The sequence below is a fragment of the Pholcus phalangioides genome, unplaced genomic scaffold (assembly GCF_987345545.1).
Source record: "Pholcus phalangioides strain wild (caught in Gottingen) unplaced genomic scaffold, Ppha-v1.0 ptg000011l_1, whole genome shotgun sequence".
Taxonomy (NCBI): Eukaryota; Metazoa; Arthropoda; class Arachnida; order Araneae; family Pholcidae; genus Pholcus; species Pholcus phalangioides.
Genome location: NW_028301604.1, coordinates 1,561,189 through 1,633,277, shown reverse-complemented (window position 1 = coordinate 1,633,277; position 72,089 = coordinate 1,561,189). Strand labels below are relative to the sequence as shown.

Here is a 72,089-nt window from a genome sequence, read left to right as displayed (position 1 = left end):
ACACCAGCAGAATTATTGTTGGGAGAGAATCTCAGAACAAAGCTAGATCTCCTCAAACCTACAACTCCTGAGTCATACAAGAACAATGCAACACAGCCAGTCTTTGACAAATTTTTCAAGGAAGGAGATAGAGTACAGTCAAGAAATTACACTCATTCAAGCCTATGGAAGTATGGAACTGTTGTTCAACAATTGGGTCGTGTTCATTACCTAGTTGAACTAGATGATGGATACATTATCAAGAGACATTTTGAACAGCATCGACGGTGTGAAGTCAATCGACAGTCTTCTCCAACTCCTATTCGACTATCTGTTCCTATGAGGCACTTCCCTCAAAAGAAATCTGCCACTTTTAGTGATCATGTTAGTCAACGAGAGATTCCTGCAATTTGCCAACACAAGACTTCATCTATGGTAGATGCTTCTACTGAAACAGAGCAAACTTCAAATGCAACTCCTCGATCAACAAGAAATATTTTTCCTCCAGCTCAGACTACTCAACTGAGATGCTCAACTCGCTCCAGAAAACCAGTTCAAAGATTGAACTTGTGACTGTTCAAATGTTGATTCTTGTGTATAATTTTTGATTGTATCATTAATCATCTCTTAATTTAGTGTGGGAGAATTGTTATGTATCTGGCAACACTAGAAAATAAGCAGTATTATGTTGTACGAAGGTGGCAACACTTCAAGGGAATGACAACATGCCGGGAATCAGTTGTAAATATTGTTCCGTAATAAATTAGTTAATAATTATCGTTCAGCTCATGATTCACTACCGAAACGGCTCATAAAGTACAATAAAAAATTCCAAAGTGAAGCTAATTCAAAAACACTGAAATTTCTGTTTTGATGTTTATGGGTCATTGATGAAACTTACAGGTGTTGGAATATTTTATAACTCATTTTCATCAAAATAGCCTAGAATTTATCTGTGAGCATCATTTATTATTCCATTGTGTGTGTCAAAATCACTGTTTCTAATTAGGAAAAAGTTCAACATACAAATGAATTGACATTTTAGTAAGTAGTTTTCATCTAAAATTGATGGAGGGAGTACAAAACCATGGGCATATGCTAGTCGAAGTGAATTATAAGTTATTACTTTCAGCAAGATTAGGATGTACAATAGATCACATTTTAAAGCGTAGATTTACATCAAGGCAATGCTATAACCTCTTCACCCCTGAACCAAAACTGGCTATTAAAAAACTTCTTTTTGATTGATTTGTGTTTATTGTACGTAAAAGAAATTGCCCCTTAAAAATAAAATTTCTTTTTTTAATTTAATTTTAAAAAATTGCGTCAATATATCTATACTAGGACCATTGGAGTCAGGTAACTCAGGTCTTGAAAAAAAACATTCAAAACTGTTGAACCTGAGGATCCACAAATGTGGACCTCTGGAATGAAGAGGACATGCACAATGTAATATAATGAAAGAAAATTGATAGAACAGATTATATATAATGATACAGAAAGAAACTGTACTGCATCAATTTCTGAAATGTAATTCGAAAACACCATCCCCAGATACATAGTGCATTAACCGTTTAAAGGCCGAACTATGAACAAAGTCACTTATTGTTTTGAAATTAGGAATTTGAGGTCCTTTTGCATGCCTATACATAGATCAACTTTGAAATTTGAAGAAAAAAAATTTTTTTTTTTTTCCCCCCATGTTCCATAAATGGAACATTGGCACTTGAGGAGATGTGAAAGCGGAAACTGGTATCGCCTATATTCTAACGATTATTTACTTCTGGAGTATAGTTATCACACGAAATTTTCTACTACAAATTCAAATTCGCAACACATACTGGTTGTTTTAACATAAAAATGAGTGCTGAAAATTCAAATTTTTTTTCTAATGTCTGTGATAAAAGCAGGAAACATATATTTGATGGACCCGTTTGTCATATTGGTAGCATTTATACATAGTGTTTTTTTTTTTTTGGCAAACCGCACACCGTCCTTTCGTCGCAGACAATATGATGGCCATCAGATGACCTGACATCTTTTTTTCAGTTGACAATGTGAACCTGGATAAATAATTAACCCCTCCTTCGTTCGTAGAAGGTTCAATTGTCACTTCTCTTCGGAATTCCAAATGAGAAATAAGATCTGCTTCTCGCAACTCTGAATGAATTATCCAACGTGCTATAATTGTCATATGGCAAATATTTTTCAATGGAATCCAGAGCCGAGGTTTCGATCGGATTCTATATATAAAAAGAACTTTTCATCCCATGCAATCATTTTTTTTTTCGGAATGCCCAAAACTGTTTTGCCTTTTCTTGAAACTTGAGTGTTGCGCTTGCGTTCTGCCCTACATCTTTTGAAGAACACATTTCAGGAATTTTCTAACACTTCATCCTCGTTGTTGCAAAATTACCTAGCATTTCACATGCATCAGTTTGAACCATTGATACTACTGTAGATCATTTTCAACAATATCATCTTCATCCATGATGCTCTCATATTCATTAGCACATAATTGGCATATATCTGAATCCTGTAATTCGGACTCTGAAAGAGTTTCTAAATATCTTACAACTTCTTCTAATGTCAGATATCTTTTTGTTATGGTTACACTCAGCTGAACACAACAAGACTATCTAAGATTGTCGAACTCGGTTTGATTAGTCTGAAGTTCGTAAATACATTTCTAAGAATGCAAGAATAAAAAAGTACTCACCCAATATCAACAATCAACCCCAGAAAGCACATTCCTCTGTGTCATATTACCCAGAATTAGCCCCTATACACATGTCGAACGATGACAACCACCCTGGGGTTAGAACGGGGAAACCGAAGCACTGCACTGCACATTAGATATCCCTAGAATCCCGCTCTCTTGAAAGGCCAATGTTCCATAAATGGAACATGCATTTTTTAACGCGCGTAGCTCTTTAACGTTTAACAGTACAAAGAAACTAATTGATTTACTTTCATTTATATATTAAGTGGTAGATACACACAGAATAATTTTCAATTTACTTCAAAATTGAAATTTTGGCAAATGTTTATCGATATGGGGAAAAAATGCCCAAAAAATGTCAAATTTCAAAATTCTGTCAAAAATGTTTATATTAACCTGAAGTTTCCGAATTTACTTCAAAAAATACTTTGAACTCTCGTCTATATATGATAAAAAACCTGAAATGTTTGAATCAATTTATATCTGATATTTTTGTAAATAAAAACTATGTTCCATTTATGGAACATTGGCCTTTAAACGGTTAAAATCGGATAGGCCATAACATGTGGATTAAGCCTGCAATTTGGCTACTACACAATACTTGGGCAGAAATAAACATGCACTAAAATTAAATTTTCATCATATATGTGTTCATTTTTGATAAGTTTATGGTGTCTACATATGGCTGTTATGTATAAATTTTAGGCAATCATTCAAGCACATGATTGCATACAGGATATTAAATGAATTTAAAAAGCTGAAAACAGCAAATTTACTCTCAATTCAACACTTCTTTTTTCACTCAATACTTCAATTTGATAAGTATGTAAAATATTTAAAAAAAAAAAGACATAATTATAATTCACCCTGTTGGTCTCATGCTCAAAACAGGGAAACCAATATGTCAGCATCTTGAGTGTCAAAGGGTTGAAAACAATATTTAACACTGAATGCTTCTGGGTTCTCCTTAAAATCACAATTATAAAATTAGACATTATGCTATTGGAGTAACTCATGGTCATTAAGTAGCCAAATTAGTAAAAAAAAATGAAGCAATCAAGCTGTAAGGTTTTCCCCCATTGGGAAGGAACATGATGGGAGTAGAAAGCGTGGGTGGGGGGAGAAAGGCCCTCGACAAAGAGAAAAGAAGCTTGGTGTGTTTTCAAGTAGTTAGAGAGTGGCTCCTGTGGACTCAGGAGGTAATTTCAAAGGCTCGCTGTAAGCGAGGAGGACGTGTTAATAGTATAATGTTTATTGTGAAAAAGTATGATTAAACCAAATATTATATATAAAAGTGGCAGAGAGTGCTTATGATTGTGGCAATTATTCATTGAAAACTAACCCTACACAAGCATATATATATATAAGGTTCTGAATTTAAATTCACTTCAATGCCACAAAAATAAAAATATCACTGAGTTCCTAAGATAATATGTTACCCAAATATTCCACTTGAGTGCATATAAAATTATTCAATCATTTAATGGAAATTAAAAATATTGTGTCAGAAAAATTTTTATAATACAGAAACACTTCATTTTTACTTGCTTTTCAATTTATTTCAATCAAAAACTCTGAGAATTGGCACATTATTAGTGAAAGTTGGTTGAGAAGAGATAAGTTGCTAGTACAGCTAAATTACCTGAGTGGCGAAGTGGTAAGATGCTTGTCTTCCACTATGAAGGTTACTGTCAAGGTCCACGGGTAATCCAGGCATAGAACATTAGAAGCAAGTTCTTTACCTACCGAGTCTGGGGTGACCACCAATAGATGGCACCTTCATTTCCCACCCAACTCCCACTGGTTGGAAATTTCCATATGGTGATATATCACCAGAGTTGGTGCGCGGTACATTGGCACAGCTAAATACCAGAGTCCCAAACTTTTGCTCAAACATTGGGCAGAGGTCAGACTGGTACTTCGGGTTGCTCTAAATAGAAAAGGTTTGATTTTCGAATGTTTTCTATCTAGACGTTCTATCTGCGAAACGTTTGATTCCCAAAAGAATCAAATGTGTGATTTGTTGCAATCTAGACAATTGATAATTTACACTAAAATAGTTTTTTTTAACTACAGCACATAAGTATCATGAAACATTGTAGTTAAATGGGCTATATTTATTTCACCTTAAACCCATTCAGTGGTATTCCTGGAAATCTGGTGCTTTCATGTAGAGTTAAACGAAACCCACCACCGAAGGGGATTCAGAGCATATTTTGGTGTACAAGTTCTCGTTAGGCAAGTAACAAGTGTTTCTACTACTATCATTCAGGGAATTTTGAATTTACATATAGCACTGAATCACAGCTCACAGGAATTGCTCACATTTGTTTTGTGAAACAAGTGATTCAGTCATTAATATTTCAAGGATTATGAGTTTCCAATTAGCATGAAATTACTTATTAATTTTCTCATTTTGTCACTGATACAATATGTAACAGTTAACACACTCAGTGGCCAAAAAATTACAAACACACATTATTCAAAATTTAACTCATCTGTGCAGCAGGTTCACTGACATAGTAAACTGGATTTGCTGATAAAAAGCTTTCTCTTAGTCAGAAGCACCGGTTAATGATGAAATTTGCCTGTTCATGCAGAAACCAAGAGATTTGAGTGACTTCGAAAATGGCATGATTGTGGGTGCCAGAAGGGGCAGTTCCAGCATCTCTGAAGCCGCTAACCTTCTTGGCTTTTCTCATGCAACATTATCTCCAGTCTTCAAAGAATGGCAGCTAAGCTAAAACACTTGAAGCAGAAAGCGGAATAGTGGGCAGAATTTGCTTAAGAATGAAAGAGGTGCTTGGCAACTGACACACATTGTGTATAGCAACAGAAGAGCTATAACGGAACAAATTGCAGCGCAATACAACTCAGGATCATTGCAAAGCATATCAGTACTGTAACATATCGCTCTTATGGGCTCATATGTTACATTTTGCACCAATGTCATGTCACTACTAAACCCCTAGCAACTAATACTAATTGTTCCCGAGGGAGGAAACCCGATCGAGTCAGGGGATTTATGAGTATGTAGTTCTTATTTATGTATAATATTATGTTATTTCATTGTGTTGAAATATATATATGTGTGGTAAATGAATTACTGTTATTAAATACCTTGTTTCACAGGCAGAGGTACCAACAGGCTTCCATTCCATAATTATAGTTCCATGATCTCAAACTGACATAGCCATCGTGGAGAAGCCTGATCAACTTCCTCCATCTTGTTGAGACTGTTGCCACTGAAAATGTAATAGTGTCCGTACGTAAATCAAATGAATGACGTGATCAATTTCTTCATGTGCCGAAAGCCAGCAGTACTCCGATCGGTTCAAAGACAAACTCGTTTTCCTCTGCTATAAATAGTCCGGGCAAACACAACATTGTCGTTCATTCATCATCCAGCGTTTATAAGCAGCTTCGGGTGTAGAGCAGTAAAGTATAACGTACTAACATAGTGTGATGTGTTGCAAACTACTAACAACGTTTGATTAATATTTTCAAGTAAAGTGCATCATACTACTCTGGCTTTCTTTCATTCAAGCCTAGCACAACTCAGGTCTATCACCAGGTTCTATGGGTGATTTACTACCTAGTGAGTTGTGCTGGAATTGTAACTGTGTGTGTATCTAACAGTCTGAGTGCACATGTAGTGTTATGTTTGATTTTTCATTGCTGCCATCTATACTTCAGAAGTGAAGTGAGTGATGTGTTATGATTGAATTACATTTGTACTGTTTGTAGGTATGTTGCGAGACTTTTTAAAGGGGAGATCGGCTCACACTTGCGCCTTGAAGCTGGGAACCACAGACAACCAACTTCAGCCGACCACCAATGTGGTGACGGTGGAGTTCGAACCCGGTACCTCGCAATGAGAGTCCATCACTAAGACCACTCGACCATGACAGCGGTTGGCCAAGTACTACGCTGGTTGGTCCGGGAAGTCAGTCTATAGCAATCATGATTTCTCATTAATTCATCAATGTTTTTGTAAAGTTCTATTTGTGATAAAGTGCTTCGACTAGAATAATGTACATCTTCCTCTAATTAGAGATACGCTCACTTGGAACTCGTTAGGAATAGTGATGGCAGTCACCATTTAGTGAGATCATTGGGATGATCTGCTGTGTTTTTGTCTACTAATTTCCCGATGTTATTGTGTGCTACATCCTCTATGTGCTGATCTTTCAACTGCAGTCGTTAACTCTTGCCAATCGATGTGGATTGCTCTCCCAATCATGATCTGACCCCGAAGAGAAATTTGGGTGATTTCTCCGGTTAAGAGGAATGTAATTGATGTAAACTGGCAGGATTATTCCTTACTAAATGTTGAGATAATGGCTAAAATGATTTAATAATAATGCAGAATTAATAAGAAACTAGTGTAATCTATTAGTATGAACTATGTGTAAATAAATGACTTAATCTGAAATTTGCAATGCTTTTCTTGAATTTTTGTGCGCCTGAAGACTTATTTAATGGATGTATGAATCTCAGGAAGTAGCTGGTGAATATGCAAGAGTACACTCTAAAAGACGGAGCTTAAAATTAATTGGTTTTAATAGCTGGCAACCAACAAGAGTTCTTTTGATTTCGCTTTAAAACCGAAGAACACAGCTTCTGGGGGCTATAGAACACTGAAATCGGACACTTGATGGATGAAAGAAGGTTGTCTGATCTGACGAGTCAAGATTTCTTCTTTGTGGCATTGATGGCAGGATCCGTGTGTGGAACAAACAGCATGAAGCTATGTATTCGGCATGCCACATGACAATTGTTCAAGTGGGTGATGGTGGAATCACAGTCTTGGGAGCACTTTCCTGGTATACTCTTGGTCCCTTATTTCTGTTGGAAACATCCGTCAATGCCAGCGCCTACCTCCACATCATTGCTGACCATGTGCACCTGTTTATGGTCATAATATTTCCTGATGATGATGATGGCTATTTCCACAGAACAATGCACCCTCCCATGAGGCTAGAATTATCTCAGATTGGTTTGAGGAACATGATTCAAAGTTTCAACTGCTTCAATGGACCCCCTCAGTCAAGCTCCTCTTCTAATCTGAAGGAATTAAGAGCTGCCATTTTGTTAGCATAAGCTAATATTCCTCCTCAACAGTTTCAGGAACTTGTAGAGTCCATGCCTAGAAAAATATCTGTTGTCATCAAAGCCAGAGGAGGTCCCACATGATATTAGTGGTGAGTAGCAGGGAGTTCCTAATTTTTTGGCCATGGCCCCCCATAGCCCGGAGCAGAGTCCCTAAACTGGGATCTTTTGCTGGTCTCCAGACACTCTCGTGGACCCCTTTATTATGAATTTATAACGTGAAAAAACAAAAAATTATGATAATCATTCGAGGCTCCAGGGCTGGGGGAGCCATGTTTTTCGCCACTGGGTGTATGAGCAGCTGCTAAATTTTCCACTGCTCATATTAAGCGAGAGAGTTTGACTATATATATCTTATACATATTTGAGAATTCCAGTGATATTTTCATCATTCGATTTTGATCTGCAAAAGAAAACTAATTACAGTATAATATGTGTCTTTTCCTCTCAAAAATCCTAGATAAAAAATATTTTAAATAAGAATTAAACAACTACTAAAAATTCAAAACATGAAGAATGACAAGTCAAATTTAAAATATGTTACCCACATTTATTTCACAGAACAAGGTATGACAGTGATTATAAAATTAAGTATACATATAAACATGTAAGGAAATATAAGGCACAATTTCTTTACAGAAACAGACATTAGAAACATCTATTAAATGGAAATTTTGCAAACTAAACAGAAAAGCACTATGTTTAATAGGTAAAAAAAATTCTTTATACATTAATCAATCTTTTTAAATTTTTGGTGAAATTCTGTCTCCTCAACCCATTTGCATCTGGAAGTGGAATCCACTTTATACAGTAAAAACATGTTTTCATATTGATGTGTGGTGATACAGAACCAATAGCAAACTAAGAAGTAGGAAAAATAGGTTGAATCAACAATATTTTGATAATGTACACATGGTTTTTGCTTCTTAATTGGAAAAAGAAATATGGATATTTTTTGATAATGCCACTTTAATAGACAGATTTTTCTACTATATATGCTACAGGGTAACCCTACCACTTAACTGTACATGCACCTCATACGCATTCGTCTATGGAATCTCTATGAATTGGTACATTGGAATGTACGTGTGTACAAGGCCGTAGCGAGGGGGGGAGGAGGACTTGGGAGGGCTGGTCCCCCCCAAAATGTGATCACAATAGTCTTAACAAATTCAAAGGCCTGACCACCAAACATTCTTGGGGGACTGCTTTTATAATTTTAATGAAAGACCAATTAATATACAGGGTTATTCAAAATGATGTACAGTATTTTAAAATACTGATTTTTAGAGAGTTACATACCAGAACAGGTTTAAAAGGAAGGATGACTCAAATATTTTTTTCCCGCAGCCTGTATTGAGTACAGAATGTGTGGTAGCGCTGTGATTGCTAGAATGAAAAATGGCATCTCAGGAAGAGAATGCATTTTGCATCTTGCAGTATGCAAAATCAGAATCTGTAATTTTGGTCCAACGTGCATTTTGTAGATGATTTGGAAAAGATAGTCCAACTGACAAAAGCATTCGAAAGTGGTATCACCAATTTGAAGAAACAGGGTGTCTTTGTAAAGGCAAAACTACAGGGAGGCCAAGTGTTAGTAGAGAGAATGTGGAAAAAATAAGAGCAATGTACGCAGCCCAAAGAAATCAACTAACAAAGCAAGTTATGAACTTGGACTTCCGCAAACAACAGTGTGGCGTGCTTTGAGAAAACGATTTCAAATTAAACCTTACAGATTGCAAATGACTCAAGCTTTATTTCCTCGAGACAAGGACCAATGAATGTAGTTTTGCCTGAACATGCAGGGCAAATGTGAAGATGAAAATTGTTTCCCCCCCCTCATATTCAGTGATGAGGCAACGTCCCATATTAGCGGGAAAGTTAACCGCCACAATATCCGAATCTGGGGGACAGAAAACCCTCGCTGTATCATGGAGCATGCACGAGATTCAGCTAAAATGAATGTGTTTTATGCAATTTCTGGGAACAAATTGTATGGGCCGTTCTTTTTAGTGGAAAAGACAGTGAATGGCAACACATATCTTGATATGTTACAGATCCGGCTTTTCCTGAAATTGCAGGAAGACTCGAAAAGTTTCATCTTTCAGCAGGATGGTGCACCTCCACACTGGAAGCTGGAAGTGTGTGAATACCTCATCGATGTGATTCCTAATCGTTGGATTGGCCACACTGGTAAGAACAACAAAGTGATGTTTCCTTGGCCTCTAGTTCACCAGACATTACCCCATGTGATTTTTCTTTGTGGGGCTTTGTGAAAGACAACGTGTACATGTCACCACTGCCACGTAACTTGGAGGACCTACAAACACCCATATGTAATGCTCTGAACTTAGTACCACCAGATATGCTGAAACAAGTGTGGAAAGAAATGAATTATCGTCTGGACGTTGTCCGCGTGTGACTTGAGGAAGTCATATCACTTATAATATCATAAAATAAAAATATGTTGTCCTTCCTTTTAAACCCGTTCCGCTACGTATTTGTTTCAAAATGAATTTATTAGTCTTTTAAAATACCATACATCATTTTGAATAACCCTGTATATCTATATTGTATTCATACATGTATTCATGAAACCCTTCAATAGTTTAGGGCCCTTGTTTGACTTGTTGGGCCCTTTCCTGGGCTTATTTATTAGGACCTTACTGACTACAAGAGTAGCATTCTTAACATAAGCCCATAAAAGATTTTCACCCTTTTATTGTGCATTATTGCATGTCAGGATTTCAAAGTGAAGCCCCAGCATGCTTGTATCATTTTGAAAATATTTGAGCCTTGCTTACGAAATAAAAAATAAAATAATATGAAGTAAACTAACCTGCACCTTGTTTTTGAATAGAATCATGGTTGGTTTATCATTTTGTCGCACCTCAGTCATTTTCTGCATACAAGGGCTAATTTGACTGGGACCTACAATTTATTGCTGAATCTGAACGGCAGCCTTTTTTTTATACTCATCAAGAGATTGGTACGCTAACTCCTCGATGTGGGACTCCTAGCGGTAGCAATTTTTTTCTGTGGTCATATTGCCATTTGTGTTGTACCCCTGTGTCAGGAAAGTTTCTGACAAGGATGAACCGGGTATCGAACTCGCGACACCTCTAAACTCTCCTTTGGTACTTTAGGCGAGTATCTTATCGACCTGGGCTACCGCACCCTGAAATATGATTGGTATGGAGGAGATTCTCATAGGAAAAATTTGAGTTTCTATTATTCCTGGAAAAGTCTTTATATATTTTGGAAAAGTCTGATTTGGATTACTAGCACGTTTATGGAATGATGGTATTTTGCTCATAAACAGAAGTTCCACTGTAGTCTAAATTGATCCTATACATATTTCAAACATAACTGCCGAACCTTGTTATATAAAATATATAAAAGCTATAAATCACACACCTATTATGAACATTTACATCTCATGGATGCAAAATGCTGACACACAGACTTTTTCCATTGCCAGACATGTAAAAAAGGTGTATATCAGTAATCAACTATTTCCAAAGGAAAGCACAGAAGAAAACCTCTTTATAAGAAAGTAATATGAGTTAAAGGTTGTCCGTTTTAATGAAAGCCTTTTTTATAACAAATAATTCTTATGTAGGAGCGTAATTCAACTAAGTGTACACTAATGAAAGTACAGTAGTTGGCTAGGAAGTGCTGTGAGTCATGCAGCACATCCATGTTTATGTAAAACAGAGTGAGACATTTCCATATGAGCAAGAAAAAAAAATTGCCACTTTTTTCCTACATCACAAATCATTCGTAAGTAATTTAGCAGCCTAAGTTTATTATCTATTTGCAATAGAAGCAGTTTAAGAGTTGAATTCTATAGCAATGTATATTAATAATTGAAAAACTCCAATATCTTATTTTTTTCTTTTGGAATAAAAGTGTTTCACTTTCATTTTGCTCAGTTTCTAGAATTATACATATTGAGTAAACTTTTATTTTTTTTTCTTGCTTTACAAATTATTTTCCCCCCAGAAATAAATGCAGCACAACCAAAGTTTGCAAACTGCAAAGAGATGGAAAAGAGATACAGATTGGTAAAAACTGGAATGTGAAATATATTATAATATCACAGATACAAGCTATTACAAAAACTTGATACAGGAAAACATTTCTTGGTCATAACAAACATCATGGGACAAAGAAAATTTCTTCTACTTATAAAAGCATATATAAGTGCTTGTTTCTTTTTTTCATATATTTAATTTACAAGAAATAATAATTTCCTTTGAAGAAAAAAGACATTTTACAAAAATCTAAATACCAGCAAAAGGGGAGTAGGGACATGAGAAGTAGAAATATATATATTTCTACTTCTCATGGAGGAGGAAACTTCTCCCCATTATAGGATGGGGTAAATTGCACCGACCAATTAGAATAATAAACCCTGAAAGAGAACAGATGTACACATGCACGTTATACTTGCATCTTCTCAAAATTGAACAATCAGTCTACAATGAACTGTTGCTGACGAAGATGCAGATGTTGTGAAAATCCTCACCTTTTACCATGGTAAACCTCAGGCAAGGCAAAAGGTTGTGGTATGATGTACAATTCACATGTGTTGGATTTTAATATTGTCCCTGCTTATTTCTTAAGAATGATATTGGATGTGTAATAACTGCAGATCTATGGTTAGAATTAAGCTAGCCCAATTTGCATGCCTGGCTCATGAAAATTGCAAAATATTCTACAATTGCATTACAAGTCAAAGATTTCAATAACATTTTTATCTGCCACAGATAAATGTACATAGTATAATAATATATATATATATATATATATATATACACACACATTCAATTAAAATTTTTAAGGTTTAATTAAAGGTTTCAATTAAAACTGATAGATACAATCCATGCTTACCTATATACATAATAAATGTAATTCTGCACTAATTATACAAAAATTATGAGTATGAGGCATTTCAGGAGAGGGAAAATACCTACAATAAACAATGAAACATTTACACTTGAGCATAATTCCAGAAGCCATTTTCTTAAACCTGTAATCATATTGTTATTCATTTAATCATCCAACATTTGCAAGATGTATTTGTTTCTTTTTTTGAAAGGCTAGCATTTACGTGCTAGAAAGTGTTTGAAAGAAGTTTTTTTTGAAGAAGAAGAAGAAACACCTTATAAGAAGTTTTTGTAAAAATTAATCACATTACAAAAATCAAAATTGACTTATTTTCAAAAAAATTCTGTCACAAAGTTTATGCAGGCATTTTTTTTTACAAAGTTTATGCATAGGTAACAAAACGTATGGCATTTTATTGAACTGTTGATCTTAGAGGTATACTTCCAATTAGAAAAAGTATCCAAATAACGTGTAGTACTCAGATATGTCGTTCATGCTCTAAGGAGTTGTATACTTATCAAAATGAAAAAAAAAACAACAAACATTCTATACAGTATTTTATTATATATTTTATATAGAACTTTTTATATATTTTATTACATATTTTATATAGAACTTTTTATATATTTTATTATATATTTTATATAGAACTTTTTATATATTTTATTATATATTTTATATAGAACTTTTTATATATTTTATTATATATTTTATATAGAACTTTTTATATATTTTATTATATATTTTATATAGAACTTTTTATATATTTTATATAGAACTTTTTATTTTAATAACTATGCAACCCCTTGAAACATGAGTGACACATCTGAGTACTACACATTATTTGGATACTTTTTTTAATTGGAAGTATGTCTCTATGATGGTTTGCCAGTAAAATGCCATATGCTCTGTTACCTATGCACCCTGTATAATATACGGTATTTCACAAAGAGTTAGATCAAGATAACAATTTTAATAATCATAGTACAACTTTTGGTACAACAGCAATGAGATGGGGGAAGCATAACACACACTGACAATCAAAGTACAATATACATGAGATATTTAGAATAGAATTCCTTATAGCACAGTTAGTTATTTCGAGAATTTACAGTGATGTACTTCTGCATGAAAAACATTTTGTATTTGTGTTAGACAGCATTTACTATGCTCAAGTTTAATCCATCTTTCAATACCTGAATGAATGACCAAGAAATGAAACAAGTAATCTAAATAATAAAACTAATTTAAATAATCTCTAATTCTTTGGGGACAAAAAAAATATTTGACATTCAGTTTTTGATAATGGTTCAAGAAGCACAGAATATCACAGGATAATTTGGCACAATAGAGCTTAGAACATTTGGCAGAGGATTCAGACATATCTATTATTGCAAGAGCACATACCTGCAACCTCATAATACGTTTAATTCCATGTATACTTTATCAACAATGTATATGTTAACAAAATAAAATATATAAGCACCAAATATAGATTTCAGTAGCAATAGCTGTGGTTTTTCATTTATTGCCCCTTTATAAATCATAACAGTATAAATATATAAAATATACATAAACTTAGAAAAATGAGGTTTTGAAAGAACACTGGTGATCAAAATACATAAATTATGCTTCAAGCATGGCGAGTATTTGGTACACACAAGGCTCATCAAAAGACATAAATAGCCAATATTAATCATAGAAATCGTATTCAAATATTGAAATGCAACAAGCTTATGGAAAATTTTTTATGCAGAACGAAAACTATAAAAAATATAATGGTAATATAACAGAAGAGTATGATATGTGAATGTGAATGAATATGAATGTTGGCAAAAGTTTGCACCAGGATTACTGTCAGTAGGTCAATAAATGTTAGACAGTGTTTGAATCTCTGAAACTGGAGATGACTTAATTTTATTAATGAAACTGTTTTTTTGAAATACAACTTGTGATTCATTTCAAACTAGACACAAATTCTTGCAATAATCTAATATTTTTTGAGGTTGCTAACTGAAAATGATTAGAAGTTGACATAAAAAACATGTTTTGGCTAGAATTGCATAAAAGAAAACCAGAAAAAATGCTGGTAAAATAATACCAAAATATTCATCAATTTCAAAAACAGTAAATTCCAAATTAACAAAATTGAATGATAGAAACTAAAAAAAAAACATGTTTAAAGATGAACATAAATGTTCAAACACTTTCTCTTTTAAAAAATAAATAAAATATTTGGCAACAAACTTTCACAGGATGCACTAACATGACATTTTCATCCCATTATGACTCTCGAAATCATAAACAATAAATCTTATGAAAAACAAAACATAAAAAAAACTTAAATCACAGTCCTCAAATTATAAAAGAAAATAAATAAAATCTCAGTATCACTAAGAGCATATTCTCAAACACACACAAAAAAAAAATCACAATCATGAAATAAGTTCTACTAAAAAATATGAAAATCTCAAGCATTTGGCACACTTTTTTCAACTGCTGTCAAAAAAATACATACATAAATATATAAATATATATATATTATCACATCGACTGCCCTTTTTCAAAGCTGCCCACGAAATTTACGACGACTAAAAGTTGAAATATATTTCAAAACCTTGTGTAATTTAAACACAGCTTCCATTCTTCCTCCAGGTTTTGTTTCCAACACACACTCTCGAAGAATATTTTCTACATACATTTTCTGTGATGGAGGGATTGAATGGAGCAAACCTGAAAAGTTTATTTTATATGAACAAGATGTACACATACCAAGTCCATAAATCAAAATGAGACAAAGTTTATGGAAGCACATGCTTGAAAAAAAGAGCAATTCAATGAAACATGCAACATAATATGTGCTTAACTTTAATATGGAAGCCTAATGCTGTTTTATTTCTAATCTACGAACACTTATCATTTTATTGCCTCTAGGTGTTCTTTTTAATTGCTTTATCACAAATAAAAACTACCCTCAAACACTACACTTGAGAGTTGCAAACATGCATAAAAATAAAATGAAAATTTTAGTTTTATTATTTTTGCCACATTAATTTTTATTGAAAGAAAGAAAGAACAAGTGGTATGTTTGTAATCCCTCTGTGACAGATCTGACCTGTATGTAGAGTGAACAAGTTCCTCACAGCCAAAACATTTCATTAGGAAAACAGTATCACATTGTTGTGAAGCAACAGAACTCTGGCAGACATTACGCCATGGAAGAAAAAAAGCCTAAAAAATTTAAAAATTCTGTTCTGGACCACATTTGAACCACACAAACACCTAAGATTAAATGCAATATACCAAACCAACTACTTTTGAGCTTTATCTTATGACTGTGGGGATGAAGCAGTGAAACAAATAACAACTGAATAAAGATCTACACATTGACATCAACAGAGAGCAATAGTAATGTAATATTCTTGATTTTATTTGGTAAAGATGATAATAAAAATTAACTCTTTCATAAAAAAATTAGCGTGCTATGAAAAACTCACAAGCATGATTAAAAATATTTGATGGGTCATTAAATGAAAATAAGAGAATTTAAGCCTCCAGATGTTTTACTACATCATGGTTTTTAAATTTTGAAGAAACAGAGAAATTAAAAAGTTAAAAAATAGCAAGAAATAAGAAAAAATTGTCTCCATTTGTGCATATATTGTGTCATGTCGAAATTCTTAACTTTTTTTATGCTACTAAAAGCTTCTCCACATGTGTTTTCATGTTCTGTAAAAATCACACGTTTCTGACAAATAGAAAGACCAATAGACAGCAGTAAATATGTATTATTACATTGCTACAGAACACGGAAACACATGTGAAGAAGCTTTTAGTGACATAAAAAAGTAATTGAAAATTGTTGACATGTGACACTATGACAAAAAACACACTCACCAATTTTTGATTTTTGGTGGACCTTGTAACCATCAAAATTGAAAAAGCCTGTTTCCTTATGCTCTTCTAAATCAGAAAGAACTTGCTTGCACACAATTGCATACATCAATTGCGTATATTCATAATGCTTTCTACAGCTATATTCACTTGAGCTATGAAGCAATTCTTGGGTGATGTTTTGAAAGGATATTATATTGCATAATCCTTTGCCTGCCATTTGGCCTGAAACTTAATTTCATAAAAAAAAATAAGAATAATGAAATCTATAATTAGAACTAGTGTGACACTAAGCTGGAAAACAAATTGTGCAGACATGTTTAGAAATGGATAATGCAATTCTGAATGTATATAAAATTAATTAAAAATATATTTTTACGATACATCAAGATGGTTCTCTGAAGTTCATTTTTAATACATATGATGAGTCACAAAATTTGTGATTCAGTTGAATCCAGATGTTCAATGAAACAGACCAAACAAATCTTTTCCATTCATTGAATCCATGTATGACTGATTGTGAATATAAACATGCGCATGTCAATAAATTTTGAAATAGAAAATATCAAGATAAAAAAATAAACATTTCTGAGAGCAAAATGTTCAGATGTTGGTTCTGGGTGACCCGAAATAATAAAAAATAAATTATGGAAGGAGTGAGATTGTTTTCCTCAGCCCAATACAAGCCCAGGTTTGATTCCCGGCGGAGACCAATAGACTTTTCTTTTTAAGGTCACTTTGGCACACTGGCCAGAAAAAAGGTTTCTTTCCTTAGTGTTAAAAAATTGTTTAATACATCAGAAATATATTATTTGCTTGAAAGGGATTTAAATCTTCATTTTATATATTTTCATTTTTAGACCCTCAAAAAACCAATAAAACCGCATTTGTTATATTTATTTGACAAATCTGTTTTGATGCATCAAATCAAGTCTTTATTCTGAGGAAGGGAATTAGCATCTGTTGAGAGCTTTGTGTTTAGCAGCCTTGAGCAGAATGTGCCAACTTTTGGTATCCTGAAATCCAGAAATTTTCCCGGGGGGAATCCCTTACACTCCTCAGAACCAAACAAAAAACTTGAAAAATATTTGGAGTCTCCCACCTAAATCCGGAAAGTTGGCAGGTCTGTACTTATATCAGAATTTTTTTTTTTAATTTTGTGATGATTGAAACAGATAAAACTTACTTACAAATGTTTTGTGTCAGCTTTAAAAAAAGAAAAAATAATAACTATGTACACAATTTTTTTATCACCAAATAATCACTGCTATTAAACTAATTAATGACTGCCAGTTGGCAAAGGGGTGTAGGGCACGGTAGCCCAAGTCAATAAGATACTCGCCTGAAGTACCAAAGGATGTTTAGAGGTATTGAGAGTTTGATACCCGGTTCGTCCTTGTCAGAAACTTTCTTGACACAGGGGTGCGACAAAAACCGCAATATGAGCACAGAAAAAGATTGCTACCACAGGGAGTCTCCCATCAAGGGGTTAGCGCACCAACCTCTCAATGAGTATAAAAAAGGGCTGCTGTTCGGATTCGACAATAAATTGTAGGTCCCAGTCTAATTAGCCCTTGTGTGCAGAAAATGGCAGCGGTGCAAAGCAGTTAAAAAAAATGATCAAATAAAAAAGCAAAGGTATGGCATTTTTTTAAATAAATTTATCAGGTAAGATAAAAATTTATAAAAAGGAATCAAAACTAATAAAGGGAAATAATGGTTCTGTTGTGTAAAAATATGGATCACATGATTGCTCAAGTTTTCTGCTGAATTCCCCTCCTCTGGTACATGGCCTTTGGTCCATTCCTAGGACAATTCTGTTTTGCCTTTCTTAATATTATCAGTAAATTCACTGATACATAATTTTGTTTTCTGTCTTTATGAAATAAAACCCCTAAAGTAGAATGTTTTGCAATGCACTGCAATGAGCCTTCGGCTTACTGAAAATGTTCTACAGTAAAAATTACCATAATAGTATTTTCTACACAGAAAAGTTCTTCCCAATATTGGTAATTTTTGGTATTTGTATTTTTTGGTTTTGGTATTTTTGCTTTGTGGACTAAAACTAGTCTTGATGTTTATCATAAATTAATGACATACTAACTACTATAATTTATAATTTTGTACATTTTTATTACAAGGAGTTTAAATAAAAAATGAAACACACACATTGCAGTAAAAATGACCCTCTGATCAACACAAGATGGGTCAGGGTCCCCAACCCGGGACCCAATTTGCAGATTTTTAGTGGAGGCCCCAGACTGGATTTATCTCTGGCTTCCACTGTTGCAAATTTTACAATGTTAAACAACAAAAAACAATTGAGATTCAACCAGGGCCCCGAAATGAAACCTGTCAACTTCCCCAAACTGGAGCCATATCTACTCCCCCTGCCCCCTGTGAGGGTCACGAAAATTTTTCACTTGTATTAATTTCACAACAAATAAATTCCAGAGCCACCTGACTGGATGTTACAATGTTATATAACAAAAAAAAAGAAAAAAAAAAGACAGATTCATCCAGATCCCCCGGAAATGATTGGACTGTTAACGACCCTCCCACACACACAACCAGACCTGCTAAACTCTGAAGGGGAAAAATCCTACTGTATTCATAAAAAGCTTAACACAGCACGTTTTCAAATTCACGGAAAAAAGAGGTGAGTTGGGACCCCATACTAAAAATTGATTAGGAAGTTATATAATTACAATTAGAAAAAGTAATTGCTGCATGAGAAAAGAAGGTATGGTTCAATTTTAAAAAATAAAACGAAAAAATCACTTGCTTGTGTCTATCTGTTGTTCTACCGTAATGTTTTATCTAAAATGAAATATGATTTTGCTCACTGGGACACAGTCCCTCGATCACGTGAAAACAAAAAAATTCCAAAATTAGATGGATGCTAAAGGGTTGAAAATCAACTGATATTCATAACTCAAAATTAGACATTCTAGTCACCTGAATGATCAATATTAATAGAACTATATCAAGAGCAATATTATTTTTTGTCAAAAACTTCCAAAAATCCAAAGCAATCCAAAAAGTAATTTTATAAATTTCAGACATGAAAAAATTGACGATACTCAAATATTGAAAAATAAAAAATTGTCTATTATTGCAAATCTATCAAAAATGTGTGAACTATGAACTCAATTTTTTGGTGCAAGTTCATTTAGAAAATCCAGCCTGGATTAAAAAAAAATTAAATGCTGTATAATTCATGAAAACATAAAGGGTTAGGATGGCATGCAAATTTCTGAAAAATATTGATCTATCAAACGTATGCTAAAGGATTAAGGCGCCACTCAGTATACTGCGTAATATAGGCGACTGATTCTGTGGAGTGATGTCATTCAACGGACCATCGATTTTTAACGCTGACCAGTTTGCGACATAGGCAGGAAAACGTCAATATTAGCGATTCTGTAAAAATCATATTTTTTACCAAAAATAGATTTAATTTAAAGATTTAATTTGCTAAAATCATACTAAATACAAAAAAATTGTAACGGTTGGCAGGTATGCACAACAATTCGATGTTTCAATCCCATCCCTTGCTTTCAAGTTTCCTATTACAAAAAGGAGGGTTTGCTCTTTTCTCCCTCTTTATATTTGGGGAAGCTTCCTTTTATTTTTCTAGGCAATGCTATTCATTACCATCGGGAATACCTATTCTAAGAAAGATCATCCCTTCAGAAAAAAAGAGAGGCTTTTTCAGGAGTGGCTGCAAAAAGTAAGGAGTTATAAGGGCCTTTCTAGAGAGAAATTAAAAGTTAGGACTTTTTTAAAGAGTTTGTAAGGATGTACAAATCCTGTGTAAGGATTTATTATGGATTTGAAATCCCCACACATAGATGAATTTGTTTGTTTTTCTTTTTTACATAAACTACAGAAGAAGTCCATTCAACAATTTGATTATTTAGATCCACTTGTGTTCTAGTGTTCCGTTTTGTACTAGTCTGTCAATTTCTTTGTCTGCAGCATCACGCAAGGCATAAAGAACTGGTCGTACTTTCACAATTTTAGGCACCACATTCTCACTAAGCTTTATGTTGACTTTAAAGCTATTGATTGTTCCCATGTGTGACTGATCAAAAATGTCAGGATATTCCTTGAGGATTTGTGACAGCTTCTGTCGAATCTGAAACTAGTATTTACAGAATGTTGATTTAGTGTTGAACACTTTCATAAGATCTTTTCCCCATTTTAGGAACACTCTCGTTCCAGGTACCACCGTGATGTAACATGTTTTGGTTGTTGTATCGATTGTAATGTTCACTTTTGCATCACAAAGTGTAGCAATAGGTTGGTAAGCCAACAGTTGTTTTGATTTAGACAATCTTGGTTTCCAGATTTTGTTATAAAAAACATCCAGGATGAGTGATTTATTTGGCCCAGTGTCATACTGAAATTTGACATGGTATTTGCTCATCAAAGCATCAATTTCATACTTTTTATCATCTTGGCTGATACGAAAAATGACCTCTGCATTTCCAAATTTCAACACCTTTTATAACAGCCTTTTCTAGAACATGTTTTCGTTTGCCGATATGAAACTTCTTTCTCTCATGATCAGGCATCATCGTAATCTCCTTCGGCTTGTTTACCTTTTGATTTTACAAATGGCTGTGTAGTAGCAAGCACATGTTCAGGCTTAATATCGGATTCTACAGCTTCTCTGTTCCATAGAGTGGATTTGTATTTGGCAGCTGATTTCTCAACTTTGTTCAGTGTTGCAGCTTCATCGGCATGTTCACGAGACAACAATTCTTGGATTCCCGAATCGTTGATTCTCAGAATGAGTTGATCCTGTAAATGCTCATACAGATTAGTTTTGAACTTGCAATTCACCGTTAATGTTCGCAGAACCAATACATACTCCTTGATTGTTTCTACACTGTAGTGATATTGTTGCGTAAACTTCATTCTCTCTGCATGTATGTTCATAATCTCAGACGTGCCAACTTTTGGAATCCAGGAATCCGGAGATTCTCCCGAACGGAGGTACCCCCAAGCAGAATATAATTCCATGTCAGTCTTTCCATGCGGAATAGAGAAATCACATCTACATATACTGTTCATAAAACATAAGTTTCCTTTCGTGGATGCAATCATTGATCGATAATTTTGGGTATATGAACTCTTAAAAGCTTGATATTTAGCTTTATATAGCTTAAAGTTTTATATTTTCTTTCTGAAGACATATTAATCGGAGGAAGCAATTAAAAACTTCAAAATACAAAGCTGCTGATGAAAAAACTTGTGTTTACTGCACAGCTGTTAATGGAATACAATAACAATTATACAGGAATTTCGGTAACCAAGGTCATGCCCCGTATAAATGATTGCCGGTAAACGCTATGTAAACAAAGTCACATCTTTGCCAGTTGCTTAAATGTGGTCATCAAGACTTTTTTTACGGCTGCTTGATGGGAATGACCACGGCTGTCCTCCATGCTTTCCCTAACGATGACGGCAGTCACTGACGTCACGACTACTTGAAAGCTCGCATAAAATCTAATTTTCTGCGAAAATTTGGAGAAATTTTAGAAGTAAATAGAGCAGAAATTCCTTGATCTCAGCATACGTTTTTTCATCTGGCAAGACAGGATCGAAATTGTTGTTCACCAGTTTGAAAAGATCGTGCATATTGACATCGTCCGTGATTTGGAAAATGTGTATTTCCAATTCTAAACAGCGAATATAATAGCATATGTCATCTTTTCCAAAAATAAACTCACCGAGGTGAAACTTGGTCAGATTGCGTAGAGCTGCTGTTTCGTTCTGGTCCGCTCACGGCAGTTCATGTTGTTCGGTTACCATCTTGTTCGTTCTTCACCTCGTTGCCAGAAATGTAGGATATTTGTTTTATTAAACTAAGTTACATAATTAATTCATTCTTGCATTAATGCTAAAATGCAAAATAGAAATTTTCTTGTACATGGAGACCACATGGCCATTATCGTTGGTGACGATCTATGTTCTACCTGGGTGTTGCCATCGTCTGCCCAGTAATACTGTTCTTTTCCAGTGTTGCAAGATACCCTATATATATATACACACACATTCTATTCACTTTTTTGACCACTGATGAACAATGTTCAGAAAACCTAAGCCGCTTGTCAATGAAAATTCCCAGATCAGCAACCCTAGTTGCATCCAGGATAGTGACACCATTCAACTCATAAGAGGAATGTGGGCTTTTAGAACCGAAATGAGCGACCATGTACTGTCTCTTAACCAATCTTGAACACAGTAAAAATAACATTTTAAATGAAAAAAAGCGTTTGTGCTGCTCATGTGCTCATTAAAAAAATAAACAGGCAGTAGTGCCATTGACGCGCTATAGCGTGCTAAATACCTGGAATTTCGGAAAAGGATGTGTAAAACTTTGATTCACGTGTCCTGCTGGACGCATTCTTTCCTAGTTCCAAGAAAAAGTAAGGAAAACTCCCCAACTTTTTTTCAAAGCAAAATGTGTGCTTGCCGCATTTGAGAAAGTATCTAGTTGCAGCCCTAGATAGATGGCACCACCTACTGAACATAAAACACGCTGAATGCTGGGCACAAACACACTTGAGTTTCACCAACACAAATCTGACATAGTTCCCATATTCAGGTGTGAAAATATGTGGCAGTTAAATAGTGACAGATCAGAGTGGTGGTTCATCAGGGAGGGAAAATAAAGCCATTCTACCAGGAAATCACTTTGCAAGTATTTATATGAATAGGGAATCGGAAGATAAGTGTCTGAGAGCGAGAATCTCATTTGCTTTAAATTTAATCAAAAGATATTATTGAAAGAGCTAAGATTTTTTTTAAAGAAATGGAAAATCAATCAGAAGGGAATTGATAAATTAATCTATTAGTAAATATATAAATGTGTGCCTCTAACTTTTAATTACAGTGGATCCTGCTTATAGCATTTTTCAAAAAAAAAAAACTCAGAAATATTTAGAGTTGGGACGATGAAAATAACTCATAATAAGTGGAAAATCATTCTAAATGGGAACATTATAAGAGGGATCGACTGTATATTTGTTTTAGATTTATTACATGTGCTAAATTCAAAATGTTCAATTCTCAGAGGCTCTTTCTACTAGTAGACAATGAAAGTAAATGAACCTTTGGATAGAACATGATTTTAGAAATGAATTATTTATTTTATTCACAGAGATAACTCCTTATACTCAGAACATGGCTCGCCGCACTGTCTCAACGAAGAGATATAAGCAGGTGATCAAAAACCTGGGGCATGCTGGAAAAAATTCATAGAGATACCAGTCAATTACGGGGGAAGGTGGGGGGGGGCATACTTTTTTTTAAGATAATTTTTTTTGAGAGGGTCCCACTTTCACTCACAAGGGGAAGCAGGTTTTTTGAATACCCTTGATCCCAGGACAATTAAGAGTACAGCAGCATCTCTGTATAGGCCTACACAGTGATATGTTTAGAAAGAGAATTTTTTTCAAAGAAAAGAAACACAAAAAATTGTATGAAAATGTAGGCAATATGACATTAGTCAAACCAGACCCTGAGTGATTCATAATTTCATATTTCCTCATTCATTTCCCATTAGTCATGTTTATCCCTGGGCCTTCCACTAAAAAACGGAATCCTACCAGGCCACGGGCTTCCAAAAGTTGAGAACCACGGCTCTACATGGTTTGAAAAAACAGGTGTTTCTGATGGGTGGATAGGCATAATTGCACTAAAATGCCAACCCATGTTCCCTGATGCCTGCCTTCTCAAAAACATATTGGATAAAAATGGAAAATACATTTTAAAAATATCAAAATTTTGAATATATACAGAGCTTCAGGGTTAAAGTTGAAATTCAAAATGAAACAAGGGACAATATATTAAAATTTGTGGATAACAAAAAAACCAATGAAGCATTATAGGAATATATTCATGTTATATATAAAAATTACAGAAAAATACAAAAGATCAAAATTGAAAATTCTCTTGCTAATCTTACCAATATATGTGCATTGCATATATTGGGGAAAAAATATCCATAAAAATATGGATATCATAGCCTAAATCAAGGGTGGCCAACCCATGACATGTCATGGTATCAGGAGTGGCAGGTGAATGATTTCTTAAAATTTAAGAAATTGTACTTAATTTTTCAATCAAAGAAATTCTCTCCAATTTTTGAATGGTCTTTTCTCATCAATAATAGTCTTGCAGGCTACCATGTTCCTTCCTTCCTTCCATGTGACAGCACTAATGTTTTCTGCAGACTATAACGTATAGTTTTCCAAGAAAGTTGTATTATGCTTGATATTCTTTAATTCAAATGCCATACCTTCCACAGTTTCCAAGTGATAAATGGATTCTGATTCATGCTCATCTTTTTTTTTTTAATTCACACCATAGAAAATTTATGATCAAAAATATCTGAAGCATGCTTTTCGTGTGATAGATTTTTGCTTTTATTTCTTTTATAAAGCTTCAAGTATGATTTTCTCTTCTTTTTTCAGGAATGAAGTTGATGGAAGATTTTGCAAGCTTTTGTTTATTTCAGAAACACTGCCCTGGAAGCCATACTGGGGCTGGATTCTCTCCTTGTCCTTAGCGAGGGTTTTCTCCTTAAGCCCGCTGTTTGTCCTTAATAAAAGAAAGGAGAAAAATTCTGTATTCTCCGCTCGCTTTTCCTTAAATAAGGAAAACTTTACTTCCTTACTCAAGGACAAAGATGGCGCTAGTGAAGGAGTGAGGAGACGCTCTCCTTAAGCTTGAGGACAACTACATTTCCTGTAATGGCGGCGGTGATGCGTGCTCTAATGGAAGATACATTCACATTCAAACAATTGTTTTCGTGTTTTCGATGCTATTAATGCTTGACATATACATTTAAGATGATGCAAGGAATTTAGGTTAACGAAAAATACAGTAAGGCAGCTATGTGAGGAGTTCCAGCTGAGATGACAAGGCATGCTGTTGAGCGGAAGGTAAGTTAACGTGATGAAACCAAATATTTTTTATTTTTCGCAATATTTTTTGTCATGACCTATCACTAACTTTACATGTTAATATACACTCATTGCCATAAAAATTTGCGCACCCAGAAGAAGTCGTCAAAATGAAACGAAATTTTACACATGTAAGTACTATGTTGATATAAGTAAGTGATTCGAAAATCCAAGAAAAAGGATCATTTATTGCAGAAAAAAGTACAGATGAACAGAAGTTTTAGTACTCTGTTGGACCCCCTCTAGCGCGAATGCACGATGCGATACGAGCGGGCATTGAGGCATACAAGTTCCGTATGATGTCCTGAGACATCTCGCTCCACAGTTGCTGTAAATGCGCCTCTAGTTCGACCAACCTCGTAGGGTGTCTAACTTGCCGTCCCAAATGATCCCAGATATGCTCGATTGGTGACAAATCTGGGGATAGAGCAGGCCAGGGAAGGGTGGTAATGTGGCGGAGGCAGTCTTGTGACATCCTTGCTGTGTGTGGCCTAGCATTGTCTTGTTGAAAATTGGCTCCTGGGAGCCCTGCCATGAGTGGCAACACATGTGGCTGAAGGATGTTATGGACGTACCGCTGGGCTGTCATTGTGCCATGGATCAATATTAGGGGTGACCGTGTATCGTAAGCAACGGCACCCCATACCATGCCACCAGCTGTGGGAGCGGTGTGTCGCTGTAAAGCGAAGGCAGGATTGAAGCATTCACCACGGGGCCTCCACACACGAACACGATTGTCATCACTGCTCAAGTTGAATCTCGATTCGTCGCTGAAGACGACCTGGTTCCATTCCGTTGCAGTCCAATCCCGTCGTGCTCGACACCATTCCAAACGGAGGTGTTGGTGGGTGGGTGTCATTGGCAGCACACGTAATGGGCGCCGCGATACCAGATGTCCTTCAGCCAGGCGCCTTGCGATGGTTCGGGAAGACACAGGGGCCTGTAGTGAAGCTGCTGCCTGTGTCTGGATACCAGCCAATGAGGCAGTTGGCTCTACGCGTGCGTTTCGGATGATGTGACGGTCTTCTCGACGACTGGTCTGTCGAGGGCGTCCTGAACCTGGTCACCGTGTAAATGACATCTCTTCTGTCCACTGGTCCCAACACCTCCTCACAGTAAAATCAGAACGGCCTAGTTGACGAGCTACTCGCCGAGCTGACCAACCAGCTTCCATCATCCCAATGATTCTTCCCCTATCGAACTCTGACAACTGCTCATATGGTCTTCGACGGCGGCGTAACGGCATGTCTACCTCAGCATTTCCTTTGCAAACGATTAAATACACTCCAGCAAGCTCTGCTTACCTGTTTTATACTCCAAGGAGAACGAAGTTCAATGCCCTCTAGTGGCATTACGCAATCACGCTGCATTTCTAATCATTTGCATATCTTCTCGACATGTATCTTCAGGCCAACTTTCGTTTTGATCCCACAATTATTTCTTGATGCGCAAAGTTTTATGGCAATGAGTGTACATTAAATTAGTCGAAATTTTTGGGAGAAAAAATCCTACTGACCTCGTCATAAAATATGTGCTGATCGCAAGATGATCTATGTGTGTGTAAGATATATTCGTAAATAATAAATTCCCTTCATAAATAGGAATAGTATGTATTATAGTAATATATTATGTTTGGCCTACCGGTAATGCTGCATCTTATGCTTGTCTTATTAATGCTCATTTTCGGGCCATCTTAATGACGTGAAACAGTTCAAGGCTCTCTAAACCCTATTATGAAAATGCCAATCGTATATTTTGGGGGAAAAGTTGACATGCACACAAACGTGATACATACACCCGCTATGTGCAAAAGCACTTAAAAATACCTGCATAAAAATATAATGCATCCTAAAAAACTACATGCCACCCAGTCAGACCCCACTGTATATTTTGTTAAAAATTTATTTTTTAATTCAATGCAAAATGAGTGCCAAATTCTATATTTAATTCGCATACTTTCCTTAATTGCTGCAGGTTCTATATGTATCATGATTTTGAATTATTTTAATGGTTGCATGTATTACATAGCTTATTAAGCACTTTATTAATGTATTGCATGAGTAATTAATTTTTATGAGTGAAACTTCAGTTTGAGTGGTATTAATGTTAATATTTTGTACTACAGAGCATGGAGAGTCTGGTGTATTTTAAAGGAAATGACAGGCAGATCTTGTATGATTTTTGCAAATTTCTTTAAGGTAAGTCTAATTTTTCTATATTTTTTTTTAAATTTTTCTGTATCTGACCATTTATAATTTTGTAACATTGAACTCACATAGGAAATAGCATTATAAAGTTAAGTGTAATTTAGTTCTTGAAATAATGTGTATTTTATTTGAGAAGCATGCATTAAGGCGACTGACTACATGTGAGGTACTTTTTCAAAAACATCATTTTGGATGAAATGCTTGCGTTTTTAATTTGAATGTGGAATAAAACTAAGGCATATGCTTTTTAACATATGTAAACATAAGAAAATGTTTTTTCATTAATATTTTGAAAAAAAAAATTTATATTGCCTAGAGTAATTATACGTCTAAAATTAGCATAATTTCAGTACGTATGCAAAACAATGTTTCTGAAATACTACTACTTATATCAACTTGTTCTTCACACAGTATGTTGCTATAATATTGTTCTGTTCAATGAACTAAAAGTTTTGAAATACAAAAAAATGAAAAAATTTTGAGATATGGTTGTTTACGTGAAAAAAACTATTTAAAAAAACTCAATATTTTAAATTCAAAATCATGTAAATCAAAAAGTTTCAAAGATATTGCTTAGATCCTAGTTCATTGCATACTCATAGCTGTACAGAACCCCCGGAAAAAATTTATATCTTGTAAAGTTTTGTAGGCATCAGGTTTGCAGCAAACAAGAATGATGTAAATCAGTTTCTCAGAAAATGCATTAAAAAAAGTTTCACATACACTCCTAACATTCAGAATTCTCCACATTTGTATGACAGAACTTCCTTTGCTTCAAATATCTCTAATTTTGACTTTCTTACTCTTTTTTTTCTTCTGGTCATTTCTGTCAGTGGTGCATGATATCTCGAACATGTCACACGCGCATCACTCAACCCAGAGTAAATAGACGCTAGTTCATCAACTGGGATTCCTAGGTTTCAAGTGCAGACAATATGCCTACATAGCCAGAATTAAAATGCAGAACTGCAATAGTCCCCAAAAGCATTGTTTGCAGTTCGATAAAAGTGCCCTTAGAGCCAAAACTGTCGAAATCACACTTTTGTTCTGCAGCGTACCATGCAAGCACTTTGAAACAGGGATTGTGCACAAGGACTCATGTATGTTGGCTTTATTACATTTATGCTGTCATTAGAGGCCAGCAGAAGATTTATCAGTAATTTTATGTCATTCACATGCAGCTTTCTGATGCTTACACCAACTGTCAGGTCCTCTTGGACATTGTCCACACATACTCTTTATCACTGGAGCAACAATGAAAAAATACAGCTGTAACTGTAGACTACTAATAAACCACACATGTACCTCGTCCATATTCCTTTGCGGATATTATAAAGAACTGATACATGTTGGAATGTACGTGTAATGAACCTGATGTGGAGTTTGTTTCGGTGTTTATGCTTAGTGCTGCTATCTGCCCCTAGTTTTTCTAACTATGACTGAAGTGTAATGATTAAGTAATTGTATCTTTGTAGGTCTGTTGCTCTCTGTGGCAAGACTTTTTTAATGGGGAGATTGGCTCACATTTATACCTCAAAGTTAGGAGCCACAAGAAACCAACTTCAGCCGACCACCACTGTGGCAATGGTGGGGTTCGAACCCGGGTGCTCATGATACGAGTTCGTCACTATGACCACTCGACCACCACAGACACTGTAACTGCATATTTTTTAAATTTCCCACATTGCTACGAATAGCAATACCATAGTAATTTTGTAGTTTATCAATAAGTTCACGTTTACCACTCAGTCCTTTCATGATTTTCTTCAGTTAACTCAAACGTGCACCAACCATCTTCTGAACAATGCATTCCAATTTAGGAATGTTAGTTTTGTGTTGTTAAGGAAGGAAACTATTCATCCACTTTTCAACACATGCCAATCATGTTAAATTCCTTAGAGAAATGTATATGTGGTTCAGTAGTATCAGTAATGTAAGTGAAACCTTGATAACTCAACACTCTTATAGGATCGAGAAAATTGCCCACTTAAGCAGGTGTCAAGTTAGCAGGTTTCCATTTTATCTCACCTTCAATGATTTTTAAAAACTGTTTATGTATGTACCTGTTTATAATTATTGTGAATAGGCATCTTTAATTAGGCAGAGAAATCATATTTTGATTGTCTGAAGATCTTTTATCTCTGAATGAGCAGTAAAATTGTTCAGAATAAGCAAAAACTTGCTCTTTCTCATTTAAAGTGAGTTTGGTCTAGCTTTCCCAAACATCTCCTGCTCAAAAAGTTTCAGAAATCATTCACCCTACCCAAAGATGCGAGAGAATCTTTGACACATAATCAATTGTTGAATGAACATTGAAAAAAAAAGTTATTGAAACACACAAGTGAGCAATTTTGTAAAATTTTTGTGAACTAATCAACAAATGAACAATTTCTAGAAACTACGCAGAAGGAAAATATGAGAGGAATGTGTGTGAAGTGCATGTATGGTTGTTAGTAGTGTTCCATCACTATGGATACATAGAAATATTATTTGCAACTATTTAAAATGTTTTCAGGTTTTTGACTTTGCTGAAGTGAGGGAGTTGTAAAAAGGAAGAAATTACATTTCTGTTGACAACATAGAACTCAGTGCTCATGAAGTGTGCAGATGGATTTAATCCATGAATTTCTCAAGTAAGTTGAACCTTCATTTTTAATTCTGTGATTTTTATGACACACACAAAGCTTACAATATTCATTAATTTATCGATTTACCCACTTCCTCCATTTCAGGTTAAAATGCTGAATGAAATGACCTTTCAGTGCTGACTTGGAAGTTTATCATCATGTATATTCATAAGTAGCACGATCATACATGTGCACACGAAATGCTTTTGATGATACTGTATACAAGTGTATCTAATAAATTTATTCATGAGTAGTAAATAGGTGTTTCCTGTTTGTGATTGCAATTTTTAATTCGAAAAAATCTATGGATGTTACATTATTGCAGTGAATTTGACGCAAGAATCAGTTGCATAGAAAATTCAAGTGTATTTTTAACAACTGGATGGAATAGAATATCAAGTTAATCTATGCAAATTAGAGTCACAATTTATTTTTTGATTAGATGCAGCTGAAAAAACAAAATGAACAGTTCTAAATAACCTTATTCTAATAACTTTTGTGTAAATACATTATAACAGATGTAATTACATAGTTGATAACTTGCTTGTTATGTTACAGTACAGTGGGGATCCTACCTAAGAAATCTCTGGTGAATACATTTCCCTGAATGAGAGATCACACTTATCTCAAGATAAGAGTTTTTCCAACTGGCCCGCTGATATTGCAAGGGCTCTAATTGTATGTAGCATTTGTTTAGGAATATGGGACGTAAATCCAAATGGCTTTAACATTGACTGAACAAAATGTTCCACATCCTACCCTGATGATTGAACATAACTGCTGTGTCAACCTCTAAGTGGTTATGCTGTGCAGCATGCGTTACATTTTTTTTATGAATATAATTTAGGTGTCGTTGATTCCCTTGGGTTTTTACCCAAGAGGATATATACCTCTGTTATATATACCCTTATTAATTTCCTAATACATACCTCTAAGGTTTTTATATCATAAATGAAACTCCACATTCTGAGTTTTAAAAAAACCCAAGTAAAACTAACAATCTCTATAGTAAAAAAATTTCTATACAAAAAAATTGAATCTAAAAATTTAGTCACTTTCGTGGATATTTAATTTTTTTGTTATGTAATCATTCAAGACCGGGAAATTTTTGAAAACTAATGTTTGCCAAGTATCTCACCCGCAAGGGTTAAAGGGATAAGCTGGTTAAAATTTAATGGAAATGAAAAAATATATATAATTTTCAGGAAAATAACTAATATAAGATATCTAATGAAAAACTCTGAAAGAAACTACTTATTCAAATGAAACCTAAAAATTAACACGTATAAAAGTAAGAGCAAATGTGCATGCCAATGTAAAAAAAAATGAAAATGAGGGAGGGGCAAAATATGTGCGAAATTAATGTAAATTAAGCAATTGTTACCACTAATGTGGAAGAAACATTGATTTTCGATACGTATAGTAGTAGTTGTAAAATGTTTCCTTTACGTTGATAGGTCAAATGATGAGCTGAGCCGAAGAACCGAACTGAATGAACTGAAAGACCTGCTTTTCTCCGCAACCAGTCACGTGATCCTAAGGATAATAGTTAAGGAGAAGGGGAGAATGCGTCTTGGGGAATTCTCCTTGAAGCTCTCTGTTGAGTAGCTCCTTAAGTTAAGGACAAGCGCTGAGTGAGTGTTTTCTAAGGACAAGGGGAGAATTCAGCCCCTGATTGCCAGCAGGGTATGCCAATATCAACTGATTTAAAAAAAAATCATCTATTTAAATCACAAAATTTTAATTTCATTTTTCCCTCATATAGCTTCAATGATATTGAGGTAAAAGTAACCCAAGTATGCATGTTATTGAAAAGGGGTAAAGTTTTTGATTGAAAGAAATACAGAATATCTGGTAAATATACATTTGAACCTTAATTGCTAGAAACAGTGCAGATAGCTGTTCTATTTCTAGATTCTATACATGAAAAAAATTGTAGAAAAATATAAGGAGCTAAACTCAGATATAACTGCACTAAGTATTCTTATTGCATTATAATGGGACACTAGGGCTCCCTTTATAGAAAACAGAAAAATTAGTCTTTGCATAAAACCTTGAATTCTATGCCCTAATTGTTGGTTTAAAACAATAACCTTTTCACACTTAAGCAAAACTAACAATTAGAAAAAAAATTAATTTATTTGGGTCTATCTTTACTAGGACCATTAGAGTTAGATGGACAGGTCTATATGTGGTACCTCAGATCTTAACTTGGAAAAAAACAACCATTTAAAACTGTTAAAAATGTGTACCTCTGGAGTGAAGAGGTTACTATTTGTTGTAATAGCATAAATAATGTTAGACTTGAAATTTTAATATGAAAAGTGAAAAAGTCTAGAGTTTGCTCATTTTTCACCAAAACTCATTAAATCTGTGTAAGAATGAAAATTGTAAATTATTAAGCAACATTATGCAAGTTGGAAACAGATCATAATAAATGCATTTATGAATTGCATGAGAAACAATCTTGTCAATAGAATATGTTTTTCATTTAGTTGATGCTGAAAGAATCTTTGGTTGTATGGTTGTACATTGAGTAAATTGAGAAACTGTACTATATGTGATGCTGAGTTGCCACCAGGCATTTACTTTAAGGACAGGAAACAATTGTGAATAAACGCACTCAAGAAAAATGTTAATTCATGAAGTTAATTTGAACTCAACAATTTTCCATGTTACATAAACACAGATTTATTATGTGCACATTTCTTGGTTGTACTTTGTTTATTATTTGTTTCATATTGTTTGTTTAGTTTATTCATTAACGCTGAATTAAATTTGAGAATTTGGGTAAAAAAATATGCATTCTTAATGATTAACAAGGTTTGTTTAATTAACAAGCAGTCAGTTAATTAAATCAAAAAAATCCGATATTTGAATAAAAAAAATCTAATTTATATATTTAAAAAATCTAATTTATATATTTAAAAAGTCTAATTTATATATTTAAAAAATCTAATTTATATATTTAAAAAATCTAATTTATATATTTAAAAAATATAATTTTATTTATTTTTCTTAAAAATCATGATTTTTCCATACCCTGATTGCCAGATTCTAATACATTTAACAAGACTCAGCAAATCACGAATTTTTCAGACATGCGGCAAAAATATATTTTAAACTAGAATGCAAGAATTAATTACTATTGTGAATAATTAGAATCAGAGTGCCTATATTGAGAACAGCTCTGTGTACTGAGAATAGTGATGCTATACTTAAATGTTTTGTACAGTAAGAGAGAGTTTTTGCTTGCAGTAAAAAAATCAAACAAAATATAGTTTTTTTACTAAATTGTAGTTTTTTAAGATTATTTCTAAACATGTAGCATTTCATAAACAATTTTTAGACATTTGTTCATAAGTAAAATCTTTAAGTGAAGTTATTTATCATTTTAGCCCTTCCAGAAAATATTCTCCTTCATGAGAATATTCTCCAAAAGATTATTCAGAGAAATTTACCTCTCTAACTGCATGAATTATAAAAAAATATTCACACAATTACTTGGAAATAATGTAGTTCTGTCTAAAATTATTAACTCCGACACATCAATCAATATCACCCTGCCAATTTTCGTCAGCGCCAAGTTGCCAATCGTAAAACCTGTGAAAAAATAATACCATTGTGGATCTGCTACCTGTAATGAGGACAAAGAAAAAAAAAACCACAATAGCATCAATAAAAATAAATTCATTCTCCATATTTTAAGGAGATTAATTTTCTCTCACAATTTCCATAACGTTTAGTAAAACTTTTCTGCATAAATACACACAACTTGAAATCTATGGTACAACTTATAAAACTACTTCACCAAACACCAACTCTGGCCATATCGCTATAGTGCAATTTACTGCCATTAGTGAGATGGGTTGGAAGCGAAGGCGCTGTCTATCGGTGGTCGCCTCGAGTTCGTTAGGGAAAATATCTTATCAATATCCTCCCTTGGGTTCGAACCCAGGACCCTGACAACAACCTTCATGATGGTGGACGAGCATCTTACCACCATGCCACTCGGGCACAACTTATAAAACTGTCTTGATTGTAATTAGCATGATCAAATGGTTAAAAAATCTGAATTTATGAAAATAACAAGTTTCTTTGATAGTGAGATGAATTCATCAGAGCATGACATTATGAAAAAATATTCAAAAATTAAATAAATCACACATTATTTAATCCTAGGGATCGGATTTTCATGACCTTCAGATGAAATATCGTTGCTGATCAGGTTTTTTTAACTTATCAGCAATGATATTTCATCATTAGGCCATAAAAATCTGAGCTCTACTTATGACATATATATGAAACTCAAATTTTTTGGTAAATGCAGAGCATTTGACACTTAAACCATTAGATCTTGAGCAAAATAAGTATTTGTAATACTGCAAATTCTTTCTCATGAAGAGCTGAGCGAAGATACATATAATAGCATGTCCTTTCACCTTGATGAGGACTACAATATAGCTTTCTCATGGATTCTACGTGGCATTGGGGGTGGTGGGAAGCTATACTGATCCATAACTGGGGTGGCAAAGCCTTCCACATTAGAGACTACAGAGCAAGACACATATGACAACACACATCTTTCTCTCTCTTTACATTCATCCCAGATATATTTAATAAGATTAAGGTTAGGGGACCTCTGGGAACATCTATGCATCCTTGTGTCTGCGTGTGAAGTGTTCAATCATCTTACTTGGTCAAAATTCAGGAGCAGTGGGTTGTTGCACTGTCTTGTGACTCTGCAGGGTTCTAGACACATAAATAGATACACATGATCTGCCAGAAAATTCCTGTACAATTTGCTAGTTAGCTATGCACATGACAGCAAATATATATCATAAGACTAATTTCATCTCATGTATAAATAGTTTATTGGAGGATACCAATCCTCCAATCTAACTGTAATTTCGGAATTTCAATCGAACGGAATCTAAACTGTAGCAGCTATCATGCTGACGCACGAGAGCTGAGTGGCTTGGTGTACTTGATGGCTCACTCTTACCCTATGCGTATCTAAAATCACCTATAATAAACTTTTCTATGTGTTGAGGGTCTGATAATTGTGTTCCTACAAACACCCTTATCAGTGTGCTTTGTGACATATGGCAAGAACAAGTACCCATGACTGGTTATGTGGCTGCTCACGTGTTATTTTTGCCCAATTTGGAAATTTGTGAGGGATCTAATGCACTATGACCCCATTGGTACCACAAGAGCTGGCCATCAGCATCCCCTTTCATCGACACATTGTATACCAAGGGTGCTCAGCATTTTCAAGAATGCAGGCCACTGAAGTGATTTAATAACCTGTCATGAGCCACAATGAATAAAATAACTCAAAATCTTGAATTTTGAATATAGCATAATGAAGATTTTGAACAGCAATCAGGATCACTATTTTCCATCGGACCAAACTTCATAGAATTTTGATGCATCTTTCACCAGTTGATGTGATTGATTATCATACAATGTAGGTGTGGGTTCTCATATAGCTGAGCAAGATCTTTTAGGCCAAGACTTTCAGTGGGTTCTTTATATTGATTTTCTTGTCCATCCACTGTTATGGTGTAAAAAATTTTAAATAAATGAAGTCGATCCCCTGGTGTCTCGTCTAGAGCCTGTCATCCTCCCTATTATGAAAAGACTTAGGAATGGAGGCCACAGACCACATCAAACTTCTCAGAGGGCCACATCTGAATCACAAGAAATGGCTTGAGAATTTATGTTATATAGAATAGAATAGTTTATTAAGAAAGAAGGGGAAAAAACACAATATATATAAATATATAAATACAATATTCTACTCAAGGGCTCACTATACCATGATAGTTTTAACTGTGGGTTTTTACCGGATTTTACATATTTGCAGCCCATGTAAACTTGACTGTGGTACAGCAGAGACAAAGCCAGGAACATCAAAAAAGCATTTGAAAATAAAACAGCAAATGAACAAACCATTAAGTGGAAGTTCTAAAAATTCTGAACAGGTATGATTACAACTCTTGAAAATCAATTAAGATCACTCAGCATTAGCCATCAACAATACAGACTAGACTGAAAACAATAGAGAAGTCTGATTCTCCCCAAACTTAGTTTAGAATTGGAAGTTTGCTGTGTTTTATTCACTCAGAACAGAACCTCCTCCATCATTTTTTATCATAATTACACATGACAAAATACGAATTTCAAAAAATAATTGTCACCAATCTCTGTGTGATAACTATATGCACACACGGTTTCAAAATATAAGCCAAAAGGGCATCCACAGAAGGTAATGTTGCAGTTATCATTCACTATCTGTTTTTGAAATGCAGAAAAACGATTGATGAGAATTACTGTACACAGATACAATGCATTGAAAATTGTGTTAATGAAGTTGCCTAGATTGTTCAACAGAGTTGAAATTTCACTAGCTGATGACAACTGGGCGAGGTGACAAGAACAACAATGCAAAAATCACACAGCTTGTACTCTGAGACTCTCTTTCTCACTTACCATACTTTTCAGACCTTGCTTTGCTGTTGTCATAAGTAAAAAAAACTGAATCAAGGACATGCTTATGTCCTCTAAATGAATTCAGAGATGCCACTGTACTTTAATTTACCTGGATCCCGGGACCCAGGTTATTCAAAAAATCTGGGTCCTTTTTGAGTGAAAGTGGGTCCCTCTCAAAAAAAAATGTATCTTGAAAAAAATTATGCCCCCATTATTCACTGGTATCTCTATGAATTTTCTTCCAGCATGCCCCAGGTCTTTGATCATGTGCTTATATTTCTTCATTGAGACTGAGCGGAGGGTCATGTTCTGGGTAGGAGAAGGGTATCTGTGAATCAAGTATAATTCATTTCTAAAAACATGTCTATCCAAAGATTCATTTACTTTTATTGTGTACAAGTAGGAAAAGTTTGCAAAGAAGCTCATTAGCACTGAGAATTTAATGTATGCAATTCCCCCACATGTAATAAACCTAAAATAAATATACAGTTATACAAATACAAGGCCACAACAGGCAAAATGCCCAACAAGGTGGCTGAGAAAAAGATGCCAATAACAAGTATGGATGTCATATATTACTAAAATACAGCAACCCAATTAAAAATGAAATCAAAAAATTATAAACAATATATATACATGACAAAATATTATACAATGCCCATAATGTATTTATGGTTGTCTTATTCTAAGTATGGATGATTCCGCTTATAACGTTTCTCCCATTTAGAACATTTTTCCACCTAGTACAACTTATTTTCATGGTCCTAACAATGAGTAACGCTCATTAAGAGATCCCATTTAAAGTGTTTTCCTATTTACAATGTTTTTATGACGGTTTTTTGAAAAACATTATAAGCAGGATCCATTCTAATTAACAGTTAGGCACACATTTATATATTTACTAATAAATCAATCTAAATTCCCTTCTGATTGATTTTACATTTCATTAAAAAAATCTTAGCACTTTCAATATATGCTGATAAAATTTAAAGCAAATTTGATTCTCTTTCTCTCTCAGACACTTATCTTCTAATTCCCTATTCATACTGTGGTTTTCATGGTAAAACGATTTTATTTTCCCTCCCTGATGATCCACCACTCTGATGTCGCCATTTAACTGCCACATATCTCACACCTGAATATGGGAGCTATGTCAGGTTTGTGTTGGAGAAACTTAACAGTGTGCTTATGTGTGTTTGTCCAGCATTTGGCATGTTTTGTGTTCAGTATAGGTGGTGCCATCTATCTAGCATCGCAACTAGATACTTTTTCAAACAGAGCAAGCACACATTTTGGCACACCCATGTAATGCAGAAAAAGCAGTTACAAAGGGCGAATTTTGTGCCCCCCACCTCTAGCTCAGATCCCAGGACACTAGACCCGCCTGTCCCTCCACCATCCCAGTTGCAGCCCTGCATCTATCCTCCAAACTGGTAATACATGCATTTGAAGTTTAATGTGTACATATTTATGTTGTAGGGCTGTGTGATCGCTATGGCAACTTGAAAAACTTGCCAACTCAAAATTTGAAAATCTAATAGAAAATTATATTTTTAGCTGATTACCATTGCACAATCACAGGTTTCAAACTCAGATTTTCACCAAAAGCAAAATTTGGGGGTGGGTTATAAGGGGCCTCTTCCCCCCCCCCCCCCCCAGATCAGAAATTAAAAATATTGGAATAAAATAATTTCTTTTATAATATCTGTTAATTTTAAATTGTTTTCGAGTGTTAGTGACTCAAACTTTCTGTGAAGAATTAGATCCTTCTGCCCCCTCCAAAAGCCGATTCAGCATACACACACATTTTCACGATGTGGAACGGTAACTACCACATAGCAGCTAGATGACAAAACTGTGGATATTCCAGGTCGAGTTTTTACAGATTTGGTTTTTTTCCCCATGATCTCAGGAAAGTTTTACAATTTGAATGGGAGTTCCAATCCTTTACGATTTAAAAAAAAATGCACATTCACAATATTGTAGAAACAAGGTGAATTTACGGCGTAAAGATGCTATCTATGAATGCCGGCAGATAGCAGCGGAAGTACCATAATTTTCAGTATGTAACCGGAAGGGAGAAAATCCGCAGGGGAATAAAAACTCCAAAATTTGACAATTACACAGCCCCTCATTTAGGGCAGATGAGATATCCCTCATCTTATTCTTCAACAACACGCGTGTATATCAATACAGTACAGTACAAAGTAGTAAAACCATTTTTTCAAGGTCATGCGATCATGATACATGGTAAAAAGAAGAAAAAAAAGTTGGAGAGGTTATTCTCTCTACTTTTTTCTTCTTAGAACTAGGAAAGAATGCATCCCAGAGGACGCATGAACAAAATTTTTATGTGTCCTTTTCCGAAATTCCGTGTATTTGACGTGTTATAGTGCATCAAAAGTTATGCGTCTAGAGAGGTCAAATTAGTGATAGTAAAGGTCATAGAGTGACCATGCATCCCATATATTTTATGAGATCACCATCCGAGAGAAGAACCCTCACATACTCACCCCGGGGTAATGTAGGGTCATGTTACCATGATTACCACAAGGAGGTAGAGTGCCGGATTTGCCCATCGGTGGTGTACACCCTCCCTGCCATTCTCCCAGTATAGTTGTTAAATTAAACTCTCGTTCAGAATAGATTTGATATTTAACAATATAATAGTGAATAATAACAACTCAACACCACTAATTGCATTGCTGTGGCTTATTTCCATTTCAAACAGTTTAAAGAAAATTCAAGGATCAAGCACATAACTCTATTTCGAATATAACCAATCAGAACATTTCTTCAGACTTACAAGAAAGCACTTGACTTCATTCTGGCCACACAGTGTCTGATATATATATGGAAATAATTTTTTTTTTCTGCTGACCTAGGAAACCAACCCAAGTAGAAATCCTAGCAACATAATAGTGGTCATATATATAATTTTTATGATGAAAGCTACATACATAGTGTGTTTGAAACACATCAGGATTTTGTGCTTCCTGGTCATTTGCCTTTTGGCAGTTTTACACTTTATTGTTTAATCTGATACACTTGAAATATTTTTTACTTATTGATTTCTGATAAAACTAGAAAATAAGTATAAAAAATTATAAGACTACCTCAAACAATCGTACTATTTGCAGAATTTGTAATGCATATCCTGCTCGAACAGTAAAGAGTTCATCAAGACTTGTAGCAAGAGGAATATAACCTCCCTGAGATATTACGGTCCTACCACATCCACCATAGACTTTAGGTATTGGCATATTAATGCCTGACCTAATCTGAAACTAAATGAACAAATGAATATCAGAAATGTTGACTTATAAAAGATGAAAAAATATCAAGCTTTCACAAACAAAAAATATGAGATAATATGATAATTCCAGTAAAATTAGAGTAGAACTTCATTTGAAGATTTTGTAATGTTTGACTGTCATTTAATAAGTAAATCATCTCAAAATTTTGCACATGCTAGTGGTAGACATTTTTAGAAGTGGATTATCAAGTGATACCAGGGCTTGATAAATTGAAAAAAATAAGGATCCAGCTAAATTTTCTGGAACCAAATATTTTTCCCCCAAAAAAGAATGACCAAAATAGTTTTTTAGGCTTTAGTCATTACACTGAGAAAATTTCAAGCACAAATGCAGAATTTTTAGTCATCATGGCGATCTGAGATTTGCAAAGCCCTGAGTGTTGCAACGTCCAGACCAAAGCTGCATTAAGAGTAAGTGTAAACAGTCCTATGTGGATAAACTGGAACACAAAACGGCATCAGCACCCTCTCTGTTAAGGTATGAGTCTGCTGGCCTGTGATTGGCTGCTAGCTTTGGGTGGGAAGCCGTCTTTTTCCCCACCCGGTGCCTTAGGTAGGTTGCTTGAGGTTTTTTAGGCTAGTTCTTTACCTCTAAAATTATGAAAAAGGTCCTTTTTAGGATCAACTAAAATTCTCTGCCTAGCTGATGTTATTATCTATTAGATTTGCCTAGGTATCTCAAATTTTATTGCAGTTGCATGATGTTTGCAAAATGAACATAAAAACGGGAATCTATATGTAGTTTTCCAAAAGACAACAGACAAGTTTAAAAATTTCCCTTTTCCTATTTTATATTATTTTCAAGAAAATGTAGATAAAATATACTATTTTAGAATTATATGAGTCTATCGACAGAAGATAAAGTAAAAATAATATATTTGCCGCTCATAGCTAATGAATGTTAACACAATTGAATAATCGACGTTTCGATATACCCAAAATTCCAAAACGAACACGGCTATACACGTTTCGGAACTATATGAAGTTCCTTCATCAGTAGCAGAAACAAAGAAGAAAGAAAAATATTGAAAAACTCCTTATAGCGGGAGTTACTCGCTGTTGTAGACAAGAGTCAAATTCAAAATTTTGAATTTGTATATAGAAACATTGATTATTCAATTGTATTATCAAACCCACAAGGTAATTCATTTCTAATGAATGTTAGTTTTTTGATTTTTTTTTATGGTGATTTCATCATTTTTAATCCATGACAGTGGTCATGAAATGCTATTAGTACTCAACTGGAATTGGAATACTGCTTAGTTCACTTGTTTACATTTCAAATGTGATGTATAGAATAATTAATAATTTTTAATCATGATGCTTGAATAATTAATTTTCCTTTGTATTTTGACATAAACTCTGCTTGAAAAGCTTTCTTTGGTGATGAGTAGTTAGTTCTCACATCACTGACGGCTAATTTAGCAGCGCCAATGATGACTCGAGTGTGGGTCATGACATTCATTCATTCAAACCAAGCACAACTCCGGTCTACAGCCATAGACAATTTACTACAGATTGAGTTGTGCCATGTGGGTCATGACAGGACCACCAAACATGACATTTTCAGAAATGCAGAAATTTCGCTGCCTTTCTTCAACACTGAGTGGATACGCTTAACTTTAAAGTGGTTTTGGTCCAGACCGGACCAGAATTAAACATTTATGTTATTTACTGGCCTATTAGGACTATCTTATGACTTAGAACCTACCCAAAAATGGTTTATGATAAAGGAAAGACAAGTCTGAGCATGCAAACCTAATAGTGTGAGCATAATCAAGAAATTATTACTCCGATCAAAACACTGCAGTTTTGATCAGCTGTTTAGTTATTGATAATTTCTTATTTTTTTCATAGTGGATTCCAAACACTGTTAACTTACAAATGTAAGTTTTCACACAGGTGTTTTTTTTCCATTAAAACAACTTTATGTTTGGAATTTTGATTCTTTACGAAAATCTGAGGGGGGGGGGAAATCCAGGTATTTTCAGGTACATTATGAGCATCAATGAATAAACTTTTATTAACCCTCTGGCTGCTCATCCCGCGATTTCCACGGGCAACTCAAATGTAGCAAAATCTGCTCATCCCGCGATTTCCGCGGGCATGTGTTTTTCTTCCTTTATTGAGAAGCGCATCCCGTTTTTTCCCCGTTTAACCACTGAAAAAAATTATATACAGTATTAGACGTTTCATTTACGTTTTGGCCAACAGATGTCATTAGTTGTCCACTAAATTGCGGCATTTGAAGGCACGTGGTATTACCACTCAAACTTCACTTTTTGAGTGAAAAAAATTACACAATTTTTGAAGCAATTTTGGTCCACAAATTGAGCAGTCAGAGGGTTAATAGGTCTTTTCAACATGTACTCATCTAACGAATTGGTACATGTTGGAATGTGTGCGCGTGTAGTGAACCTTCCGTGAAGTTTCACTTTAGTGAAAAAGTCAAACTTCACGGTCAACAAATATATTGTTTGTTTCTGTGTAATGTTTGTTATGAGTAGTGCTGCCATCTGCCATCAACTTTTCTAACTATGTATAAAGTGTAATAACTGAACATACCATTGTAGGCCTGTTGCTCTCTGCAGCAAGACTTTTTAACAGGAAGATCGGCTCACATTTGTGCCTCAAAGTTGGAGAACCACAGAAAACCAACTTCAGCTGACATATAGATTGACTGTTCATCTTTTCCATCTACGCTTTATTTTATGATCACAAATTCTAGCCAACACATATTTTTTGATGCCCCAAACCTATTACCTATACCCATCCCAAGAGCAAAGTATATGAAAACCCAGCTATAGTTAGTAGGCCCACTTTATCTTTATTTGCAACACAAGAGGGGATCTGTATAGAGCATTTAATACATAGAAATAATATCAAGAAAATGCCATTGGCTCTTTTTTTTCTTACTGTGATACATACAGCAATGTTGCATTCATTCTGTAAAATAACCTACATTGATTATCAAATTACACAACAACTATCAAGTTACATAAACAGAAAGGAATAAAGCAAATTACAGTCCAACCCTGATGCAATTACAGTGAAACTGCCATAGGTGGTCACCTCTATTCCACAGCCATCTTCCCTTTGCAGCATTTTTTTTTTGGAACAGACAAAGGCTTCATAGACATAATACAAAAATTTTTAAGAGACCAACACGCAAACTAAGCACATACGTAGGAAAAGGTTGGTGGAGTGTTTCATGATCCACTTGGGCTCATCTACCACTCCCTTTTGTTTGGCAGAATAGGTCGGATTCACCCTGTATGTTGTAAACCTTTACCTTAAAAATTAAAAACCAAATTGTGAAAGAAAAATTCAGAAAAATGAGTTTACCAAAAATTCTTGACTTCATGGAATGAAAATTAGTATTGATACATACATAAATATTGTATATGTATTTGGTTTTTGGATTATTGTAAATCCTTATAAATAAATTGGGCATAAGATTTTTTTTGTTTGATATTTTTTTACATACCCTCCTTCCTGAAGTGGTTTTTTTTTCCTGTCTACCATCCTAAAGCTTCTGTTCAGCAGGTATATACACAGAAGGCCACTTTTTTACGGAACGCCAAGCGACCATCTTAGAGAAGTTTCACTGTAACTGGATTGACAGTTATACATGGGATTGTATGCACAATTGTGATTGTTGTACAATTCACTAATGGGATTGACAGTTTAATTTGTTAAATAGTAAATTTCGGATTCAAATGTGTACATAATAATTCAATACACTAACTTACTTTGCCAAGTACATAGGTAGGGTGTAAAAGCAGGCTGGTAAACATAACTAGTTGTTCATCTTGGCTAAAATACCCATCAAAATTTTCATCAAAAATTTTGGTTAATGTTTTCAAGAGGCGATCAGTGGCACATCTTGATATTCTGTTAATGGAAATAATTAACTCATAAAGAAATGGTTTTAAATATTATTTGAATATTTTAAATCTTCTCTAAACTTGATACTACATTAAATCATTATACTCAAATTCCCTTTCCTCTCACACCTTATTTTAAAACAGATTTAATGAATATGAAGTTTTTAATAACAAAATAGACTATAAAAATAACATTTTCATCCAACACAAAAAAATTAAGCTGCCAGTAGAAAAAAAAATCAGCAGCAGGTGAGCAAAAAATCCGCTCTAAATTAGCTCTCTAACTTGGAAGTCTCTGTCTCTCCCAGAGCCATTTAACTAAAAAGGTAAGAGAATGCATGGATGGACTTTTATCATATCTCATGCATTTTCATATATGTATGGTTTGGTTACCATAAAATCTCTTGCAGGGAATAATCCCACACTGTGAAGGAATTCTGGGAAGAACACTGAATGGTACAAAGTTATATAGACAGGTGCAGTCACAGTTATGCAAATTATGTTGTGAATGTCATTATGTCCTCCCCTTAATTTTTGAACTTGATAAACAAATTCTCCCCATGCAGCTTTTCTTCTTTAATAATTAGAACCACCAACCAAATGATTGATAATAAATTTCAATTATGCAATTTATTTAAATAAATATTAAAACACTGGTAATTCAAAGATTTTTGCCATGATACTGACAATCAAATTAACGATGATATATTGTATTTTAATATATTACTTACAGAATCAATTTACTTTTCAACACTTGTAGCAATTTTACATCTAATCAAGAAAACATCGACCATTATTTACTCTGAAGTAGTTATGCATCATAAAACTTACGACTTATTTTCTTATTTTTCCTCTTTAGATGTTCTTTGCTCCTTTCATTAGCTCAATACATTTCTTGTCTAGGTGCATAACTTAGTTAATGAACTTGTATAATTGCAGTAGATTCCATTTTCAGTTTCATGTTTTATTTATCCAAGAAATTCACCGACACATAACCCCTTTCACAGAAAGGTATATACACCACACAATAAAATATAATCAGTAAACTTTTAATTTATACAAAGAATTACAATTAATGTAATTTTTTAAAATTAGATTTACACAGATATTCGGCCGAATACCTAAGCATTATTTGGCCAAATCAAATATTTGGCAAAAGGGCCGAATACCAAATAGCAGCCAAATATTCGTTCCATCTCTGTATATATACCAGGTGTATAAGTATGAAATGCAGATTTTTTTTCAAAAAAAACACGTTAAATTCGGAAGAATGATAAAAAGTGCTTTATTCAAAGTATGCTCCATTGCTTGTTATACATTTCCCCCATCTTTCCTGAAATTTGTGAATACCACGCCAGTAAAAATCTTCCCCTTTTGCTGCGAACTATTCATCGAGCTATTTTTTCACATCTTCATACAAACCAAAGCGCTGCTCAGAAAGTGTGTGACCCATCAATGCAAACAAGTGGTAATCGGAAGGAGCCAAGTCTGGTGAGTAAGCCGCATAGGGTAGAACTTCCAGCTGAGTGCTTCCAATGTGCCGCGAATAGCTTTTGCCGTATGTGATGGAGCATTGCACATTGACATGGGGCATTGCAATTGGAAACAGCTTGTTGACTAACGCCCAATTGCTCTGCGAGTTGTTTTTGTGTCTGTGTAGTATCATCTTCATCCACCAATGCTTCCAATTCCACATCTTTTTTTTTTTTGCGGTTTTCCATGTTCCTTGTCTGCAACATAGAAGTTGCCACTTTTGAAACACCGAAACCATCATTCACACAGATCTTGTGATGGAGCATGTTCACCATAAGCTTCTCGAAGTAATCGGTATGATTCAGCAGCAGTTTTCTTCAAATGAAAACAAAAAAATTAATGCTGTTCGCGAATGCTCTTTGTTCAGTATAACTTTCGACATATTGAACACAACAATACAACACTATGCACACACTTTCCAATTTATCACTCGTGCGCATCTGACACTTGTTGATGACACAACAAAATGGTGCAGTGTCAAATCTTTATAGCACAAACTGCATTGGTGCACCATCTGTTTTCTGAAATCCGCATTTCATACTTGTACACCTGGTATAGTAATAATCTAAGTATATCTATGATTTATGTGAATAAATATTAAAGATAATCACTATAGTAAGAACTGTGGCAACGACCCATGGTCGCGTCCTATAGGGGGGGAAGTCCCTGTATCTCATCTCAAAATGTTCATGGTTGGGGGACGACCCAATTACTGGGTAACAGCCAAGAAAGATCATAAAAAAATTTAAATGAAGGGAAAAAAACAAATGTGATGAGCGGGAATCGAACCCATAACCTTCGGATTGCCAATGCAACAAACTGAGAAAAAAAGTAGCGTTTTAAAGACTATCCGCTTCTTTATTGCTAGGGGGAAATTTTGCAGCTACCATGCTTACTATCCTCTGTACTTGAGAAATAAAAAACACCTTTTCCTATTTACCATCAGTGATACATTAAGTAGAAACACTGAGCATCCTGGACCCCCCACTTCCCAATAATCCACAAACATATAATGCCTCTCTCAAATGGTTTATGTTCTGTGTGTTGGAGCTTTTGCTCTGAGGTACCACTATTCTACCATACACCAGAAAAAAAACACGCAGGAACTAAAGATCAATTGATTTTGAGACATACTGTCAACAAAGTGAAAGTAAAATACATACTCACAAAAGAAATTTCTCATGCGAGATTGAAGTAATGTTATCATAATTCCTCATATATAATCCGCAGAAGCAAATTTTGCAATGTTGAGAAAAAATATTATTGGTGTGTATGTATAGTTCAGTACTTGACAAATTAAAAAAAATCTAAGTGCCAGCCAAATATTTTAAGAACCAAGAATTTCTTTCTCTAGAAAAATAATGGTTTTTTCAACTTTTCTTGGAAATAGTGACTCTCTTTCATGCTCATTCATTTTTTGTCGTCCTCATACTGTAATTTAGTAATTAGGCCTACACATGAAAACTTTTAGGCACCAATACCAATTCTTAGTCACCATACAGACTAGAATTTGTGAAGTTCTGGTATAATGCTAATTGCAAATATCATAGCTGCCAACTTTGGGGAATGAGAATTCGGGAGGTTTTCGCGGGGATCCGAATTTTGTACATATAGTCTAATAAATATGAAAGGGATATTTGAAAACATTTTAGGGATTTTTCATTAGCAAAAGTGAAAATGTAGGAATATTTTCTCATTGCAAAAACCCGTCATCATGCAAACCATCTCCAGTCATGGCCAATCAGTAGATTAAATTAGTGGTTCTCAACCTGTGGCTGTATGGCCCCCTTGCAGTCCTGGGATATTCTAGGCAGCCACGGGAGAATGTCAGAAGAAAGGTGATCGACGACAGGTGGTGAAGGGAGTCATAGAGAGCTGTGAAGAGAAAAGCTTTAAAAGTGAAACATGGTTGAAAAATATTACTAATCTTTCAGAATTCATCTGATCTATCCATAGAACCTGGGGCATCTTAACCCTTGGGTCTACATGGGCATGACCCGGGTCTTCATGTCTATAATGGAGGGAGGGGGACTGCACTATATGGGATCCGATACTATGATTTTCATATATAAGCTGTTACTTCCAGCTAAGTATGGAGGGCCACCAGAGTAACGATTGATGTGTTGGGAGGGTCGATTTACCGTTCATGTTCGTTGGATCGTCCCGTATTTTACACAGACCGTTTTTTACAATAGGCCTATAATTTACCTATAATTTGACTCCTGAGAGAGATGATAATCCACCATTTGAATCCGTGCCTAGCCAGGTTTCAAGAGATTGATCTGATTTATAAAAACTTCATTCATAATAAAAAAATAGAAAATATCTCACTCTTGGATGAGGGTAGAGGGGGCCCTGAATAGGACAGGGGGGCCACGAGAAAAAAATGTGATCCATAGGGGGGCCATAAGCTGAAAAAGGTTAACACTGGGTTAAATTGCCTGTTATTATTACTTTGAAGAAATCAAATCTTACCAACCAAAAAATCCATCGAGTATGAAACAGGACATAAACACAATGGCACATATAGTCTCAAAGCAGATACACAAAAACACAATTATGCTAATTTTGAAAATAAAAAGGCTGGATTAATGCTTTCCGATTGGCAAATTTTGTGTTTTCCCCTAAACATGAAACATATATATATTTTGTGATTTGAGTTTGACACAATGGCGACAATTTACACAATGCGTGTGACATCATATAAAATCAAAACTAAAGCAATTCTTCTTGAGTAAATTCTTGGGGAATAATTTTTCCCCTAAATGTAGTGATTTTTTACAATCATGAGCAGAATTCCAGAGGTATGAGAATTTTTAAGGAGTCTGGGAGATGTATTAGAAATCTGGGAGACTTAGCGGCTATGAAATGCTATTCACCAATGAAAGGTGTTTTTCATGTTCCAGCAGGAAAAAATTTAAATTTTTCTACTTGCATCAAAGCACCATCATATTAATCATAATACTTTTTTTTAATAAGCTTCATCCCCCTTTGGTTGTCAATGAAAATAGCATCCCAGAGTTATTCTGCTGTTGCACCGGCTTTAGCAGTGATTAAAGATTTCATTGCCAACACATTGCAAAATTGAATTTAAAAAAAAAAAAGCTTGTTAAAACAGGTAGCAATATCAAGAAATGATATGTATTTCCACAGCCAAAGAATAGGTGTGTGTGTGTTTGATTCAGATAAATGCAATAGTCATTTCATCAATTAATAGTATCCCAAAAGGGAAGAGCTTGGGTAATTTTGTCCACTGTTCTGACACTAAGTAGTTTCACAAAAATTATGAGTTACGTACCTACTTGCGGCCCTGTGTAGATGTGAAGTAGTATTCTTCTGTGGGGATTCCCCAGAAGTTTTTGCAACAAAAAATCGTTGGGAATGAAAAATTTGGTAACTGTTATCATTCTGAAGAATACTAGTACCTGTAAGTGGGACATAAACAGCTACTCGCAAATGACATAGGCCATATATAATTAAATAAGGAGGCTGCTCCTATCTGTGATACCCTTTTAAGTGTAAAAATTAGCCGAGGAGATCTGAGAATATAGCCGGAAACTCAACATGAAGTTATTTAAAAACAACATGAGAGTTTGAATCAGAGCAGAGAATTGATACTCACCATTAGTTTCGCTATCATAATTAAGTTCATCAATTAATTTAATTCATCATCAGGGCAGTAACTAGGCAGGTGCACCCTCACAGGGCCCACTTGGAAGGGGGGGCCAGAAGGGGCCTAAATTCAAATTCTTTTGAAGCACAGGAATGGCTAGCTACGGCCCTGTCCATCATAATTAAGATAGTCTATTAATCTAGATAACAAAATTTCTCTCAAAGACTGTGATTCGAATTGAAATTGAACAACATTACTGAGAACGTAAACTCATTTTTTCTTTTACGTGACTACAGAATTTTTGAACTTACAATCTACAGCAGTGTTTCTCAACCCCAGTCTGCCCATGACCCCTTTGGACCTTATTTTATTCTTGTGCCCCCAGTCTCTTATTCAGGGATCCCTTACCATCAAGGAACATGACCTTTTCTACTTATTGAATTCAGTCAGAACTATAAGTTCATAATGAACAAAAATTTTATAAATATGATCTATCACCAAACACCAACTCTGGCTATATCGCTATATTGCAATTTACTGCCATTAATGAGATGGGTTGGAAATGAAGGTGCTGTCTGCTGGTGGTCGCCTCAAGTTTGTTCGGGAAGATATCTTATTATATATCCTCTCTCAGGTTGGAACCCCAGACCGTCACAGCAACCTTTGCAGTGACAGACAAGCATCTTACCACCGGAACAGCTTCGGTATAAGGGACACGCCAACTTGGCGACTTTTTTCCGATGATAAGTCACCAGCGCCGACGCACTGTGCTCTGCATTGCCGTTGTTCTGCTGGGTTGTCGTTGTTCTAAAACGTTCTTTCTGTTAAAAAATACAGCCTGGTGGCAATGGTTGTTGTTTTTCCCTGTTCCTAGCGCGTCTTTTGAAATTTTCAAATGGGCCTTCTCCTTTCCATTCTCTCTCTTTTTTTCTTCCAAATGACGTTACCTTATAGCCATGGCATTTTGAATGATTTGAAAAACCGTTGGGAGATTATATATACAGAAGGACGAGAAAATGATCTAACGTAGTGTGTAGGTCAGATTAATTAATTATTGGATATCTCTCAGGTTGCACCTTTAATATTTTCCAATATTTATTCTTTTCTGCATACAGGATGCCCCTGTATCATTTTTATTTATTTTTCTTATTTGTTTTATTTAAAAGAATCTGGATATCTGGAAGGAGAGTCCGGTTATTTAAGAGTGGATACCTTATGTTGTTTTGATGTTTAGTCTTAGATAGTCATATTTTTATTATTATAATTATGCTTGTTGGTTTTAGCATTTTTATGCTTGCTTGAGCGTCTCACAGCCTCATACCATATTTATTAACGAACCCAGAAATCATTTATAATCCAGGTCTTATTTGTTTTCATGATATTTATCATATTGTTTTTTATGCTGGCAATTTTTTTTTCGGTGCCCGTAATGTGTCTAATGGCCTTGGCGACTTTTGATGAGGTCGTCAGACATGTTTGGCACAGATAATCGCCAAGATGCCCCTTATACCGAAGCTGTTCCGAGTTCAATGAGCTATCTTCTTGTGTGGGTCTATTCATGGCTGTCTCAATACCATGGGTCCCAGGGCAGAGTGATTTTCTGGGATCCCATACTTAGCTGGTGTAGCAATAGCTTACATATTCACATACGTACACTAAAACGTCATAGCACTAGAGATTTCACCATGTTGGCCCCTATAGACATGAGGTCCCTGGCTATGGGCGCATGGGTTAAAATGACCCTGGTTCTATGGACAGCTCTGCTAGATCCTGAAAGCACTCAGATTTTTACCCATCATATTCTACTTGAAAGCTTTATTTCTTCAGTTCTCAGTGGCTCCCTTCGCCACTCACCTGTGGCACCCTTAAAATGTCCCAGGACTGCGAGGAGGCCATATGGCCACGTTTGAGAAAAAATTATCTACAAAGTGCAAAATTACAAAACGAAGAAAACTCACACGACTTTGTTCACAGTATCGAAAACACCATGTACAGCTTGAAGATTTTTTACTGTCAAGGTTTGTCTTTTGGCTAGGTAAGTCCTACGAACCACCTCAGTGGCATCACATACATCTCCAAAACTGGAATTGATGCAAAGGAAATTCTCGAACCTTTTCCATTCTTCTCTCGATGGCGAACTAACAAGAACTCGTTCTTTCTGCAAAATAGCATTTTTAAAAACCATTTTATCGGTTTCGCTAATCATCCCATCCCCGGTAAAGATCAGAGCATTCAAATCCATTTCACGACAACCTCGGTAACCCAAACATACAGGGCACTTGTGACGTTCAACAAAACTAGGAATTTGATAAGCATTTTTCATCGGTCCAATGATATGATTATCAGGTACCCGAGGGAAAATCCAGTGAAAAATAACATACACACACAATATAATTATAGCAAAGACAACTCTCCGTGACTTGAAAACTCTCATACAATCCATAGTGAAATTTGGTTGTTGAATACGCAATAAACGCAAAAATCACACCAAAAACTAATTTATTTCACGGAAAATGATTTAGTATTTGACTTATCTGTCAAATTTTTATTTTGCCCGGGAAAATTTCACAACGAATCCACAAACGATTGGCTCCGTGAAAATTCTTGGACTTTGCGCCTAAAGCAGAAGTTTCTTATAAATAAATTGACCATAAGATGACTATACGTCCCGCATTTCCCGAGACGGCCCCGGTTTCTTTTTTTCTGGCTGTCCCGGCATTTTTTTACAAAAAATTTCCCGGGTTTTCCCCGTTTTTTGCACGAAACCTACTTGCATTTTTATTCTTTATTGAAATCAAATATTGAAATTATTTTTTAACTCATAAATTATATTATGATAATTACAACCATAAACCATGGGCGGAAATACGGGGGAGGGGGGCATGGGGCATTGCTCCCCCCTCCCAGCGTCAAAGGTGGAGTCCACCGATCTAATGTATATATGTATATATGAATTGACATCATAATAATCGTGCTTCCCCCCCCCCCAGACTTCCGAGTCTATCTCTGTCTATGCCATAAACAGAGAATATTGTGTGTGAGCTCATATATTTGTCTTGGTGAACGTTTTATTTCGTAGAACTCATTTCAGTCCACTGCAACTTGCAGTAATGCTTCATTTCCCACCATTGAGATTTTCCGGTAATTTAAGCAATATTTGGCAACTTTCTTTACTTTTAGCATCATTTTAAACGGTGTCACGTATTTTTCAATTGGAATCCCAATTTCCCGTATTTCTTTCGAGGAAATATGGTTAGCTTAATCTACCATATTTTCTAAGAAATTGGGATCCCAAACACGGGAAATCGCCAAAGATAAGTGAAATTGCCAAAAAAAAAAAAATCTCCAATGGAAGGTAATAAAGCGATATTATAAGTTGAGTAGATTTAATGTTCGCGCCCGAGTGGCGCAGTGGTAAGATGCTCGTCTTCCGCTACAAAAGTTACCGTTAAGGACCTCGGATCCCTCCAAAGAACATCAGAATTAAGTTCTTTACCTGAGGCGACCACCAATATAGGTGGCACTTTTATTTCCCACCCAACTCCACTGGTTGGAAATTGCGATATATGACAGGAGTTGAAGTGCAGTAAAGTAGTGGTAGATCGAATGAAATATCCGCGTGCGCGAGAAAAAAAACAAAAAACAATTGAGAACATCATCGATATGTGAGATGAATCATAATTATGGCTTTTTTTAGTTTTGAAAATAATCTCAATCTGATTTCTCAGTAAAGAATAAAAATTCAACTAAGTTTCATTGAAAATACGAGAAAAATAGGACTTTTTAAGCAGGGTCGTAACTAGGAGTTTTGTGCAGGGATATACGTTCAAGAAAATTTGCCATTTTGTCTTTCTTTTCAGATTTCCGGAATTATTTTTCGTTTTCATTTTTTATAGGGAATATATATATTTTTTACTCTAAAACATTTATTTCTTCATTGATATGAGTGCTTCACGTGTTTTTTTTTCTTTCCACACATGTTTACACATTTTGACCAATCGTTCTCGACATTCCCAGAATACAAGTTTCTTCTAAGCAGGGCAGATGGTATTCTATGGGTCAGCCTTGCCCCCGGGATAATATAAAAAAACAGCCTAAAAAAAAGCTTGGAAGAAGAAAACTGCAACATGTATTTCAAAAATGCAATTGAATGCAGTTTGCACCAATGCTCGTCTTAACGCATGGGCACACCCGGTCTCGGAGGCCTCAAAAGTTCTTCACACGAGGGCTAATTAGACCGGGACCTACAATTTATAGTCGATTCCGAACGACAAGCTTGTTTTTAATACTCTTCGAGAGGTTGGTGCTGTAATCCCTCGATGGGGGAACTCCCTGCGGTAGAAATTTTTTTGCGGTCATGTCGCCGGTTCTGTTGTACTCCTGCGTCAGGAAAGTTTTCTGATATGGACGAACCGGGTGTCGAACTCGTGACACCTCTAATCATGCTTTGATACTTTAGGCGAGTATCTTATCAACCTGGGCTACCGCGCCCCTTATCATTAATTATAAATAGTGGTGGTCTTAGGGCAGTACGATCTGTGCGACAAATGATAGGAGGCGCCAAAAAAAGATGGAAAGTTAGATATACATTGCTAGAAAATAATCTCTAAAGGTTTTTTTTCTTTTAAATTATCATACAAAATACTGTATACACAAAAAAGGACCAAGATGGGAAAAAAATTGAAAGTTTGAGTGTATAATATGCAGTTGATTTCTTAGGAAAAGAATCTATGAACAGTGCACCTATATACAAACAGTGATATAGTCTTATACCGATTTTGGTCACGATAAAATTACACATGCGCAGTTGAACTCTTTCCTTTTCGTAATAATCTGTAACCACTCTAGGAGGGGCGCCAAATCCGAGGTAAAAGGACGGAAAAAAATTGAAATGATATGTTATGATATAAAATCTTGCTCTTCGTTTGAACGCATCATAACGAAGAGATTAAAACAAAAGTTTTTTTTAAATTTAAATTGGTGGGGGGTCAAGGGTACTAAAAAGGTCCCGCAAGGGTACAGATTTTGTCTCGAGCCACTCCTGAGTACAACGTATGTGTGTGGATTGAAAAAGTCTAACAAACCTAACATAACTAAACACCTTTTCGGAGTTTGATGGACCCATGTTTTTGATACCCAGGTCCAGAATGAAGCAGGTGCTAAGGTCAAAGCTTCCTAGATACTACCTAAGAACCCCATAGTCTCCATTTAGGAGGCTTTGGTGAGGTGCGGCTACACCGGGCTTCATAAAGGAAGTTAATTTTTACCCCACCCTCTCTTTTGCGTTTCAAGAAACTAACTACTTTGTCGTTTTAAAGTCAACTTGGAAGAAAGCGCGGGGCCGGCGTGGAACTAAAAGAGGGTGATGGGGACGACCACCCCCTTACCGAGAGCAGGATAATATAGGAGAATGAATTTGTCCCGTATTTTACGGGACAGTAGTGACTCGCAATAAAGAATAAATCACCCACTCCAACACGTCACTCTGGATTCACATCATGGGGAGGGAGGGCACTGACTGCTGGTTTTGAACAGGGCAGCATATGGTCTAAGACCGGTTCTGAATATGAATGCCTTTTTTAAGCGCCTATTTTAAGCATTTTCAGTGCTTTTTTTGCCAGCCTATTTTGACCATTTTCAATGCCTGAACTTCCGGGCTCTATAGTCATAATTATCATATTCTAATTTATAAAGTTAGGAAAATAATTTTAACCCTTGATAATTAAGGTGAACATGTGACCCATATTTTCCAGGGCATTACCATATTTTCGAAGAATTTTAGCCATTCTAACTTTTTTCTAAATATGTCCTGTTGTTTCCCTTATTTTCAACGAAGCCCACTCGAGTTTTGTTCTTTATTGAAATCGAGGATGAAAACTATATTATGATCATTATTACAATAAATAGGGATATTAATTTCACAAGTTTGTTGTGTTGAACGTTTTTTTTTCCTCTGCAGAACTTATTTTAATTCACTGCGATGAAACCATTTTTCGGTGATTTCAGCGATATATAATTTGCATTTTTACTCACTTTTGGAAATAATTGGTGGTTTACCGTACTTGGAATCCAAATTTCCCCTATTTTTTCCCAAAGAAATATGGTCAGCTGGAATAACAACGAACGCAAAAAAAAATGAAACATGAGGCTTTTTGAATATACGTTATAATAATCATCAGTATGAATTTGAGTGACAAGCACAGGATGATCCTCATACAAATCAATGTTAAAATTGCTGATTTTACTGTAAAAATGCGGAAATTCAGTGGGGATTTCTGCCCCATCAATAACTTTAAAAACTGAATTGAATTTCGATTTTCGAAATATCTAGTTGTTTAGAGATACGAAGTCTTCTTCTCAAGCACGAAAATGAAAATTAATGTCTCCTTATTGTCTTTTAATATCAAACTGCAGCAATCCATATAGTTTAGGATGTTCTAAAACTAATCACGAACCCATAAAATACATTGAAGAAATTCCGTAGCTTTAATTATGCATTTTTTAAAGCAAAAAACGGCAGATCGTTAACTTGAACTTAGAGCAATTTTCGAATTTCTAGGAATGAAAAAGGAAAAAAAAATCCATTTCTATGTTCTTTAATCTAGATTTGTTTCTTTCACGAGTCGCACAGAAAGTCGCCATATTGGTTACCTTTTATGTGGTTTGTATGTCCCTCAAAGAAAGAGGGATATATCACGTGATCCAAAAAGCCTCATTAAAAATATCCCTGAAAATATGAGCTTTATGGTCTCTCTAATTTTAGATGCCTAAAATTTTCATTTCGAGCCAAAAAATAAATCAAAGAATCTATATCTAACGAATCAAAAACCAACTCGTTATCAAGATTCGCTCTTTTTTTCTGAACGGGTGCATTTAAACTTGTTCGCGATCCGTTAAATCTCGTCATTGGTTCTCATTTCTCGTTCTCGTAATAGTGGACTTGTATTGTTTGTAGTCGAGAAACGTTCACGCGGTTTTTTGCTATAATTCATATCAGGTATAGGGCGCATTCGGGACTAACTAGAAAGAGAAGATCTCAGTACATCAAGATGTTGTACCTAAGGGCGAAAATTACATCTCCAAATTTTTAACTTTTAAAAATTCAATATTCAAAATTTTACATTTTTAAATATATGACTATTCACAAAAGTTTAGAGAAGGGCGGCACAAATCCCAAGCGCCAGGTCACTAAGGCGACTAAAAAATTGGTTTTGGTGCCTAGAATTTTCTTTGTGTAGTTACCAAATTGCAGGCTGAGAACAGCACAAAATGTATGGAATTCGTAGCAGCTTATCCGTCAACATGAAAGAGGGTCACTGCCCTGAAAAATTCAAAATAAGCATTATTTTGGACCTTCTTTTTTAGGTAAATACTTTTTTGGCATCTGAAATGTTTTTCTGGCGCTTAAATTTTTTTGCCATTTATGCAGCCCTAGTTTAGAGCATAACCTGAGCATTTTACTAAATGAAAATATGTTTCCCGGTGGGTGAGAAAAATTAAAATGTGAATTTTTTCCGTAGGCATAGCAGTCTCCCCTATTTATTAGTAGAGATGAAATCCAATAATGGTAACTCAATGATCGCCGTGAGAAGAATAAATAATACGTGACTCATATTGCCGATCGAAGCTCTGTGGACGTTTTTCCTCGTAAATCTGATATAAAACGGTCAGCAGAAAAAGAAAAACCCGTTTTTGAATAGGAATTTCCTTCATGAACCAGCACAAGCAAGAGGAGAAAAAAAAAACAGCAAAGAATAAACACAATTTAGTTCTCTTTTCTTTCTCTTTAAATTTAGTAAAAGTAAAGGAGAGAAGAAAGAGATAGCGCCGTGTGTGTCATTATTTCCTTTTTCCTTTAACCGCACCAAATAACACGAACGAATACGTCAAAGGCAACGTGTTGATAAATACGTAGCTAGATAGGTAAAATAGTTATCTCATTTTTTGAAAAAATAATAGCGGAGTATATCCGATAGGACAATAAAACAAATTTTTTTGAGCTTGAAAGAGAAGAAAAATACTTAGTTTTGGATAAAAGTGTTAGATTATTGTGTTGCTTTCTTCTTTCTTTCAAGATTGTTAAAATGAATGATTGGTATTGAAAGGAAGCACACCAGCAAGATCTGGTTACGGAAAGAATGGCGAAATCACGAGGTGGACTCAAACCACGATGTTTACATTTCATGACATTTTTTTCTGCTATTGGTATACTATCCGGTGGATCGATTTTTTGCGTGTTTCTTACTGTATACCAAAATTATAATGCGGCAATATGGGGACTTGCTTCAGGTGAGTTCATTTGATGTTATTTTATTATTATTTACTATACCGCACACGTATTTCTAAATACAAATATAAATACAACGCCACAACAGGCAAAATGCCCAACGAGGTGGCTGAGACACACTAGTCAAAAATTAATGTTTTGGGGGGGGGGAATCAGTGCCGTCTTATAACGCGTATGGGCCCACCTGGGAACGTTCCGGGGGCCTCAAGTGCAGAGGAGCCTCATGAAAATGAGAAATGGTCAAAATTTTTGAGCGTAAAGCATTCAAATCGGTAGACGGGCATTTTTAGCTAGGCCGGGCCCTCAGAAAAATCCGTTTGCCCGAGGCCCGTGATGCTCTTAGCACAGCCTTGGAGGAAAAATACCTCTTTATTGTTCTTTCAACTTCAACAGCAGTTATACACTAGGAATAGTACCTTTTTACACAATATCATTAAACATAACTGGAGTACCTTTTTACACAATATCATTAAACATAACTGGAGTACCTTTTTACACAATATCATTAAACATAACTGGAGTACCTTTTTACACAATATCATTAAACATAACTGGAGTACCTTTTTACACAATATCATTAAACATAACTGGAGTACCTTTTTACACAATATCATTAAACATAACTGGAGTACCTTTTTACACAATATCATTAAACATAACTGGCATCTGACTTTTTCTTATGAAATTAAGTCTTGAAGTGAATTTTGTAAGTACTGCGCATTTTGCATTTTGAAAATTAATTCCCAAACTATTTTTTCAAAATTTATAATGAAAAATTCTGAGATTGTAACACAACAGCTCAGTTGAAATTCAAACGATATTTTCTGTCATATCTAATCAATAATTTTGTTTAATTTTTATTTGTTATTTTTGTCAATTTGAAGGTGTCTATGCCGCCGTGGTACTTCATTTACATATCCTGTTTCTAAGAAACGTACTGTTTAAGTGTTACGGTATGAAATCATTCAATTGCATGAGAGTCACTGGAGCTCTATCATGCTTAGCCTGCCTAATCGCTTGTATTGTATACATCACCATGGCTATTGTTTCCAAGCAAGGTATTTACTATTTTTATTATTTTATTTCTTACCTATTCTTTATTTGTTCGCGCTCGAGCTTGCTACATTTATGTAAAAAGTGGCAGAAATTTATTTGAAAAATTGCATGAAGCGAAACTTCACTACTAAGTAGAAAGTAACATTTGTACTATTTTTTAAAAATTAATAACATGGCTAGAGTTATAGATTATTTTTTTCGAAGGTATCAGATTAACCTCTAGCATTAAAATGTTTTATAATCAGTAGAGCTTGGATTATATGCGCTAACAAGTGACAGAATATGCACTAAAAACAACACTGAAATATGCATTAAAAATAAAGATAAATCTTCACTTAAATAATGCCGAGAAATGCCATGAAATCAAAAATACGTGTAAAAAATGAAAACAAACACATCTAATAATGCATAACTATGGCACATACGTAGTATGTATATGAATGTATATGAAATGTATATAGAAAATTACGTATAGGAATGGAATAGCGTACTTCCGGAGGTAGTAAATTCTAACACAATTGACACGTTTAAAAAGAAATACGGTAAACATGTTGGGGTAAATCCGGAAGCTATCCATACTTAGAATAAGACAACCATAAATACATTTTATGGGCATTGTATAATATTTTATCATGTACAGGGTGGCAAAAAGTCCTTAGAAAGTATAAAGATTCATAAAAACCGGAAAAATAACCGAAATTGCAGGGTTAGCATTGCTAAATCACGGGAAATTTTTTAAGATAGGAAAAAACTCCTCAAAAACAGCCAATAGGTGGCACTGAAAATTTGCATAAAATAAAAAATATGGCTTAAAATTCTTCAATTTACCTTAAAGTGCATATATATTATACTTATGGAGTAAAATATAAGTGAAATATTATATGAAAAAATGTGCATCTAAAAATGCTGAAGTTTCCCTAAAAATAAAAAATATGCCCAAAAAGAAAAAAAAATGTTTAAAAAGAAAATATGCACAAAATGAAAAAAAATTCATATTAAAAGTACTGAAGTATGACCTAACCTATAAGAAAAGAAAAATATACAGTGTACTGCCTTAAACACTTGTACTGCCCAAAAATATTCCATAAAATGAACTCAAATGAACTCAAAATACTCAATGGTGAAATATTTTTTTGAAAAATTGAATAAATTTGATTAAATTTGTAGAATGAAATGATAAAAATAATCTTGCAAACATTAATACAATGCCATCAATATAAAGAAAAAATGCTAAAAATATGCAATTACTTTAAAATTTCGGTGATTTTATGCATTTATATTGACTGACTCTAGTAAGGGATAGGGTCCATATAATCCGGACTCTAATATTCTGTAATATCTTAGATAATGTTTGTCTATTTTTGACTTGGCACTTCTCTCCGAAAATCGAAAAAAGTGGGAATATTATCGTTATGCTGAGACTGATACTACAATTTCTGAGATTGAAATACTCTTGACTCTTTGGCTTAAGAAGATTAAGAGTTCAAGCTGATAACGTTTGTTCTTCTCAAATGGAAGAGTTATGTATATAAGCACTCAACTGATTTCTTATGTCTGTGATTAGTAGTGATAAGAACGTTGTTAAAAAGTGCGATGGGTAAGATGAGTTAAAAAATAAAAAACAAAATTTTTGAGTTTATCTATCTGAACTTCACAAAGTGCAAGGCTGATTCAATTGAAGATATTTCAGTGCCAATATATAAATATCTAAGTATCGGATGATAATAATTAAGAGTCCCTATTTCAAAATAGTCTGGGATGAATTTAGTTTAGGGGAAGAGAAAAAAATAGTTCGAAAATTTCCAACTAGAGAGAGAATAAGTGCTCTGTCATGGTGGAAAATAACAGGCAATTAAGTGACGTAATAAATATGTAATAGGCTGTCTTTTGCATTCTCATTCAAGCTGAAATCTGATCAACACCGATCTGAGGGATTCTGTAGCGATTTTTTTGATACACAGTCAGTCAAACCTCGTTAATGAGTTGATTGGGAGACCAGAAATATGACCTCGTAAGCGGAGTGACTCGTTAATTGGAGTAAGCCACGGCGGCGCGGATTCTTGTCTCACCGTCGATGCATTCTTGTAGAAAAAAACAAATTTTTTTGTTATTCAAAACGAGTTCGGTCATGAAAATTGATTACAAGTTTTTTTTAAAATCTCAATTGATGTTTATTTGCTACATAGTTACGCATTTAAATAACGCAAAATATTACCCTTTTCAATTTTTAAAACTTCTTAAATTTTTCAACATATTTTTGGAAACAAAACGTCTTGTACAGCAGCTTAAATGTTTTGAAACTTTATAAATGAAAGTAAATAATCTTTATGAGTTCGAAAAAAAAAAAGTTTATTTTTTAAGTGAAAAAAAAACCACACTGTCGAGTTTTGTTTGTGTAGAACAGGGGGGTAGTTGAAGAAACGATTCCTTCCTCCAAAGAAGATAGAAATTAGAAGTCTGTGTTGTGCTTTATAGTCCTGATACAAATTTTCTTAATGGGTCGACTTTCAATATTCCTCCATTATAACGCTGTTTTGTCTTTAAAAGTGAACGAACTTTTTCAGATTTGGTGAACATTCTGACAGTAGGGTGAACACAAGGTTGCAGATGCTTGACAATCGCCCAGCTAAGATTTGTCTAAAACGTCAAAAAGCCGACAAAAAATATTGAGTGGCCTAAACTAAACTTTTTCTCTCTAAAAGAACAAAACAAAAACCGTGAATTTCTGTCATGGACACCTTTTCAGTGAAAGCTGCCCAAGAATCGCACAGCTCGCTCAGAAAAAAAAAAAATTGCCGCTGAACAATTTCTAAATAAGAAGTAGCCTAATGTTGCAAGATTCTGTCAACAAGCTTACAGTGAAAGGCGGCGGGGGGGGGGGGAGAAAATAGAGGCTTCGGTGGTTTCTGCTTGAATTGCTGGGTAGATATTTGACGTGGTAAAAGTGAACGTTGAATTTGTCGTGTATATTGTAGGAAGAATTTCCGATTTGAATGGTTATTTTCGAAAGGGTGCTTTCATAAAAGTGACTCCTTAAGCGGAATGGAGGGACATATTACCAGGAGTTTAATACTATCAGAAACCCCATAGAGACCATTTAGGATTTCCAAAAAGCGAAGTGACGCGTTATCCGGGTGACGCATTAACGAGGTTCGTCTGTACATCACGTGATGCTGGGTCGGGGGGGGGGGGGGGGCTTTCAATTCCGCTGAATTTGTAACGCGTAAAACCTTATATTTTTTATATGCGTCCTAAAGCTAAAAATCGCAGGCCTCGTGACCGAGTTACTAGAAAACCACGGCTGTTTATTCTGTGAATTCCAAAATGACTGCAAAATAGCCACTTCACTGGCGGTTTAAATATTGCAATACATTGTAGTATTCACTACTGCATTTTAATACAGTGGTACCTCGGCTAAAGATGATGAATCATTCCAAAATTATGTTCGTTAGCCGAAACGTGATTTCTCATAGGTTTCTATGTAAAATAGTTTAATTCGTTCAGGATGCCACCTAAAATTTGTAGATAAGTGTTATAAAACAGTAAGAAGCATTATAAAAAAGACAAAAACTGACCAAAGGCTGGGATGAACAGCTTCATAACTCAATAGAAAAGAATTTAAAAAGAATTAAATATTGAAAATCTTTTTTTTTTACTTCACATTCTTTACCTAACGTTCTTACTTTTAACTTACATAACGTCGTCTTCTTCCACACCTTCGAAAAAAGTGTAATTAAGGTAAGCTTGTCAGAAGCTGTTTCTTTGCTGGAGGAGAATTTAAAAATCTGTCAATTGAATTTCAGTATTTGTTTTAAATGCTTTTGAATTACGCACTTGTCTCTTTAGCCAAGACACAAAGTCAGACAGTCCAAGACACAAAGTCAGACAGTCCAAGACACAAAGTCAGACAGTCCAAGACACAAAGTCAGACAGTCCAAGACACAAAGTCAGACAGTCCAAGACACAAAGTCAGACAGTCCAAGACACACAGTCTGCTCATTTCATTGAGCATTTCTCTAGCAGAAGTACAGCCTATTTCTCTAAAATACGTTTCACTGTGGGTCCGAACATAGCTCACATACTTCAGCAGGGCTTCTAGGCTAGAATCTTTGGCAGTTTGGCGGGGCCCTGATCAGATTTTTAACAGGTCCCTTTATAGTGAATTTATGGTGTAAAAAAATAAGAATTATCCCGTGATGGAGTCCTGTCAGCCCCACCCTTGGGGGGGCCATAGGCCCGAACACTTCCATGACCTAATACCCAATCCAATACTCAATGACCCATGACCTTGTTGTTACAGACGGAAAAGGTTATCTCCTGGAATGACCAGTCTGTTCAGTTTAATTCTAAAAGCCTTGAAACGCGCGTGCGTGTGTGCAATGACAACTCATGTCTGAACTTTTTATAAAAAGAAACATTTTTTCTAGTGTACTTATTCAGAATGGCTCAGAAACTTTCTGAAAGGAAAATATAGGTTCCAACGGGGACTTCTTGGAGTTCCCCCCGAAAGAGTTATAATCAGAAAAAGGAAGGGATTTGTCCCACCCCTCCTCCTCTTCTTACTTTGCAGATTACTGCAAACAAGGAACTGTCAACATTTTTAAGAAATACGCAAAATAAGTGTACATGTTTTGTGGGGGGCATTCGCGGGCTCTAGAGCATTGACCCGGTTGCCCCAGCCAAGTCACGGGCCTGTAGCGCAAATGTTAACATTTATTTGGAGATTTAAGCTTTTATCAGAATGCTAAGCATATAATATTGAAAAATTTATTATGTCACTCGCGTAAGTTTTCATTACTTTTGTATTGTTTTTCCACTATGATAATGCAACCGTGAGGCATATATACAAAACATTGTGATGAGCAATTTTTATTTTATGCTATTTTGAAATCGGAGCTTCGATTATCACCCTGTATATATTGTAGAACTGAAATATTACTTGGATAATGGTGGTATGGTCCATTGTCCCCGTAAAGTTTGAAACAAATTCGTGAACGTGATTCGGAGTTTCTACCCCGACACTCACCTAATCTGCTCAGAATGATTTCTTGTGTTCGATTTCTTATAAATACAGTATATGGAATGAACAAAAAATTATCGACACGTGTTTTATCTTTTCGGATGTAGTGCCAAAGTGCAGAAGTTTTATCATAGTTGTTGTATTATATCACAAATCTGTTGATCGGTATGCGTTTGATCGCGTGTTTGTGACTATATATATATTTGAGCATCACACACAAAGGGTATATCATTTTCGTTTAGTGATTATGTCAAAAACTGATAGCTGGTATATTTTTCAGGTTATAATTTATATGACAATGGTTATGCTCCAGCAGCTGTTTTCACATTATTAACCTTGAAATGGGCAGGGGCATTGCTTCACTCAAGTTCCGTATACAAGAAAATTATGCTACAGGATGCTGAGGTTAAGAATTTGTTCACCGGTGGAGTTGGTGGTGAATTTACTGGTGAGCAGCCACGTGGACTATCGATATCGTGCTCCAACGATTTGGGAAAAGCCGAGAGCAACGACAAATGATTCGAGTTTAAAAAATATGCTTTAAAAAAATAGGTCAACCAAAAGTGTAAATATATTTGCTTTTTTTTTCTGTGTACATGCCAAAGAAAATTTATGAAATTCAAAATTACTCGTTTTCCGTTCTTGACTCACAATATGACTCTCATCAGATGAAAATTTAAATGCTGAAAGTAACGCTCAATTTTCAAGAGCAAGAACTTGTCACGCTCAACGTTTTCTGAAAGAAAAGATTTTATGCTATTTTTAAAGACATTAGTTTTTACTTATTTTTCATAAATTTGGAAAAAAATTGTGATATATATATATATAAACAGGAAGTAACCAAAATTGCACGTAAAATTTTTGAGAGGAGCTAGGTATGGTTCAAAACTATGGGCCAAAATGAATCATACTAAAATATAAGAACCGGAGTGAAAACGTCGCTTGAAAGTGTAAAGAAGTCTACAACTACTATGTATATACGAATTTAAAATTTCGAACTAAAAAAAACCAATGGTCAAGTGTTACGGACACTCGAGACACAAATATAAATGACAACAAGAAGTCTCGTCTAATCGGACAGCAGCGTATGACACTTTAAAGTCAAATCTTCAAAAAAAAAATTTCGTGCCATAGTAAGGGCGATTCTTGCCTCATGAACACCGAAAAAGCTTTATACATGACATTGTGACACAGCCGCATGAGTACACGCACGTGATACTTTATGCTAATATAGCATAATTCTTTTAATAAATATTTTTTTCATATTTTAATACATTATGTGCGAGAAAAATTTTTCAGTCTAAAAAAGGACAATTAAATAATTTTGGGAGAAAAAAAAGGCTTCATTTTCTCTTAAATAGCCTATTGTTATGCAGTTGATAAAAATCCGTAAGGCGCGTACACACTATCGAACTGAGCCGTACGCATACACGTTGTTGCAGTAATTTGGACGGTGCGGTGTTTTGAACGCGGGGAATAAACGTAAGGAATATATTCTCTTGGTCGGACGGATAAACTCACGTGATCTCTCTAGCTTCGTTGGCCTAGTGTTGAGTCAGCAGTGGTTGAGAATAATGATTAGAGCCCACTAAAAAAAGGCATTTATAATTTTTGAAACAAGAAAAAATAACTAAAAAAAAAAGTATTAAGGAGGTCCAACAACTCTAGCTTAAATATTGGCTACACTTAATCCGTCTATTGTTTTAATTATAGTTTATAATAACTGCATTATTATCCAAGTAAAATTGATTTCGAGCCCAAAATAAAATGTTAGTAGATCCTCAGAATTAGGCCAATTCCAGGGCCATCATTACCAGACGTGGAGCCCGTAGAGAAAATGATCTGTGGGTCCCCCTTCAGTTGCGAATAATTCTCGTTTATTTGTTGTATTATTTGGAATAATCATTACCATTTTTATAGTTTAAGCATGGCTATCTTGTTCCATTTTTGTTAAATATTTCTACGTATGCGGGACTCCTTCAATCGCGTTGCCCTGCGTACCCGAATTTGTCGCATACCCCTGGGGGGGACTCTGGCCAATTTAATCGAATACCAAATATGTATGTTTAATAAATAGCCATGGTTGTTTTCAGTGCATTTATGGTGCAAAAAATAAAATCAAAACAACATGGGTCCCAGAGCCTTGTCCGCTCCTACCCTGCTTTGTGTGAGCCATGACGTGAATTCATGACCTCTTGGGACAATCATCGGCCCGCTATACACATACAACGCAGTCTAATGTCTGAGCGAGATATTATGTGGAGCCTGTGGAGAAACCAAAGTTTTTTCATTTTCCTCTGCATTTGTAACTGGCTGCGTTGCTCTGAAACAAAATCATTCACGTCTAACACCACCCGGCCAAAGCAAAGATAATGCATGGCAACACTAATCTATCAGATCACTTATTCGAGATAAAATTGGGGCTGGGAGGTTTCTGATGATAATTAATACTGAGAATTGGAAAATTTAAAAAAAAGCAATTCTTTTGAAGTTCTGTGAATGCTCAAAATATCCAAGTTTTATAGATTACTTCCAACTTAAAACTATGTTAAAATAGACATTTTTGGCACGAAAATTTCAAAAAGGCATTTTTATTAAAAAAGTTTGAAAATAGGCAAAAAAGGCATTTTGCCTGAACTTCCGGGCTCTAATGATGACATTATGTCATACATACTTGATTTCATTATGCAAAAAATTACTGCTCGGTTGACCACATGACTTGTATTTCCCGGGACATCCCTGTATTTTCCCGAAATTTTGCCCATTCCGACTTTTTTTAAAAATGAAAATGTCCGTTTTTTTTGCCGTACAGCCAGCGTAGCCAACATCAATTTAATTTTTCACTCAAATCAAGGATTAAAACTATTTTTACAATTTATTAATTAAAATGCGATAATTATAACTAAAAACAAATTATAATTTGTTTTTACTTGATAATATTATAATATAAGTTGATATAATATTATAATATTACCTCGCATATCTGTCATTTCCACGGAAACGTTTGTTCATGAATTACATTTTAATTTACTGCGATCTGAAGTAGCTCTTCATTTCCCGCGCATTCAACCATAATTGACAATTTCTATTACTTTTGGCGTAATTTTTGAATTTGCGATCAATTCCCGCATTCGGAATCGCAAATGCCCGTATTTGTCTCGAGGAAATATGGTCAGCCGAATTGTAGAAATTTACAGTGATCGCAATATTCATTGGTGCTGCCATCTTTTGACCATTATTTGAAACTTATGATGCATTGCTATGCAATGACGTTAAAAATAGGGACTTGGATTCGAAAACTGCGAAAGGAGAGCACCCTCGATGACGTATTTTGCTCATTTCGGCAACAGATAGCGCCACTTTTATCCCAAAAAAGGGAAACTACCACCTCAGTAATTTTTCAAAGGTCAAAATTTGTGCAAATGCATATGCACTAATCTGCATTTGTGTATAATCCGGGCTCTAGTTATGAAAAAGGTTATTCGAACTCACCCGATATGTTGTCAACAAAGAGAGGAACAAATACAGGGCCGGATTAAGCATTAAGCAAAATAAGCACTTTCTTAGGGCATCAAGAGAAAAGCGGCACCCAAAAAAGGACCAAATACTATTTTTTTTTAATTCAATTTTTTTCCCAGGATTTTTTAGGATTTTCTACCGGATGGTTTTTTTCTACCGGAAATTTTAAGAGCACTTGATTGTGCAGTTGAAGATCTTTATCGAAAGGTTGACCAGAGCTGCAACTAAGGTAGGGCAGAGAACCGTAACTAGTATTTTTGCCGCCCTGGGAAAACATTATTTTGCCGCCGTCACCACTTTGAAATTCGATAATTTTATGCAACGGTGTTTTGTTCCCACCTGAAATTGCCGCCTCTAACTTTTACTACCCGGGGCAGTTGCCCCCCGCTCCCCTCTAGTTCAGCCCCTGCATTAAAGGTGAATTTTTTCGTTAAAAATTATGGGGAGGGGATACAGATCCCAGAAGTAACAGGGTAAATTTTTGTTTTTGTTGCGGCCCTGAGGGTGACACAAAAGCAGAGAAACTAAGTTAATTGCGAACAAGAACTCGTGTCAATGCCTAATTTTTGGATTGAAATTTTGTTCCATTTCCATAAAAAAAAAGCCCACATCTCGTCGTCTCAACAGCATCATAGGTCACCGGGTAAAACAATTTTTCTGAGCAATGCCCCTAGCTACAAATACCTACCTTCTAATTTGCATACTTACTCTCTCCAAAACTTTAACCAGATCAAATTGGCATGAGGCCTCGCCGGCATTCGAGGCTTCCGAGCGAAATGATTTTTCTGAATTCCACTCCTCGACTTAAAAATACCTGATAAAATAAATGACGAACTTACAACGAATTCTCAAGATGGTGAAGTCCCAATCAAAGATTTGTTAGCGTTACTCCATACATGCAAGTTATGTTATATATAGATTTAACTTTTATTATCAGTTTTGATTGTTGAAAAATATATTCGGATATATTTTACTCTTCGTTTTCAAGGAAAATGTCAATCAAAAATAATCGGGAAAATTTTTTTATAGACGAATCCCATGATTCCCTGCATAACTACAGAAAACATATTTTTTTGATTGATTTTTATCATTTTAAGTATTCCGAAGAGATCTTTACTCTGTCCAGAGAATTTGTTAATGTGAGTAGACATCCATGCCCGAACCCAGACCTGCACAGTGAGAAGCTCTCCCTTATCACTCGACTGTCCAGGCGGAAAAGTTGAGTTTTCTATTTTTAGCAGCGCTATCTGTTATGCACCGTAATGATATGAAACCCTATACATTTAAATTATTGTTTGCGTTCTAAATTACATAGTATGCATTCTTTTAATTTTTTTAAGGTGCATTACTTATTCAATACTAATATCATGTTTATCATATTCCGCTAAAAACTTCAGAAATATGGATAAAATTTTAACTATTGAATTTTTATAAAGGCAATGCTTTATACATAATACTAACTTGATATATTCGATGTGGGAAAGTAGTGAAATTTTCTAATTTTGTAAAGCCCAATTGGTGTTCTCGATAGGGTTACTTTAAGAGTGGAGCGGCTAATATCCTTGAGCGCTTGCATAGGCGACGATAGACTTGGAAGTGTGGGGGGATGATGATGACATTTCATATACTGTATATACATTAGATCAGTCGACTCCACCTTTGACGCTGGGGAGGCAATGCCCCCCCCCCACGCCTCCCCGTATCTCCGCGCATGTGCGAAGCGACTTTCTCTCGTGATTTATTCGCGCTATTTATATATCTAATAAGAACGTTAATCGGTAACCAGTTATGGTGTAGTTAATAGAGGACAGGACTCGCAATCTAGAGGTTAAGGGTACGATGTCACCTCGGCTACATTTTGAAGTGAAACTTCTATAGCGACATAAGAGTGAATTTCTGTGTGAGAAAGGAAATGCATCATAAAAACTGAAACACTTTCTTTTCTACGAAGGTTTTTAACAACTGGCTGTTGCGAAGATGAATTTTTGGAAAGAGAGAAAATTCAACTGCCTTTGCGGGGAATCGAACCCACGTACTTTCACTTTCCGGGTGAACGCCCTAGACCACTAGATTACAAAGGAAACAAATATTCTTTGCCTTCGTATACTAAAAATTCATATCTTCGCAACAGCTAGTTAAAAACCTTCGTATGATAGTGGAGAGTGACGTCATCCTTGCACTTTCTTTCTTTTTAAAAACCCAACTCTCTTTTCCCTTCTAACGGTGTGATGAAAGTCCGAGAAGCAAATATGTTGGGTAGTGAAGGGATGTCAATAGAGAGGTTCTGCGGTGTAAGAAAATAAAGTTGGACGTAGGGGGAATTTTGGTTTGAACTGTTTGTGCCGGGCAAAGATAGTTTATTATCTTTCCGTACTCCCCATGACGCCGCACCCTCCTAGCCTTACGAGAACATATATCGCACGAGAACATCAGTTTTGTGACGCCACAGTGCCAGCTCCTAATTGGTTGCGCTGTCATAACGCAATTACTTTTATTTTGAATAAATGTTTATTCAATTACGTTGATGTCGGGTTATTTTATCATGCGTGCATTTTTTTACAATCGCTCTGATTTATTTTTCCTGTCCGTAATCGGTTCGTCCTCGAACTACAAACGTGGCAAGAAGGGGTAAGGAGGCTTGCCCCCGTTGGACGCGACCACAGGTCACCGCCACAGATCTCACTATAGTGATTATCTTTAATATTGATTCACACAAAGAAATCATAAATATAATAATGCTACTTGATCTTATCTGCAATCTTAAGTCCCCAGGGCCGGATTAACCATCAAGCAAAAAAAGTACGTGCTTAGGGAATCAAGAGAGAAGGAGCACCCCAAGAAATGATCAAATATGAAGTTTTTTTCTAGTTCAAAATTTTTTTCCCAACATCAACCATCCGGTACAAAATCCTAAAATTTTAAGAGCACTTGGTTGCACAGTTGAAGATCTTTATCAAAAGGTTGACCAGGTCTACAACTAAGGGAGGGCTCTTATGCCCGGGCTCTGGACCAGGAAGAGTGATGAGTTTACTCTTTTTTCGTTGAAAATTGTGGGGGAGGAGGCGCCAAAATGGATACAAATCCCAGAAGCAACAGGGTAAATTTTAGTTTTTGGTTGCTACCCTGAGAGTGACACAAAAGCAGAGAAACTAAGTTAATTGCGAAGAAGAACCAGTGTCGATGCTCAGTTTTTGGATAAATTTTTTGCTCTATTTCCATAAAGTAAGCCCAGAGCCGTCTCAACAGAATCATAGGCCACCGGGTTAAACAATTTTTCTGAGCTCTGCTCCAGCTACAAATACTGCCTACTAATTTGCATACTCACTCTCTCCAAAACTTTAACCAGATCAAAATATCACGAGGCCTCCCTGGCATTCGAGGAACTTGAGCCGTGGGATCATAGACCTCGAGTGAAATGATTTTTCGGAATCTCTCTCCACTTAAAAATACCTGCGTACGATTTCACATACTTATTCTTGAAAATTGTAAACAGATCTAATTGCCATGAGGTCCCAGGTTTTGCGTTAAGGGGACGGGATGGCACCATTGTGTGCTTAGAGCCTTCATATGGGTTAATTTGGTCTTGAACAAATATTAATGATATAGTATATGTTTGTAAAGTAGAACAGTCATAATCTGCAAAAAGTAGTACGTCGCTCCTACTGTCGTGAAGCTTTATTTAATGTTGTCGTCCATTGGCTTTTTTCCCCTTCAGAATTTCAGACCAGGTGTAAAGAGGAGTAGGGCGATGACTGCCAAAAAGCTATACCATAGTCTTGGACTTTGAACGTCTCGTCATTTTGACATTGGTGCAAAAAAAAGAAAAAAATAATAACCACCCGTATACCATAGCCTTTAATGAATTGTGCCCACCGCATCTGATCAATTTTATTACTTCGCACAATGAGGGGGTTTTCTTTCTAAACATTCAGAAGTTTTTTAAAATCTTTTGGGAGAGTCTGTTTTTTTCTTTTTTGACAGAGGCGTGGGGGGGCATTGCCCTCCCCCCCCCCCGGCGTCAAAAGTGGAGTGGACAGATCTAATGTATGTATGTATTCTTGAATTGACATCATCATCATCACCATCGTGCCCCTCCAGACTTCCAAGTTTATCTCCGCCTATGGCCAGAGGGATCAGCACTGAGTGTTGTTTGCATCTTATTTTCTTTATTTCTGAATGGAATAGGTAACCCCCCCCCTCCACACTTCAATATAATGTGTGGGAAAAAACAACATACGCAAACCCTCATGCCAATGAAGAGATATATGTTTCAGAGTGAAAAAAAAGAAAATGATTAAGGAAACCTGGAAAGGAGGACAAAAGAACGAATTTTCTAAAACGTAAGAGTACGCCCGCTTGAAATGACGAGGACGGACGGTAACCGAAGTTTAAAATCAAGTCTATGATATACTGTGTCGCCATCTTCCGAACATTCACAAAACTAACAATTTTTATAAGTATCGTATAAATTTAGAAAATTGGTGAGTACGCGAGAGAAGATAACATACATGGCAATGTATACTATTATCATGGCCTCCCAGAAGGGTGAGGCTGACAGGGCTCTAGACCGGCGGCCCGGGACGATCCTAATAATTTTTTGTTTTTCATTTTTTCATGATTTGTAGCATAAAAACAGTGAAATGTCATGAAAATAGTATAGACCAACGGTTCTCAACCGGTGTTCCGCGGAGCCCTTGGGGCTCCGTGTGCACTCCTCAGGGGCTCCGCGGCCGCTCGAGGAAAATATAAAAAAACCAGTTAATTTGAAAAAAATTACAAAAACTTTTAAATAATAAAAATAAATCAGCAACTTTTTGTTCAACTTTCAGTAAAAAATAGGCCTACGGGGATCCGCCATGGAAATTTATATGCGAGTCAAAAAAGGTTGAGAACCGCTGGTATAGACTATATAGCAAGACCTCCTAGATTGTAGAGGAAGTTATCT

General features: G+C 35.3%; 2 protein-coding genes across 5 annotated transcripts; one reads left to right on the top strand and one right to left on the bottom strand.

The window, feature by feature from the left end:
- Positions 1–14,880: 14,880 nt before the first annotated feature.
- Positions 14,881–51,817, bottom strand: LOC149079927 (uncharacterized). 3 transcript variants are annotated; one of them, XR_016193515.1, is made up of 7 exons: positions 51,221–51,817; positions 43,982–44,123; positions 40,030–40,200; positions 33,920–34,052; positions 16,604–16,831; positions 15,822–15,937; positions 15,382–15,439 (listed from the first exon to the last, which is right to left on the bottom strand). XR_016193515.1 is itself a non-coding variant. In XM_089238812.1 (6 exons), exons 1-6 carry the CDS (start codon positions 51,703–51,705, stop codon positions 15,270–15,272), a joined length of 1,329 nt encoding a protein of 442 aa, XP_089094938.1. In that variant the 5' UTR covers positions 51,706–51,817; the 3' UTR covers positions 14,881–15,269. The 3 variants fall into 3 exon arrangements, 2 of the variants coding, with proteins under 2 accessions (XP_089094938.1, XP_089094939.1); XM_089238812.1 differs by lacking the exon at positions 15,822–15,937 and having other exon boundaries at positions 14,881–15,439; XM_089238813.1 differs by lacking the exon at positions 15,382–15,439 and having other exon boundaries at positions 15,766–15,937.
- A 5,271-nt stretch (positions 51,818–57,088) lies between these two features.
- LOC149079926 (heme transporter hrg1-A-like) lies at positions 57,089–64,396 on the top strand. Of its 2 annotated transcripts, XM_089238810.1 has the most exons (4): positions 57,089–57,185; positions 57,338–57,551; positions 58,434–58,607; positions 63,906–64,396. In XM_089238810.1, exons 2-4 carry the CDS (start codon positions 57,401–57,403, stop codon positions 64,142–64,144), a joined length of 564 nt encoding a protein of 187 aa, XP_089094936.1. In that variant the 5' UTR covers positions 57,089–57,185; positions 57,338–57,400; the 3' UTR covers positions 64,145–64,396. The 2 variants fall into 2 exon arrangements, with proteins under 2 accessions (XP_089094936.1, XP_089094935.1); XM_089238809.1 differs by having other exon boundaries at positions 57,118–57,551.
- The last annotated feature ends 7,693 nt before the right edge of the window (positions 64,397–72,089 follow it).

Excerpts from the sequence above, each read along its gene's own strand:
- LOC149079927 (XM_089238812.1), bottom strand. The coding sequence starts at position 51,705 with ATGGATTGTATGAGAGTTTTCAAGTCACGGAGAGTTGTCTTTGCTATA. Across the intron at positions 44,124-51,220 it reads GATACTGTGAACAAAGTCGT|AATATCAAGATGTGCCACTG; the intron begins GTGAGTTTTCTT and ends TTCCATTAACAG. Across the intron at positions 16,832-33,919 it reads CAGAACTACATTATTTCCAA|TTTCAGGCCAAATGGCAGGC; the intron begins GTAATTGTGTGA and ends TATGAAATTAAG.
- LOC149079926 (XM_089238810.1), top strand. The coding sequence starts at position 57,401 with ATGGCGAAATCACGAGGTGGACTCAAACCACGATGTTTACATTTCATG. Across the intron at positions 57,552-58,433 it reads AATATGGGGACTTGCTTCAG|GTGTCTATGCCGCCGTGGTA; the intron begins GTGAGTTCATTT and ends GTCAATTTGAAG. Across the intron at positions 58,608-63,905 it reads GGCTATTGTTTCCAAGCAAG|GTTATAATTTATATGACAAT; the intron begins GTATTTACTATT and ends TATATTTTTCAG.